Source organism: Staurois parvus, unplaced genomic scaffold, assembly GCF_062004578.1.
Source record: "Staurois parvus isolate SC_StPar_1 unplaced genomic scaffold, SC_StPar_1.0 ptg002317l, whole genome shotgun sequence".
Classification (NCBI taxonomy): Eukaryota; Metazoa; Chordata; class Amphibia; order Anura; family Ranidae; genus Staurois; species Staurois parvus.
The window spans coordinates 77,575-136,707 of NW_028320113.1; the positions used below are offsets into that span (position 1 = coordinate 77,575).

The window sequence follows — 59,133 nt, forward strand, 5'->3', positions numbered from 1 at the left end:
ACTTAGACGCTGATCCCTGTGGATTAGGAAGAAGATTACGCGATGGAGTCTGTCAGTATTTTACTGATATGATATGTGATAAACCAAACTCCACTTGTATGGCTGCCATTAGGAGGGTAATAAGGGTTACGGGGCTGATAACGGCTCACTATGACACTTAATCAGTAACTACCTTTTATAAAGCAATAAATCCAGAGTGCAGAAAACAGTGCAGCACATTACAGTGCAGAGCGATGAGAAGACAAACTCCAACTGCCGACACTCACCTGGACTGCCGACCCCATTAAGGTAATTCTTCGCGGTGGAAAGTAGAAGCTTTTAGGTCCCAGCACCGAGGATTTGCCGCCATACTTGTGGATGTGTCATAGACCAGCAATTTGAGAACTCTAATCACTGAGTAAAGTGTGGAGGCCTTAGCAAACAAGAAAAAAAAAGCAATGAATGCAATTCTTAAGGGCCGCCTCCAACCACAAGGTTTAGAGAGAGTGAAGAAGGATTGGGGATTCTTTGTGTTCCCATAGAGCGGGGTCTAAGCAAAGGGCCAGTTTACTGTCCTTCAGGCTTTAGGAGGGCTTGGCTGGGGACAGTGGGAGTACAAAATGCCCTGGCATCAGTGCCCCATGATTGGTTTTATTTGGAAGAATAGTGCCCCATTGTTGGCTGGCATCAATTGGAAGAATAGTGTCCCATTGCTGGCTGGCATCAATTGGATGAATAATGGCCCATTGTTGGCTGGCATCAATTGGAAGAATAGTGCCCCATTGCTGGATGGCATCAATTGGAAGAATACTGCCCCATTGCTGGCTGGAATCAATTGGAAGAATAGTGCCCCATTGTTGGCTGGCATCAATTGGAAGAATAGTGCCCCATTGCTGGATGGCATCAATTGGAAGAATAATGCCCCATTGTTGGCTGGCATCAATTGGAAGAATAGTGCCCCATTGTTGGCTGGAATCAATTGGAAGAATAGTGCCCCATTGCTGGCTGGTATCAATTGGAAGAATAGTGCCCCATTGCTGGCTGGAATCAATTGGAAGAATAGTGCCCCATTGTTGGCTGGAATCAATTGGAAGAATAGTGCCCCATTGTTGGCTGGAATCAATTGGAAGAATAGGGCCCCATTGCTGGCTGGCATCAATTGGAAGAATAGGGCCCCATCGTTGGCTGGAATCAATTGGAAGAATAGTGCCCCATTGTTGGCTGGAATCAATTGGAAGTATAGTGCCCCATTGCTGGCTGGAATCAATTGGAAGAATAGGGCCCCATTGTTGGCTGGAATCAATTGGAAGAATAGTGCCCCATTGTTGGCTGGAATCAATTGGAAGATTAGTACCCCATTGTTGGCTGGCATCAATTGGAAGAATAGTGCCCCATTGCTGGATGGAATCAATTGGAAGAATAGGGCCCCATTGTTGGCTGGAATCAATTGTAAGAATAGTGCCCCATTGTTGGCTGGAATCAATTGGAAGAATAGTGCCCCATTGTTGGCTGGAATCAATTGGAAGATTAGTGCCCCATTGTTGGCTGGAATCAATTGGAAGAATAGGGCCCCATTGTTGGCTGGAATCAATTGGAAGAATAGTGCCCCATTGCTGGATGGAATCAATTGGAAGAATAGGGCCCCATTGTTGGCTGGAATCAATTGGAAGTATAGTGCCCCATTGCTGGCTGGAATCAATTGGAAGAATAGGGCCCCATTGCTGGCTGGAATCAATTGGAAGAATAGGGCCCCATTGTTGGCTGGCATCAATTGGAAGAATAGTGCCCCATTGCTGGCTGGAATCAATTGGAAGAATAGTGCCCATTGTTGGCTGGCATCAATTGGAAGAATAGTGCCCATTGTTGGCTGGAATCAATTGGAAGAATAGGGCCCCATTGTTGGCTGGCATCAATTGGAAGAATAGTGCCCATTGTTGGCTGGAATCAATTGGAAGAATAGTGCCCCATTGTTGGCTGGCATCAATTGGAAGAATAGGGCCCCATTGTTGGATGGCATCAATTGGAAGAATACTGCCTCGTTGTTGGCTGGAATCAATTGGAAGAATAGTGCCCCATTGTTGGCTGGAATCAATTGGAAGAATAGTGCCCCATTGTTGGCTGGAATCAGTTGGAAGAATAGTGCCCATTTTTGGCTGGAATCAGTTGGAAGAATAGTGCCCCATTGATGGTGTGTACCGGGGGAATGGTGCCCCATCATTGGAGTCGGCTGGTGGAATGGTGCCCCAAGGGCCAGATAAAGGCAAACAAAGAGCCACATCCGGGCCCCCTGGCTGCAGTTTGGAGATTACTGTCATAGAGGAAATGTTTCTACCCTTCCTGTTCTGCCTGACACTCATCACCTGGACAAGAAGTATGGAGTAATCCCCCCCAAAGGGACGATAGAATGATGACATAGATCTGAAATCTTTTTCATTTTATTAGAAACTGTGTTTTTTTTTTTGCCATCGGTTGTTCCCTTTTAGGGGATTTCACGAGAGCAGTGAAATCCCAAAAGAGGCTCCTCCCCTCTTTTGCTCTATCCAAAAATTCTGGCTGAAGTTGGGCTTTAATTTTAGCTAAATGCTTAATCATTCATCCAGCTGGTTTCAGTGTGTTCCCAATTATGTGGAATGAGCAGTCCTTTCACAGTGCCCAAAGATCGACACCCCCCCCCCCCAGTCTGGACATAACATGCATTTGGCAGAGCAGTAATGCGCAAGTATGCATCTTGGGAGCTACGTATAAGTGGCAGGTGGGAAGGGGGAGGCGGTGCTAGACTGTACTAAGCACAGCCAGAGGCAAGAGGTAAAGGCACAGTAAAGCTTACAAACTGGAGTACTCTTACCTAATTCTAGCTTGAACCCTAATCTCACCCAGCAGCCCCAATCCCAACAATTTGAACTTCATCCTAACCCCTAAACAAAAAACAATGCCGAACTCTCAACATAACCTCTAACCATCACCTAACCCAAACCCATAACTCTGACCCTCAACATAACCTCTAACCATCACCTAACCCAAACCCAAAATTCTGACTCTCAACATAACCTCTAACCATCATCTAACCCAAACCCAAAACTCTGACCCTCAACATAACCTCTAATCATCACCTAACCCAAACCCAAAACTCTGACCCTCAACATAACCTCTAACCATCAGCCAACACCTAACCCAAAACTCTGACCCTCAACATAACCTCTAACCATCACCTAACCCAAACCCAAAACTCTGACCCTCAACATAACCTCTAACCATCACCTAATCCAAACCCAAAACTCTGACCCTCAACATAACCTCTAACCATCACCTAACCCAAACCCAAAACTCTGACGCTCAACATAACCTCTAACCATCACCTAATCCAAACCCAAAACTCTGACCCTCAACATAACCTCTAATCATCACCTAACCCAAACCCAACACTCTGACCCTCGACATAACCTCTAACCATCACCTAACCCAAACCCAAAACTCTGACCCTCAACTTAACCTCTAACCATCACCTAACCCAAACCCAAAACTCTGACCCTAAACATAACCTCTAACCATCACCTAATCCAAACCCAAAACTCTGACCCTCAACATAACCTCTAATCATCACCTAACCCAAACCCAACACTCTGACCCTCAACATAACCTCTAACCATCATCTAACCCAAACCCAAAACTCTGACCCTCAACATAACCTCTAATCATCACCTAACCCAAACCCAAAACTCTGACCCTCAACATAACCTCTAACCATCAGCCAACACCTAACCCAAAACTCTGACCCTCAACATAACCTCTAACCATCACCTAACCCAAACCCAAAACTCTGACCCTCAACATAACCTCTAACCATCACCTAACCCAAACCCAAACCCAAAACTCTGACCCTCAACATAACCTCTAACCATCACCTAATCCAAACCCAAAACTCTGACCCTCAACATAACCTCTAACGATCACCTAACCCAAACCCAACACTCTGACCCTCAACATAACCTCTAACCATCACCTAACCCAAACCCAAAACTCTGACCCTCAACTTAACCTCTAACCATCACCTAACCCAAACCCAAAACTCTGACCCTCAACATAACCTCTAATCATCACCTAACCCAAACCCAAAATTCTGACCCTCAACATAACCTCTAATCATCACCTAACCCAAACCCAAAATTCTGACCCTCAACATAACCTCTAAACATCACCTAACCTAAACCCAAAACTCTGACCCTCAACATAACCTCTAACCATCACCTAATCAAAACTCTGACCCTCAACATAACCTCTAATCATCACCTAACCCAAACCCAAAACTCTGACCCTCAACATAACCTCTAACCATCACCTAACCCAAACCCAAAACTCTGACCCTAAACATTTTTATTATTATTATTATTATACAGTATTTATAAAGCGCCAATAGTTCGCTCAGCGCTGTACATTACAGAGGGGGACAGAACATGTGACAGAACAATACCAATACAATGTGATACATGAGGGGATCGAGGGCCCTGCTCTTTCGAGCTTACAATCTAGGAGGGAGGGGACGGTGGCACAGGAGGAGACAGCTGTGGGGGATGGAGTGGTAGGAAGAGTGGAGGAGGTCGGCAAGTTAGCAGGGGGTGGGGTAGGCTTCCCTGAAGAGATGGGTTTTCAGGGTGCTCCTAAAGGAGAGGAGAGTAGGTGATAATCTGATGGGTTGGGGCAGGGAGTTCCAGAGGATGGGTGACACCCTGGAGAAGTCCTGGAGGCGGTCATGGGAGGAGGAGACCAGGGAACTAGAGAGAAGGAGGTCTTGTGAGGAGCGGAGTGTGCGTGTTGGGTGGTACTTGGATATTAGGTCGGTGATGTAGTTCGGGGCAGTATGGTGGACGGCTTTGTACGTCAGTGTTAGGATTTTGAATTTGATCCGTTGCGCAATCGGAAGCCAGTGGAGGGATTGGCAGAGGGGGGTGGAGGACACTGAGTGGAGGCCAGTGGAGGGATTGGCAGAGGGGGGGTGGCGGAGACAGAGCGGTTGGAAAGGTGAATGAGTCTGGCAGCCGTATTCAGGATGGACTGAAGCGGGGATAGCCAGCGGCGAGGCAGGCCAGTGAGGAGGGAGTTGCAGTAGTCGAGTCGTGATATGATGAGGGAGTGGATGAGCTGTTTAGTGGTTTCTGGGGTTAGGAACGTGCGGATTTTGGCGATGTTGCAGAGGCGGAGTCTGCATGTTGTGGAGGCGGAGTCTGCATGTTGCGGAGGTGGAGTCTGCATGTTGCGGAGGTGGAGTCTGCACAAGTTTGTTAAGTGATTGGACTTGGGGCTGGAAGGATAGGTTGGAGTCCAGAATGACACCCAGTACTCTGGCCTGCAGGGCGGGTTTGATGGTAGCGTTGTTGGATGTGACGGAGAAGTCAATGGGGGGTGGTGTCCGGGCTGGGGGGAAGACTAGGAGCTCGGTTTTGGAGAGGTTCAATTTAAGGAAGTGGAGCGACATCCAGTCTGATATGTCGCTCAGTAGGTGTGTGATTCGGGCGGAGACCGAGGGGGTGAGGTGGGGGGTGGAGACCGAGGGGGTGAGGTGGGGGGTTGAGAGATAGATTTGTGTGTCGTCGGCATAGAGGTGGTAGTTGAAGCCGTGAGAGTGTATGAGTTGGCCAAGGGAGGAGGTGTAGATGGAGAAGAGAAGGGGCCCAAGGACAGAGCCTTGAGGGACCCCAACAGAGAGGGGGAGTGAGGGGGAGGTGGTAGCATTATAGGTAACGCTGAAGGAGCGTTGTGACAGGTAGGATGAGAGCCAGGAGAGAGCAGAATCTCTGAGGCCGAGGGAGTGTAATTTTTTGAGGAGGAGGGGGTGGTGGACTGTGTCGAAGGCCGCAGAGAGGTCAAGGAGTAGGAGCACTGAGTAGTGGCCATTAGCTTTGGAGGTTAGCAGGTCGTTGGAGAGTTTGAGTAAGGCGGTTTCGGTGGAGTGTAGGGGACGGAAGCCGGACTGTAGGGGATCGAGGAGGTTGTTGTCGTTGAGGTGAGAGCATAGGTGGGCGTAGACTAGGCGCTCGAGGAGTTTAGATGTAAATGGGAGCAGGGAGATGGGTCTGAGGTTGTTCGGGTCATTGGGGTCCAGGGAGGGCTTTTTAAGTATGGGGGTGATGTGTGCATGTTTCAGAGGGGAGGGGAAAGTGCCTGAGGAGAGGGAGAGATTGAAAATGTGGGTGAGGGAGCGTAGGGTGGAGGAGGAGGAAGGTCGTAGGAGTTGTGAGGGGATAGGGTCGAGGGGGCAGGTGGTGAGGTGGGCATCAGAGAGGATCTTGGAGACTTCCTCGATGGTAGTAAGGTCAAAGGTGCGGAGTGTTGGGGGAGCTTCAGTATGAGGAATGTAGGGTGGGGTGGAAGAGGAGGTCAGAGCAGTGGTGGGGCTGTGAGAGAGGGGTGATGAGGGGGTAGCTGAGTGAGGGTGAAGGGGGTTGGAGAGAGTTTGAGCAGCGACGAAGTCCCTGCGGGTTATGTCGAGGGGGAGGGGGGATAAGGGGGTAGCTGTGTGAGAGGGGACGGGTTGAGAGGGTGTGTGAGTTGCGGCAATGTCCTTGCGAATTGTGTCAATCTTGTTTTTGAAGTGATTGGCAATCTCAAGGGCAGTGAGTGAGGTGCTGGGTGGAGGTGGGGGTGGAGAGAGTAGAGAGTTGAAGGCAGAGAAGAGTCGACGAGGATTGGAGGAGAGGGCCTTGATGAGGGTCAAGAAGTAGGCCTGTTTGGCAGCATGGAGGGAGGAGGTGTAGCTGTGGAAGGCAGATTTGTAGCGGGTGAAGGCTTGTTGGGATTTGGTTTTGTGCCATAGTCGCTCCAGGGCACGACTGTGTCGTTTGAGGGTTTTGGTGTGATCAGTCTGCCTGGACTGGAGCGGTCGGGGTCTGATGTTGCGTGTGGTTAAAAGCGCTAGTGAGTCAAGGGCTGTTGAGAGCGCATTGTTGTAGGCGGTCAAAGCCAAGTCGGGGCAGGACAGGGGGAGGATGCGGTCGTGGAGTTGATCAGCTGCAGAGTGGAGGGAGGCAGGGTTAAGGTTGCGGAGGTTACGGCTGGTAGTAGTGTGACATTTGGAGGGGTAGGCGTTGGAGGACGAGGAGATAGAGAAGGTGATCAGGTTGTGGTCAGAGAGAGGGAACATAACCTCTAACCATCACCTAACCCAAACCCAAAATTCTGACCCTCAACATAACCTCTAACCATCGCCTAACCCAAACCCAAAATTCTGACCCTCAACATAACCTCTAACCATCACCTAATCCAAACCCAAACCCAAAACTCTGACCCTCAACATAACCTCTAACCATCACCTAATCCAAACCCAAACCCAAAACTCTGACGGTCAACATAACCTCTAACCATTACCTAATCCAAACCCAAACCCAAAACTCTGACCCTCAACATAACCTCTAACCATCACCTAACCCAAACCCAAAACTCTGACCCTCAACATAACCTCTAACCATCACCTAATCCAAACCCAAACCCATAACTCTGACCCTCAACATAACCTCTAATCATCACCTAACCCAAACCCAACACTCTGACCCTCAACATAACCTGTAACCATCACCTAACCCAAACCCAAAACTCTGACCCTCAACATAACCTCTAACCATCACCTAACCCAAACCCAAAACTCTGACCCTCAACATAACCTGTAACCATCATCGCCTAAAAGTGAGCAGAGTAGGCGATAGTCTGATATATTGGGGTAGAGAGCTCCAGAGGATGGGGGAAGCTCTGGAGAAGTCCTGGAGATGAGCATGGGAGGAGGAGACAAGGGAACTAGAGAGCAGGAGGTTGTGGGAGGAGCGGAGAGGACGGTTTGGATTAGACAATATTGGTGATATAATTTGGGGCAGAGTTATAAATGGTTTTATATGTTATTTATAATGTTTTGAATTTTATTTGTTGGGCAATGGGAAGCCAGTGGAGGGATTGGCAGAGAGGGGTGGAGGACACTGAATGGAGGCCAGAGGAGGGATTGGCAGAGAGGGGTGGAGGACACTGAATGGAGGCCAGAGGAGGGATTGGCAGAGAGGGGTGGAGGACACTGAGTGGAGGCCAGTGGAGGGATTGGCAGAGAGGGATGGAGGACACTGAGTGGGGGCCAGTGGAGGGATTGGCAGAGAGGGGTGGAGGACACTGAGTGGAGCCTAGTGGAGGGATTGGCAGAGAGGGGTGGCAGATATGGAATGGTAAGTAAATAAGGTGAATGAGTGTGGCAGCAGCTTTCATGATAGACTGAAGAGGGGATAGCCTGCGATGAGGTCGGCCAATGAGGAGGGAGTTACAATAGTCAAGGTGAGATGTAACAAGGGAGTGAATAAGTTGCTTAGTGGTTTCCGAGGTTAGGAATGGGCGTGTCTTGGAGATGTTGCAGAGATGAAGAGGGATTGATGGCTGTAGTATTGATCTTGATGGAGAAGTCAGGGGAGGGGGCACGGGCTGGAGGGAATAGTATGAGCTCCGTTTTGGAAAGATTGAGTTTGAGGAAGTGGAGTGACATCCATGCTGATATGTCGCTTAGTAGGTTAGTAATGTGAGAGGAGACTGAAGGGGTGAGGTGAGGAGGAGACTGAAAAGGTGAGGTGAGGAGACTGAAGGGGTGAGGTGAGGAGGAGACTGAAAAGGTGAGGAATAGAAAGAAAGATTTGTGTGTCATCAGCATAGAGATGGTACTTTATCAAGTGACCAAGGGAGGAGGTGTAGATGGAGAAGAGAAGGGGTCCAAGGACAAAACCTTGAGGGACCCCTACAGAGAGAGGGAGTGAAGGGGAGGTGGCAGCTTTATAGGTAACACTGAATGAGTGCTGTGATAGGTAGGAGGAGAACCAGGAGAGAGCAGAGTCTCGGAGGCCAAGAGAGTGGAGTTTTTTGAGGAGGAGGGGATGGTCAACAGTATCAAAAGCCGCAGAGAGTTCAAGTAGTAAGAGTATGGAGTAGTGGCCATTGGTTGGGATGAGTACGGAGTAGTGGCCATTGGTTGGGATGAGTACGGAGTAGTGGCCATTGGTTGGGATGAGTACGGAGTAGTGACCATTGGTTGGGATGAGTACGTAGTAGTGACCATTGGTTTGGGATGAGTATGGAGTAGTGGCCATTGGTTGGGATGAGTACAGAGTAGTGGCCATTGCTTGAGATGAGTACGGAGTAGTGGCCATTGGTTTGGGATGAGTATGGAGTAGTGGCCATTGGTTGGGATGAGTACAGAGTAGTGGCCATTGGTTGGGGTGAGTACGGAGTAGTGGCCATTGGTTTGGGATGAGTATGGAGTAGTGGCCATTGGTTGGGATGAGTACGGAGTAGTGGCCATTGGTTGGGGTGAGTACGGAGTAGTGGCCATTGGTTGGGATGAGTACAGAGTAGTGGCCATTGGTTGGGATGAGTACGGAGTAGTGGCCATTGGCTGGGATTAGTATGGAGTAGTGACCATTGGTTGGGATGAGTACGGAGTAGTGGCCTTTGGTTGGGATGAGTACGGAGTAGTGGCCATTGGTTGGGATGAGTACGGAGTAGTGGCCATTGGTTGGGATGAGTACGGAGTAGTGGCTATTGGTTGGGATGAGTACGGAGTAGTGGCCATTGGTTGGGGTGAGTACGGAGTAGTGGCTATTGGTTGGGATGAGTACAGAGTAGTGACCATTGGTTGGGATGAGTACGGAGTAGTGGCCATTGGTTGGGATGATTACGGAGTAGTGGCCATTGGTTGGGGTGAGTACAGAGTAGTGACCATTGGTTGGGGTGAGTATGGAGTAGTGGACACTGGTTGGGATGAGTACGGAGTAATGACCATCGGTTGGGGTGAGTACGGAGTAGTGACCATTGGATGGGGTGGGTACGGAGTAGTGACCATTGGTTGGGATGAGTACGGAGTAGTGACCATTGGTTGGGATGAGTACGGAGTAGTGGCCATTGGTTTGGGATGAATATGGAGTAGTGGCCATTGGTTGGGATGAGTACAGAGTAGTGGCCATTGGTTGGGATGAGTACGGAGTAGTGACCATTGGATGGGGTGAGTATGGAGTAGTGGCCATTGGTTGGGAGGAGTACAGAGTAGTGGCCATTGGTTGGGATGAGTACGGAGTAGTGGCCATTGGATGGGGTGAGTATGGAGTAGTGGCCATTGGTTGGGATGAGTACAGAGTAGTGGCCATTGGTTGGGATGAGTACGGAGTAGTGGCCATTGGTTGGGATGAGTACGGAGTAGTGACCATCGGTTGGGGTGAGTACAGAGTAGTGACCATTGGATGGGGTGGGTACAGAGTAGTGGCCATTGGTTGGGATGAGTACGGAGAGTAGTAGCCATTGGTTGGGATGATTACGGAGTAGTGGCCATTGGTTGGGATGAGTACGGAGTAGTGGCCATTGGTTGGGATGAGTACGTAGTAGTGGTCATTGGTTGGGATGAGTACGGAGTAGTGGCCATTGTTTGGGAGGAGTACGGAGTAGTGGCCATTGGTTGGGAGGAGTACGGAGTAGTGGCCATTGGTTGGGATGAGTATGGAGTAGTGGCCATTGGTTTTAGCAGTTAGTAGATCATTAATGAGGTTTAGTAGGGCGGTGTCAGTGGAGTGTAGTGAGTGAAAGCCAGACTGTGAAGGGTGAAGAAGGTTGTTGTCGGTGAGGGAGGAGCTCAGACGATTGTAGACTAAGCGGTCTAGGAGTTTAGAGGTGAATGGGAGCAGGGAGATGGGTCTTATGTTGTTCAGGTTGGTGGGGTCCAGGGAGGGCTGTTAAGTATAGGAGTGGGGAAGGCACCGTTAGAGAGGGAGAGATTGAAGATGTGAGTGAGAGAGCGTAGAACAGAAGAGGGAGACCGTAGTAGTTGTGAGGGGACAGGATCCAGGGGGCAGGTGGTGAGACGGGCTTCTGAGAAAACCTTAGTGACCTCTTCAGTAGTAGAAGGTCAGAAGAGGAAAGTGTTGAGGGAGGTTTAGTATAAGGTATGCTAAGTGGGATGGATGTCTGTGCAGTGGAGATGTCCCTACGAATTGCATCAATCTTGTTTTTCAAATGATTTGCAATCTCGTAAGCAGTGAGTGAGGTGCTGGGTGTGGGTGGAGGTGAGTGAGGTGCTGGGTGTGGGTGGAGGTGAGTGAGGTGCTGGGTGGAGGTGGAGAAAGTAGAGAGTGAGAAGTAGAGACGAGGAGGACTGGATGACAAGCTATTGATGAGAGTGACAAAGTAGGCTTGTCTGGCAGCATGGAGGGAGGAATTGTATGTTAAGAAAGCAGATAGCTCTGACCCTCAACATAACATCTCCCCAGGGTCGGACTGACCATTTGGAAACTCGGGCACTGCCCGAGGGCCCGGGGTCAGTAGGGGGCCCCATGAGATGCCCCTGGTACCTTTTTCATAGGATTTTTTGAGTTTTGGCAAGGACACAGGGGCCCCATGATCCCCTATTGCCCGGGGGACCCATGAGTTGTCAGTCCGTCCCTGCATCTCCCCATCACCCAACACCTAACCCAAAACCACAACTCTGACCCTCAACATGACCTCTCCCCATCACCCAGCAGCACCAATCCCATAACTCATTCTAAACCCATCACCCTGGCACCTAATAATTCTAATCTCATCCTAACCCCTAAACAAAAAACAATACCTAACCCTCAACATGAACTCTCCCCATCACCCAACACCTAACCCAACCCACAGCGCTGACTTCAACTGAACGCCTAACCAATACCCAACACCTAACCCAACCCACAACGCTGACTTCAACTGAACGCCTAACCAATACCCAACACCTAACCCAACCCACAGCGCTGACTTCAACTGAACGCCTAACCAATACCCAACACCTAACCCAACCCACAACGCTGACTTCAACCGAACGCCTAACCAATACCCAACACCTAACCCAACCCACAACGCTGACTTCAACTGAACGCCTAACCAATACCCAACACCTAACACAACCCACAGCGCTGACTTCAACTGAATGCTTAACCAATACCCAACACCTAACACAACCCACAGCGCTGACTTCAACTGAACGCCTAACCAATACCCAACACCTAACCCAACCCACAACGCTGACTTCAACCGAACGCCTAACCAATACCCAACACCTAACCCAACCCACAACGCTGACTTCAACTGAACGCCTAACCAATACCCAACACCTAACACAACCCACAACGCTGACTTCAACTGAACGCCTAACCAATACCCAACACCTAACCCAACCCACAACGCTGACTTCAACTGAACGCCTAACCAATACCCAACACCTAACCCAACCCACAGCGCTGACTTCAACTGAATGCTTAACCAATACCCAACACCTAACCCAACCCACAACGCTGACTTCAACTGAACGCCTAACCAATACCCAACGCCTAACCCAACCCACAACGCTGACTTCAACTGAACGCCTAACCAATACCCAACACCTAACCCAACCCACAACGCTGACTTCAACTGAACGCCTAACCAATACCCAACACCTAACACAACCCACAACGCTGACTTCAACTGAAGGCTTAACCAATACCCAACACCTAACCCAACCCACAACGCTGACTTCAACTGAACGCCTAACCAATACCCAACACCTAACCCAACCCACAACGCTGACTTCAACTGAAGGCTTAACCAATACCCAACGCCTAACCCAACCCACAACGCTGACTTCAACTGAACGCTTAACCAATACCCAACACCTAACCCAACCCACAACGCTGACTTCAACTGAACGCCTAACCAATACCCAACACCTAACCCAACCCACAGCGCTGACTTCAACTGAACGCCTAACCAATACCCAACACCTAACCCAACCCACAACGCTGACTTCAACTGAACGCCTAACCAATACCCAACACCTAACCCAACCCACAACGCTGACTTCAACTGAAGAGTCGCGGTTTAGACTTAGGTGCTAGTTGAGGGTTAAGTTGTGGGCCCCGTTCACCGCCAAGTCTGATGTGTGCTGCAGACTTTCTCCGTGTATTATCAATTAGGATGGAGGATGGGAAGTTGTCACACCAATCGAACTGTCTGGATGTGAGCCCAGAATGAAGGTGCGATGTGTGTCCTCTGCCCTCCTGACACCCTCCAGCCTGACACCATCCCCCTCCCTCCTCTTCATAAAAAGTTAGCACTGCAATGCTGATAAGAGACACAACGGAGACGGATCTGCAGAAAGGTGAACCATCCTCCGCTCTGTACTGCTGCCCCTACCCTCCATACCCCCTCACCTGTCCTTCTACCCCACTCCCCCCCACCTGTCAATCCACCCCACTCGCCCTCACCTGTCCATCCACCCCACCCCCCTCACCTGTCCATCCACCCCACTCCCCCTCACCTGTCAATCCACCCCACTCCCCCTCACCTGTCCATCCACCCCACTCCCCCTCACCTGTCCATCCACCCCACTCCCTCTCACCTGTCCATCCACCCCACTCCCTCTCACCTGTCCTTCTACCCCACTCCCCCCCACCTGTCAATCCACCCCACTCGCCCTCACCTGTCCATCCACCCCACCCCCCTCACCTGTCCATCCACCCCACTCCCCCTCACCTGTCCATCCACCCCACTCCCCCTCACCTGTCCATCCACCCCACTCCCCCTCACCTGTCCATCCACCCCCTCACCTGACCATCCACCCCACTCCCCCTCACCTGTCCATCCACCCCACTCTCCCTCACCTGTCCATCCACCCCACCCCCCTCACCTGACCATCCACCCCACTCCCCCTCACCTGTCCATCTACCCCCTCACCTGACCATCCACCCCACTCCCCCTCACCTGTCCATCCACCCCCTCACATGACAATCCACCCCACTCCCCCTTACCTGTCCATCCACCCCACCCCCCTCACCTGACCATCCACCGCACTCCCCCTCACCTGTCCATCCACCCCACCCCCCTCACCTGACCATCCACCCCACTCCCTCTCACCTGTCCGTCTACCCCACTCCCCCTCACCTGTCCATCCACCCCACCCCCCTCACCTGACCATCCACCCCACTCCCTCTCACCTGTCCATCTACCCCACTCCCCCTCAGCTGTCCATCTACTTTACTCACCCTCACCTGTCAATTTACCTCATTCTCCCTAACCTGGCTCTCCCCCCTCATTAACTTCTCACCTCATCTGACCTCTTCCCTATCCATCTGCCTCATTTCCCCTTACCTGTCCTTTTCCCCCACCTCCCCTCACCTGTCCATCTACCCCACTCCATCTCACCTGTCCATCTACCCCACTCCTTCTATCCTGTCCATCTACCCCACTCCCCCAAACCTGTCCATCTACCCCACTCCTCCTCATCTGTCCATCTCCCCCACTCCCCTCATCTGTCCATCTACTTCACTCCCTCTCGCCTATCCATCTCCCCCACCCCCCCTCATCTGTCTATCTCCTCCATTCTTCCTCACCTGTCCATCTACTCCACTCCCCCTCACCTGTCCATCTACTCCACTCCCCCTCACCTGTCCATCTGCCCCATTCCCCCTCACCTGTCTATCCACCCCATTCCCCTTCACCTGTCCACCTCCCCCACTCCCCCTCACCTGTCCATCTACCCCACTCCCCCTAACCTGTCTCTCTACCCCACTCCCTCTCACCTGTCCATCTGCCCCACTCCCCCTCACCTGTCCATCTCCCCCATTCTTCCTCACCTGTCCATCTGCCTCACTCCCCCTCACCTGTTCATCTACTCCACTCCCCCTCACCTGTCCATCTGCCCCATTCCCTCTCACATGTCCATCTACCCCACTCCCCCTCACCCGTCCATCTCCCCCACTCCCCCTCACCTGTCTATCTCCCGCACTCCCCCTTATCTGTCCATCTGCCCCACTCCCCCTAACCTGTCCGTCTGCCTCACTCACCTGTCCTTCTACCCCACTCCCCCTCACCTGTCCGTGTGCCCCACTCACCTGTCTGTCTACCCCCCTCCCCTAACCTTTCTCTCTACCTCACTCCCTCTCACCTGCCCATCTACCTCACTCCCCCCAACTTGTCCATCAACCCCACTGTCCCTCACCTGCCCATCTGTCCCACTCCCCCTAACCTGTCCATCCACCACATTCCCCCTCACCTGCCCGTCTACCCCAGACTCCCTCACCTGTCTGTCTACCCCACTCCCTCTCACCTGTCCATCTACCCCACTCCCCCTAACCTGTCCATCTACACTACTCCCCCTCACCTGCCTATCTGCCCCACTCCCCTCACAGGCCCATCTACCCCACTCCCCCTCACCTGCCCATCTGCCCCACTCCCCTCACAGGCCCATCTACCCCACTCCCCCTCACCTGTCCATCTACCCCACTCCCCCTCACCTGTCCATCTTCCCCACTCCCTCTCACCTGTCCATCTACCCCACTCCCCCTAACCTGTCCATCCACCCCACCCCCCTCACCTGCCCATCTGCCCCACTCCCCCTAACCTGTCCATCTACCCTACTCCCCCTAACCTGTCCATCTACCCCACTCCCCCTAACCTGTCCAATCACCCCACTCCCCTCACAGGCCCATCTACCTCACTCCCCCTCACCTGTCCATCTACCCCACTCCCTCTCACCTGTCCATCTACCCCACTCCCCCTAACCTGTCCATCTACCCCACTCCCCCTAACCTGTCCATCGACACCACTCCCCCTCACCTGCCCATCTGCCCCACTCCCCCTCACCTGCCCATCTACCCCACTTTCCTTCACCTGTCCATCTACCCCTAGTCTCTGTTGAAAGCCCTTGTGACAGGGTGACAACACAGGAGAACAATGGGGAGCCAAGGACAGAGTGTTGTCACACTATAACAGGAAGTGATAAAACAAGGACTGTCACCATAGGGATCCCCAGGGGTTATTTTAATGATCCTGCAGATTTATAATGACATGACATGAACGTGACAACAATTATATGAGATATTAGTAATTGGGGTGTCAGTCTATATTTCTGGGGGTCATTCAGGGTCGCTTCTGAGTTGTGTTGGCAATCATTGCGTCTAGAGAATATCCAACCTCCTTCTCTCTTGTGGGACATTGGCCTCCAGGATTTGTTGAGATCTCGTAGAATCGATTCTTCCCTCTGCCTGTCCCACACAAGTCGATTAGATGCACCTCCGTCCCAACATCACGCATGGTGTCCTGTGTTCATTCCTCTTCCCTCTCTCTAAGTGTGCCTTTGTTGATTGGTCTCAGCATTATATTCCTCCATCAGACTTTGGCCTCCTGTCCAGGATGTCCATGGCTTGTCCATTTGTAGTGTTCCATACCTCAGAGCTTGACCCTTGGACAAGGGCGCCAACTCGCTCTGACCTCTTTTGCTGCTGAAGGAGGTTGGTCACGTGCAGTGTAGGGATACAGGAGGTTGGTCATGTGCAGTGTATGGATACAGGAGGTCGGTCAGGTGCAGTGTATGGATACAGGAGGTCGGTCAGGTGCAGTGTATGGATACAGGAGGTCGGTCAGGTGCAGTGTATGGATACAGGAGGTTGGTCGTGTGCAGTGTAGGGATACAGGAGGTTGGTCATGTGCAGTGTAGGGATACAGGAGGTCGGTCGTGTGCAGTGTAGGGATACAGGAGGTTGGTCGTGTGCAGTGTAGGGATACAGGAGGTCGGTCGTGTGCAGTGTAGGGATACAGGAGGTCGGTCGTGTGCAGTGTAGGGATACAGGAGGTTGGTCGTGTGCAGTGTAGGGATACAGGAGGTCGGTCGTGTGCAGTGTAGGGATACAGGAGGTTGGTCGTGTGCAGTGTAGGGATACAGTGGGTCGGTCGTGTGCAGTGTAGGGATACAGGAGGTTGGTCACGTGCAGTGTTGGGATACAGGAGGTCGGTCGTGTGCAGTGTAGGGATACAGTGGGTCGGTCGTGTGCAGTGTATGGATACAGGAGGTTGGTCACGTGCAGTGTTGGGATACAGGAGGTCGGTCGTGTGCAGTGTAGGGATACAGGAGGTTGGTCACGTGCAGTGTAGGGATACAGTGGGTCGGTCGTGTGCAGTGTATGGATACAGGAGGTTGGTCACGTGCAGTGTTGGGATACAGGAGGTTGGTCAGGTGCAGTGTAGGGATACAGGAGGTCGGTCGTGTGCAGTGTAGGGATACAGGAGGTCGGTCGTGTGCAGTGTATGGATACAGGAGGTTGGTCACGTGCAGTGTTGGGATACAGGAGGTTGGTCAGGTGCAGTGTAGGGATACAGGAGGTCGGTCGTGTGCAGTGTAGGGATACAGGAGGTTGGTCAGGTGCAGTGTAGGGATACAGGAGGTTGGTCAGGTGCAGTGTAGGGATACAGGAGGTCGGTCACTCAGAAGGGATATTATCATTTACATACAGGTGTACTTAGGGTAAAAGAAACAATGTTTCCTCTTAGTTTGTTTCCAGAGTTAAAAGAAACAATGTTTCCTTTAGCTCCGGGGAAAGTGACAGCTAATTCTGGGAGCGATAGTGAAGAAAAATAAAAAAAGCCGGCAACTGCATTTAAAAATCGGCACTGAAAAAAATTCATAAAAAATCAATAAACCGAGTTCTGCCTATATATATATGTATTTATTGGAATATATTGAATACGGCCAAAGATGTGCTGCTTCAAATATATCTCAATAAATATAGATTATTAATATACAGGATTTATATGGTGCCGACAGTTTGCTCAGCGCTGTACAATATACATATATATACTGCGTGTTGAAATGCAATTTTATTACAAAATATCTGGAAAAATATATTTATAAAAAAGTATATATTTTTAAAGATATGCCGTTGGAAAATATATTTTAATTTACATTTTTGGAATACGTGTTAAAAAATATTTTAAAAATACATTCTTAATATATCCTTCCCAAATATGTTCAAAAATATCTGGAAAATATATTTTAAAAATACATTCTTAATATATCCTTCCCAAATATGTTCAAAAATATCTGGAAAATAGATTTTAAAAATACATTCTTAATATATCCTTTCAAAATATGTTCAAAAATATCTAGAAAATAGATTTTAAAAAATATATTTTTAAAGATATGCCTTTGGAAAATATATTTTAATTTACATTTTTGCAATATGTGTTAAAATACATTTTAAAAATACATTCTTAATATATCCTTCCCAAATATGTTAAAAAATAACTGGAAAATATATTTTAAAAATACATTCTTAATATATCCTTCCCAAATATGTTCAAAAATAACTGGAAAATATATTTTAAAAATACATTCTTAATATATCCTTCCCAAATATGTTCAAAAATATCTGGAAAATTAATTAAAAAAAAATATTTTTAAAGATATGCCTTTGGAAAATATATTTTAATTTACATTTTTGGAATAGATGTTAAAATATATTTTAAAAATACATTCTTAATATATCCTTCCCAAATATATTGACATATATTTAAAATACTACAATTTTGGCCGTATTCAATACATTTCAATATATTTGTGAATACATTATTAAAAATATATTCAGAACACACCCCGAAATATATTTCAAAGTGTAATTTGAATGCATTTACAAGTATATTTAAAAATCTATGTTTAAATTTATTTTTTTTAGATATTCAAAAATATCTGGAAAATAGATTTAAAAAAATATTTTTTTAAAGATATGCCTTTGGAAAATATATTTTAATTTACATTTTTGCAATATGTGTTAAAATACATTTTAAAAATACATTCTTAATATATCCTTCCCAAATATGTTCAAAAATATCTTGAAAATATATTTTAAAAATACATTCTTAATATATCCTTCCCAAAAATGTTCAAAAATATCTGGAAAATTAATTTTAAAAAATATATTTTTAAAGATATGCCTTTGGAAAATATATTTTAAAAAAACATTCTTATTATATCCTTCCCAAATATGTTCAAAAATAACTGGAAAATATATTTTAAAAATACATTCTTAATATATCCTTCTCAAGTATGTTCAAAAATATCTGGAAAATAGATTTAAAAAATATTTTTAAAGATATGCCTTTGGAAAATTTATTTTAATTTACATTTTTGCAATATGTGTTAAAATACATTTTAAAAATACATTCTTAATATATTCTTCCCAAATATGTTAAAAAATATCTGGAAAATATATTTTAAAAATACATTCTTAATATATCCTTCCCAAATATGTTCAAAAATATCTGGAAAATAGATTTTAAAAATACATTCTTAATATATCCTTTCAAAATATGTTCAAAAATATCTAGAAAATAGATTTTAAAAAATATATTTTTAAAGATATGCCTTTGGAAAATATATTTTAATTTACATTTTTGCAATATGTGTTAAAATACATTTTAAAAATACATTCTTAATATATCCTTCCCAAATATGTTAAAAAATAACTGGAAAATATATTTTAAAAATACATTCTTAATATATCCTTCCCAAATATGTTCAAAAATAACTGGAAAATATATTTTAAAAATACATTCTTAATATATCCTTCCCAAATATGTTCAAAAATATCTGGAAAATTAATAAAAAAAAAATATTTTTAAAGATATGCCTTTGGAAAATATATTTTAATTTACATTTTTGGAATAGATGTTAAAATATATTTTAAAAATACATTCTTAATATATCCTTCCCAAATAATTGACATATATTTAAAATACTACAATTTTGGCCGTATTCAATACATTTCAATATATTTGTGAATACATTATTAAAAATATATTCAGAACACACCCCGAAATATATTTCAAAGTGTAATTTGAATGCATTTACAAGTATATTTAAAAATCTATGTTTAAATTTATTTTTTTTAGATATTCAAAAATATCTGGAAAATAGATTTAAAAAAATATTTTTTTAAAGATATGCCTTTGGAAAATATATTTTAATTTACATTTTTGCAATATGTGTTAAAATATATTTTAAAAAAACATTCTTATTATATCCTTCCCAAATATGTTCAAAAATAACTGGAAAATATATTTTAAAAATACATTCTTAATATACCCTTCCCAAATATGTTCAAAAATACCTGGAAAATAGATTTTAAAAATACATTCTTAATATATCCTTCCCAAATATGTTAAAAAATAACTGGAAAATAGATTTTAAAAATACATTCTTAATATATCCTTCCCAAATATGTTCAAAAATAACTGGAAAATAGATTTTAAAAATACATTCTTAATATATCTTAAAAAAATATATTTTGAAAGATATGCCTTTGGAAAATATATTTTAATTTACATTTTTGGAATACGTGTTAAAATATATTCGTGTAGGCCAATATATTGTAAATTACTTTCCTAATATATCCTTCCCAAATATGTTCAAAAATATCTGGAAAATAGATTTAAAAAATATTTTTAAAGATATGCGTTTGGAAAATATATTTTAATTTACATTATTGCAATATGTGTTAAAATACATTTTAAAAATACATTCTTAATATATCCTTCCCAAAAATGTTCAAAAATATCTGGAAAATTAATTTTAAAAAATATATTTTTAAAGATATGCCTTTGGAAAATATATTTTAATTTACATTTTTGCAATATGTGTTAAAATATATTTTAAAAAAACATTCTTATTATATCCTTCCCAAATATGTTCAAAAATAACTGGAAAATATATTTTAAAAATACATTCTTAATATATCCTTCTCAAATATGTTCAAAAATATCTGGAAAATAGATTTTAAAAAATATATTTTTAAAGATATGCCTTTGGAAAATTTATTTTAATTTACATTTTTGCAATATGTGTTAAAATACATTTTAAAAATACATTCTTAATATATTCTTCCCAAATATGTTAAAAAATATCTGGAAAATATATTTTAAAAATACATTCTTAATATATCCTTCCCAAATATATTGACATATATTTAAAATACTACAATTTTGGCCGTATTCAATACATTTCAATATATTTGTGAATACATTATTAAAAATATATTCAGAACACACCCCGAAATATATTTCAAAGTGTAATTTGAATGCATTTACAAGTATATTTAAAAATCTATGTTTAAATTTATTTTTTTTAGATATTCAAAAATATCTGGAAAATAGATTTAAAAAAATATTTTTTTAAAGATATGCCTTTGGAAAATATATTTTAATTTACATTTTTGCAATATGTGTTAAAATACATTTTAAAAATACATTCTTAATATATCCTTCCCAAATATGTTCAAAAATATCTTGAAAATATATTTTAAAAATACATTCTTAATATATCCTTCCCAAAAATGTTCAAAAATATCTGGAAAATTAATTTTAAAAAATATATTTTTAAAGATATGCCTTTGGAAAATATATTTTAAAAAAACATTCTTATTATATCCTTCCCAAATATGTTCAAAAATAACTGGAAAATATATTTTAAAAATACATTCTTAATATATCCTTCTCAAGTATGTTCAAAAATATCTGGAAAATAGATTTAAAAAATATTTTTAAAGATATGCCTTTGGAAAATTTATTTTAATTTACATTTTTGCAATATGTGTTAAAATACATTTTAAAAATACATTCTTAATATATTCTTCCCAAATATGTTAAAAAATATCTGGAAAATATATTTTAAAAATACATTCTTAATATATCCTTCCCAAATATGTTCAAAAATATCTGGAAAATAGATTTTAAAAATACATTCTTAATATATCCTTTCAAAATATGTTCAAAAATATCTAGAAAATAGATTTTAAAAAATATATTTTTAAAGATATGCCTTTGGAAAATATATTTTAATTTACATTTTTGCAATATGTGTTAAAATACATTTTAAAAATACATTCTTAATATATCCTTCCCAAATATGTTAAAAAATAACTGGAAAATATATTTTAAAAATACATTCTTAATATATCCTTCCCAAATATGTTCAAAAATAACTGGAAAATATATTTTAAAAATACATTCTTAATATATCCTTCCCAAATATGTTCAAAAATATCTGGAAAATTAATAAAAAAAAAATATTTTTAAAGATATGCCTTTGGAAAATATATTTTAATTTACATTTTTGGAATAGATGTTAAAATATATTTTAAAAATACATTCTTAATATATCCTTCCCAAATAATTGACATATATTTAAAATACTACAATTTTGGCCGTATTCAATACATTTCAATATATTTGTGAATACATTATTAAAAATATATTCAGAACACACCCCGAAATATATTTCAAAGTGTAATTTGAATGCATTTACAAGTATATTTAAAAATCTATGTTTAAATTTATTTTTTTTAGATATTCAAAAATATCTGGAAAATAGATTTAAAAAAATATTTTTTTAAAGATATGCCTTTGGAAAATATATTTTAATTTACATTTTTGCAATATGTGTTAAAATATATTTTAAAAAAACATTCTTATTATATCCTTCCCAAATATGTTCAAAAATAACTGGAAAATATATTTTAAAAATACATTCTTAATATACCCTTCCCAAATATGTTCAAAAATACCTGGAAAATAGATTTTAAAAATACATTCTTAATATATCCTTCCCAAATATGTTAAAAAATAACTGGAAAATAGATTTTAAAAATACATTCTTAATATATCCTTCCCAAATATGTTCAAAAATAACTGGAAAATAGATTTTAAAAATACATTCTTAATATATCTTAAAAAAATATATTTTGAAAGATATGCCTTTGGAAAATATATTTTAATTTACATTTTTGGAATACGTGTTAAAATATATTCGTGTAGGCCAATATATTGTAAATTACTTTCCTAATATATCCTTCCCAAATATGTTCAAAAATATCTGGAAAATAGATTTAAAAAATATTTTTAAAGATATGCGTTTGGAAAATATATTTTAATTTACATTATTGCAATATGTGTTAAAATACATTTTAAAAATACATTCTTAATATATCCTTCCCAAAAATGTTCAAAAATATCTGGAAAATTAATTTTAAAAAATATATTTTTAAAGATATGCCTTTGGAAAATATATTTTAATTTACATTTTTGCAATATGTGTTAAAATATATTTAAAAAAAACATTCTTATTATATCCTTCCCAAATATGTTCAAAAATAACTGGAAAATATATTTTAAAAATACATTCTTAATATATCCTTCTCAAATATGTTCAAAAATATCTGGAAAATAGATTTTAAAAAATATATTTTTAAAGATATGCCTTTGGAAAATTTATTTTAATTTACATTTTTGCAATATGTGTTAAAATACATTTTAAAAATACATTCTTAATATATTCTTCCCAAATATGTTAAAAAATATCTGGAAAATATATTTTAAAAATACATTCTTAATATATCCTTCCCAAATATGTTCAAAAATATCTGGAAAATATATTTAAAAAAATATATTTTGAAAGATATGCCTTTGGAAAATATATTTTAATTTACATTTTTGGAATACGTGTTAAAATATATTCGTGTAGGCCAATATATTGTAAATTATAGGTCGCATGTATAATTTTTTTTTGGAAATATATTTCTCTTCCGTATGGGAGCCCTCTCAGATAATATTGTTCTTCATTGTAGGAGCTCCAGAACAGACATCATGAGGTGCACCTACCTTCTCCAGATGGTGGCCGTGGTTTGTATGACAGCAGCCAGCTCCCACGGAAGGTCGTCATCCAAGGGTCAGTACTTGGCCTCCGTATTCTCCGACTTGACCCGCGAGGAGATGAAATCCGTAAAAAGCTTTCTGATGGATCAACAACTCAATCTGGTGTCCAGCCAGAAAACGTACGGCAAAAACACCATCTTCATGATGGAGCTGAACTTGCCGAAGAAGAGTAAAGTCCTGAAATTCCTGGACAACGATGGACACAAACCCCAACGAGAGGCCAAAGTGGTCATCTTCTTTGGTGACCAGCCCAACGCCAACATCACGGAATTCGTGGTGGGCCCGCTTCCTCACCCGTACTATTGCCGGCGGGTCATTCCCAGAGGGAAGAAGCTGATCCATTTCGAGTCGCGGCCTGTGACCAATGTGGAATATGAGAAGATCCAGAAGAAGCTGGTGGAGGTCACCAAGGACTTCAACCATGTATTGGTGGAAATTTCCGGATTTTCCTTCTATAACTGCTCGAAGCGTTGCCTGACGTTCACCGACATTGCTCCCCGTGGCTTGAGGTCTGGAGAGCGCAGGTCCTGGATCATCCTGCAGAGGTTTGTGGACGGCTTCTTCCTCCACCCTATTGGCTTTGAGATCCTCCTGAACCACCGTTCCCTCAACCCTGAGGAGTGGACGGTGGAGAAGATCTGGTACAATGGACAATACTTTGACAGCGTCAAGGAACTTCTTCAGACATACGAAAGGAAGGAGCTGAAGGTGATGCCCCTTACGGACTTCACCGAGCAGGATCCGTACTCAACTTTCATGCCACGTGAGCATTTCAAGACCAACACCGACATCCATGGCACCAAAATCTGTGAGCCTCAGGGCAAGCGGTACAAGGTGTTGGGTAACTACGTGGAATATACGGGATGGAGCTTTGCGTTCCGTGTGCGTCCGTCTGCTGGCCTACAGATCTTCGACATCCGGTACAACGACGAACGCGTAGCGTATGAGGTGAGCGTTCAGGAGGCCATCGCGTTCTACAGCGGGGTCACCCCGGCAGGCATGCAGACCAAATACATCGACTCCGGGTGGGCAATGGGAACGGTGCACTACGAGTTGGCCAAAGGCATCGACTGCCCCGAAGTGGCCACTTACCTGGACCTCTACAACTATTACGACGCAGACGAGCCCGTGCGTTACAAGAACGCTTTGTGCATCTTCGAGCTGCCCACGGGGATCCCGCTACGCCGTCACTTTGACAGCACCCACGACGGCGGCTACAACTTCTATGCCGGGGTGGAGAACCACGTGCTGGTGGTGAGGACAACATCCACCGTCTACAACTACGACTACATCTGGGACTTCCTCTTCTACCAGAACGGGGTGGTGGAGGCCAAAGTCAGCGCCACGGGCTACATCCATGCCACGTTCTTCACACCGGATGGCCTCCACTACGGAAGTAAGGTCTACAGCCACGTCCTGGGGAACATCCACACCCACCTGGTGAACTACAAGGTGGACCTGGACATTGCAGGTAAGATGCTACTCAGCAGGCTCCATTTACCAGGCTCCATTCACTAGACTCCATTCCTCAGGCTCCATTCACCAGACTCCATTCACCAGCTCCATTCCTCAGACTCCATTTAGCAGGCTCCATTCACCAGGTTCCATTCACCAGACTCCATTCACCAGGCTCCATTCACCAGGCTCCATTCCTCAGGCTCCATTCACCAGGCTCCATTCACCAGACTCCATTCCTCAGGCTCCATTCAGCAGGCTCCATTCACCAGTTCCATTCCTCAGGCTCCATTTACCAGGCTCCATTCACCAGGCTCCATTCACCAGGCTCCATTCCTTAGGCTACATTTACCAGGCTCCATTCCTCAGGCTCCATTCACCAGGCTCCATTCCTTAGGCTACATTTACCAGGCTCCATTCCTCAGGCTCCATTCAGCAGGCTCCATTCCTCAGGCTCCATTCCTCAGGCTCCATTCACAAGGCTCCATTCCTCAGGCCCCATTCCTCAGGCTCCATTCACCAGGCTCCATTCACCAGGCTCCATTCCTCAGGCACCATTCACCAGGCACCATTCACCAGGCTCCATTCACCAGGCTCCATTCCTCAGGCTCCATTCACCAGGCTCCATTCCTCAGGCTCCATTCTTCAGGCTCCATTCACCAGGCTCCATTCCTCAGGCTCCATTCAGCAGGCTCCATTCACCAGTTCCATTCCTCAGGCTCCATTCAGCAGGCTCCATTCACCAGGCTCCATTCCTTAGGCTACATTTACCAGGCTCCATTCCTCAGGCCCCATTCCTCAGGCTCCATTCACCAGGCTCCATTCACCAGGCTCCATTCCTCAGGCACCATTCACCAGGCACCATTCACCAGGCACCATTCACCAGGCTCCATTCACCAGGCTCCATTCCTCAGGCTCCATTCACCAGGCTCCATTCACCAGGCACCATTCACCAGGCTCCATTCCTCAGGCTCCATTCACCAGGCTCCATTCCTCAGGCTCCATTCCTCAGGCTCAGTTCACGCTCATCATGTGACTTGCAATGTCTGTAGTCACATGACGTGTCCATGGCTCCAGTTCTGATCCAAGTGACTGAAGTCGCAGCGTCTCTACAGGAGGTTCCGGCAGACACGGACAGAAGGAAAAAATCGTTACATTTCGGGTCGATCCGTCAAGTTAATAATATGCGTTTCATGGCGTTCTATTCATTTTTTTAGTTTCGGTGATTTGTTTTTGACCAAATTCACATTTCTTCCAGCGGATTCAAAGATATCAAATCGATCCGAATTCTTTGAGAAGAATATCCGGTTCTGTTCTATTCAAAAGACAGCTGTATTCATCCTATTCTATTCCTTTCTTCTCTGTTCTATTGTATTCTATTCGAATTTCAGATATTTTTTATATACTATTCTTTTCAAAATTTGAATTTTGGAAGACCGCTATATTCTGTTTCATTCTGTTCTATTTTTTTCTATTCTATTTTATTCTATTCTGTTCTATTCGCATTTCAAAAAATGGCTATATTGTTTGTATTTTATTCTATTCTTTTATATACTATTCTATTCTGTTTTATTCTATTCTTTTTGAAATTCAAATTTTGGAAGACTGCTATATTATTTCTATTATTTTATTCTATTCTATTTTTTTCTTCTATTCTCTTGTATTCTCTATTTTTCTTTCCAATTATTTTCTATTTTTCTTTGTTCTGTGCCTTTATTTTATTTTCTATTCTATTCCTTTATGTTCTGCTTTATTCTATTCTATTTTATTCTGTGTTAGTCTACTCTTTTCTATTCTATTCTTTTCAAAATTTGAATTTTGAAAGACCGCTATATTCTATTTCTGTTTTATTCTATTCTATTTTTTATTCTATTCGAGTCGATTCTATTTTTCTTATTTTCTATCCTATTATTTTCTATTTTTCTATTTTCTGTTCATTTATTTTCTATTCTATTCTATTTTATTCTAGTCTATTCTTTTTGGAAATTAAAATTTCAGAAAACTGCTATATTCTTTCTATTTTATTCTATTCTATTGAAAATTACATTTTGAAAATTCGAATTTTGGAAGACGGCTGTATAATTTCTATTTTATTTTATTCTAACCCCAAATCTCTCTCTTCTCCCCTCCACCTCTCTTCCACTGTCCTCCCCCCTCCATCTGGGTTCTGTTCTGCAGATGGAATTAGGGGGTTCACCCCCCAAATCTCTCTCCTCCCCTCCACCTCTCTTCCACTGTCCTCCCCCCTCCATCTGGGTTCTGTTCTGCAGATGGAATTAGGGGGTTCACACCACCGCCCCCCCAAATCTCTCTCTCCTCCCCTCCACCTCTCTTCCATTGTCCTCACCCCTCCATCTGGGTTCTGTTCTGCAGATGGAATTAGGGGGTTCACACCACCGCCCCCCCAAATCTCTCTCTCCTCCCCTCCACCTCTCTTCCACTGTCCTGCCCCCTCCATCTGGGTTCTGTTCTGCAGATGGCATTAGGGGGTTCACCCCCCAAATCTCTCTCCTCCCCTCCACCTCTCTTCCATTGTCCTCACCCCTCCATCTGGGTTCTGTTCTGCAGATGGAACTAGGGGGTTCACACCACCGCCCCCCCAAATCTCTCTCTTCTCCCCTCCACCTCTCTTCCATTGTCCTCACCCCTCCATCTGGGTTCTCTTCTGCAGATGGAATTAGGGGGTTCACACCACCGCCCCTCCAAATCTCTCTCTCCTCCCCTCCACCTCTCTTCCATTGTCCTCACCCCTCCATCTGGGTTCTCTTCTGCAGATGGAATTAGGGGGTTCACACCACCGCCCCCCCCAAATCTCTCTCTCCTCCCCTCCACCTCTCTTCCACTGTCCTCACCCCTCCATCCTTCTTTCAGGAGCTGAAAACAGTTTTGAGACGACGGATCTGAAGTACGAGAACATTTCCAACCCCTGGAGCCCCGGTGACTTCATTGTCCAATCCCGGTTGGACAGACGCCTGAGGACCAGTGAGAAGGCAGCCGCCTTCAGATTCGGGGAGTCATTGCCTCGGTACCTGATGTTCATGAACCCCAACAAGAAGAACAAGTGGGACCATTACAGGAGCTACCGGATCCAGTACAATTCCCACGCCCACAGCGTGCTGCCACGGAAGTGGGACGCAGAGAGAGGAATCGCCTGGTCCAGGTAATCTTTGTAGGGGGAGGTCAGTCCATGGACGGAGCGGGGGGTTGTGAGGGTTCTCCAAAGGAAAGGTGCGCCATTTCCGCCATCTCATCATGGCGGCTCAGTTGGGAGTCTCTGCTTTCATTGCCTCGTGTGATTGGCAGGTACAGCCTGGCGGTGACGCGGCACAAGGACTGGGAGCTGGCCAGTAACAGTATGTACATCCAGAACGACCCCTGGGATCCCGTCACCTACTTTGAGAATTTCATCCGCAACAACGAGGACATTGTCAACAAGGTGAGTGCTCCGACCACCTTACATGTCCTTTTTTTGGTAGAACTTCACATTGGAATGTAGAGTATGTTGGTTCCGGTCAGCTAGAGCAAGAGGGGACACTGGAACTGTAAGGGTTACGGAGCCAGTACACTCAAAAAGGTGTTTGATTTGTAGGTGGAGGCCATGGTAGATCATGGTAGGCCATGGTAGGCCATGGTAGGCCATGGTAGGCCTTGGTAGGTCATGGTAGGCCTTGGTAGGTCATGGTAGGCCATTGTAGGTCATGGTAGGTCATGGTAGGCCATGGTAGGCCATAGTAGGTCATGGTAGGCCATGGTAGGTCATGGTAGGCATTGGTAGGTCATTGTAGGCCTTGCTAGGTCATGGTAGGCCTTGGTAGGTCATGGTAGGCCATGGTAGGCCTTGGTAGGTCATTGTAGGCCTTGCTAGGTCATGGTAGGCCTTGGTAGGTCATGGTAGGTCATGGTAGGCCATGGTGGGCCATGGTAGGCCTTGGCAGGTGATGGTAGGCCATGGCAGGCCATGGTAGGTCATGGTAGGCCATGGTAGGCCTTGGTAGGCCATGGTAGGCCTTGGTAGGTCATGGTAGGCCATGTTAGGTCATGGTAGGCCTTGCTAGGTCATGGTAGGCTTTGCTAGGTCATGGTAGGTCATGGTAGGCCATGGTAGACCATGGTAGGCCATGGCTTCTCATGTCTCATGAGGTCTTCAGTGGTGAGATCTCCACACTATCATTCCAGAATTTGTTCCTGCACCCCTCGACTTATTACCAACAACCTTCACGTGTTCCAGCTTCTCCTGATACACTCTCCATAATATCCTAACCAATTACAATCCGGCACAGGGATGGTGGGAACCTCTCATATTGGGCACAATATGTGTTTAGACCTGAGGACTCATAGAAGGGATGGTGGGAACTCCTCATAATGGGCACAGCAGGTGTACAGATCCCAGAACCCAACACAGGGATGGTGGGAACCCCTCATATTGGGCACAGCGGGTGTACAGACAAAGGAACTCAGCACATGGATGGTGGGAACCTCTCATAATGGGCACAGCGGGTGTACAGACCAGGGAACTTGGCAAAGGGATGGGGAGAACCCCTCATAATGGGCACAGCAAGTATGAAGACCTGGGAACTCAGTGCAGGGATGGTGGGAACCCCTCATAATGGGCACAGTGGGTGTACAGACCCGGGAACTCAGCACAGGATGGTGGGAACCCCACATAATGGGCATGGGGGGGTACAGACTCGGGACTTCCTCACATGGAAGAGCGATCCTGTGTTACCTGCCACATGGAAGAACGCTGTGCTGATAGGAGGGGAAGCACTGCGCCACTACAGCCTCTCTCCTCTATGCCACGCCTCCTTTTTGGGCTTTCCCTCCCCTTGTAGGTTTGTACTGGTGCTGAGTGTGGGACTAGAGGGAAGTAGCTGGGCAAAACATCCATCGGGTGGCTGGCCTGGGGGGCACAATGGAAATCTGGGGGGGTGTAGCCCACCCCAGCATCCCCTAGATCCGGCCTCTTATTTTGTGCTGCTCTCTAGTTGCCTCATGACTTATTTTCTCACCAGAACCTCAGGAACCACATAGAGTCTGAAGGTCCATAGAGAACTCTGAGAGGTCCAGCTCACATTTTCGGTTGAAGTTTTGTCCTTGCGTTGGCACACAATGATGTCTTTTCTAACCCTACTTCATCTTTCCCATTCAGGACCTGGTGGCCTGGGTGACCGTTGGATTCCTCCACATCCCCCACTCTGAGGACATCCCCAACACTTCCACCCCAGGGAACTCAGTGGGATTCTTCCTCCGACCCTTCAACTTCTTCGATGAAGATCCATCGGTGGCCTCCAGGTCCACAGTCATCGCGAGACCAACAGACAAGACCTTCAGTAAAGTGACCATCAAACGCTGGACTCCGGACGTTGTTGGTCAATGTGTGTCTGACAAACCCTTCCGTTACAATGGCACCTACTTCTCCGACTGAGAGGTCACCTCGGATGTCTACGGGGCTGGAGAATGGTTTGTTGGTTGGACACCGAGAATAAGTTGCCTTGTCTTTACGACATGCCGAGTAACCTATAGCCAGCAGAAGGTCTCCCAGTTGTCTCGTTTAGGTCTTTCTATGGAGCCCCAAAAGCACAAAGTTGCAACCAAGACTTTTTTATCTCTTCTTTTTATGGAATTGTAAAAAACTAAGGGCAGAGTCACCTGTGTGCAATAAATGGCGTGTGTGCTGGACCCAACGTGTAGCTGGTTTGTGATCCAACCCTTGACGCTGGTGGGGTCAGACGATAGAAGGACCACATTCGCAGGATGACAGCAACTCCTCTCAGATATGAACTCACACTTTTCAACATTCCTCCTTACATTTTCCACATTCGTCCCGTAGACGGGGCGCCATCTTGTATATTAGAGTGCAGTAAGCATCAATGCTAAACAAACATGGCAGAACATGCAGAACAAGATGGATGGTGCATTGGGTTCCAGGCCATGTGCTGGGCTGTAGTCACCATGGTGGGCTGGCACCCTGGGTAACGAGGGCAAGAAGGGGCTCCAAACCTTAAACTGTTTCTAATATTGTTTTCCCTTCTGGTCGCCTTCGGCCATTTACAGCTAAATCCACTGTAAGGGGAGGGGGTTAGGATCATGGCGAGAGGAGTCAGAAGACTCTTTATAGTTCAGTAGACATGACACAATCTCTTCTATCTCTTGATCCATGGTCTATACAGCTATACGGCATATAAATCATTCCACATTCCTCCTCTAAAATTAGTTTTGACTAACGTGGTCACATGACACAAGGGCGGAGCTTGTATAAAAAGGTGTCACCTAGGTACGGCCCGCGCTGTGCGTGTCCTAAACTGAGGAGCTCCACCTAGTGACACTCCTATAGCTTTTTATGGATATAAACTTTGGGCTGTCCAAAGACCTCATCGGAGATCACCATCATAGGAGGGGAGCACAGAAAGCATGTAGACCAAGGAGGATGGCTGCCACCAACAACACCTCCTCACCCTCTAGAGGTGTAAATGTCCACCAGTGGTCTAGTGGGCTGACACTTCACATCAGGGTTGGATTCTGGACCTTTAGTGGGGTGGAAGAAGTTGGACACTGGTCACTTTATGGAGTTTTATGGAGTTTATTAAAACCAATCATTGGGAAGCTGAAAAATGATTCCTTGCAGGGTCGATCTGTTCAGCAGCACAGACAGTGCAGTGCAACCATCTACAGAGCCTGACTGCATGCCACACCAGTGTAACCACATACCAATCTATCACAGTGTCCCTGGTGCACCATCAACATCTGTCACAATGTCCCCGGTGCACCATCAACATCTGTCACAGTGTCCCCGGTGCACCATCAACATCTGCAACAATGTCCCCAGTGGATCATCAACATCTGTCACAGTGTCCCCAGTGGATCATCAACATCTGTCACAGTGTCCCCAGTGCACCATTATTTGTCAAGGTGTCCCTGGTGCAGCATCTAAATGTCACAATGTCCCTGGTGCACCATCCTATGTCACAGTATCCCCAGTGGACTATCAACATCTGTCACGGTGTCCCCAGTGCAGCATCTACCTAAATGTCACAGTGTCCCCAGTATAGCGTCATCGTCTGTCATATTGTCCCCAGTGCAGCAGCTTCTATTGCAGTGCCCAAGTGCACCATGAACATCTGTCACAATGTCCATAGTGGATCATCAACATCTGTCACGGTGTCCCCAGTGCACCATCAACATCTGTCACGGTGTCCCCGGTGCACCATCAACATCTGTCACGGTGTCCCCGGTGCACCATCAACATCTGTCACGGTGTCCCCGGTGCACCATCAACATCTGTCACGGTGTCCCCGGTGCACCATCAACATCTGTCACGTTGTCCCCGGTGCACCATCAACATCTGTCACGGTGTCCCCGGTGCACCATCAACATCTGTCACGTTGTCCCCGGTGCATCATCAACATAGGGGGGGGGGCAATGTCAGGGATCCCGACCACTCGGAGGTGCATGCATGCGCAGATTGCCGACACGCACTAGCCGGCGAGCACTGAGACTTAGGCGATCGCGGCGGTAGCAGCACACTCACAATCGCGGACGCATGCCTGTCACCAATGAGAGCACAGGGCGCACTATTTAAACCAGCCCTGTGCATCTCCAAATCGCCTTATGTTCTTGTTCCTGATTGTCCTGTACTTCTGACTGCCTTGTTGCCGACCCAGCCTGATCCTGATACTGCTGTCCTCTCCTGCTCTGACCCTTGGCTCGTCCTGACTATTCTCTGCCTGATCCTGAATGCCTGATCTTCTGTTGCTGAACCCGGCTTGTGACCTGATTATTCTTGCCTGCCGTTCTGTACTGTCTGCTCCGCTGTTACCAACCTGGCCTGTCTGACCACAATATACCTCTTCACATCTGGCTCTTACCTGCTATACGCCATTGGCGGCTGCCTTTACCACAGCTGGTGTTACTCGGGGGTCGCGACCTAGTCTCAGGGTGCTTCAAGTCCATCCCCACCATCAGGGGCTCTGGTGAACCAGCAGACTGAGGCTTAGACTCCGCGCCCTGAGGGACTCCGGCCTGTGGGCCACTAGAGGTTACCGTCAGTCGGCTCCTGACAGGTGCACTGCCGCGCACCTAGCGTGGGCTCCGTATGTACACTTAGATCTTGGGCTTCTGTGCCTCTGTACAGAATGGGGACCTCTGCTGTGCCAATCCGCTCCCATTGCCATGGGAAACAGTCCAATGGTGGAAGGAATGCCAACAACATCTCACTAGCTAGAGGCTGTCCCACCTGCGACAGGTACATGCCAACGACAGGCTGCTTTAATGCTAGCTTCCGTTACCCTTGGTAACCAATTGCTGTACTGACCAAGACCCTGACTTCATACCCCAACGTGCCTAGTGACCCAAAGCAGTGAAATAAGTGTAACGTGTGCTGGTTCCTTGCATTGCACACCCTTAAGAACTTTAGACCAGGCAGAAAGCAAAGCTTCAACGTCTTTACTAAGTGCCAGAATCATTACAACACACGAAAACAGTCCTTTCCCCTACGCCTCTAAACTCTAACTCAGGCCTGTGTGCTGCCCCAGCATACCTGCAAAAAAGGTAGTCCATTGGTGGTAAGTCAATTGGTATCAGCAGAGTCCAGCAGCTGGTGTCTTCAGGGTGAAACCCAAGGCTTCGATGGCTTCCTACAACAGGTTCCAAGATGCCACAAATATGGTTTTTATATGCCGATGTAGCCTACAGAGTGCCCAAACAGAAGGGAGTATTTTCATCTCTCTGTAACTAATATTTTAGCTTTTATGAGGAATGAAACATACTTCTTTGATCTATGTATATCCCTTTTAGAGCTTCCAATGTCAGGTAGACAACCTGTCCGCAGTCATTTCCTCCAAACCGGTTTTCCCAGAAAGTGACAAAACCTTATTAGCACAAAGGTGTCACATCCAGGAAGCCGGGCTTTTCAGGTGCTAATTGATGAGCTCCTGTCTGAATACCTATGACTGAATATTTGACTGAATACATCTTTAATAACATGCAACTACGTTTACAATTACATATTGCTACTGATCACATCTTATCTACTCAAATCTGTACATTTATGTCACATGTACGTTACATCCCTACGTCTCTAAACCCTAACTCAGGCTTGTGTGCTGCCCCAGCATACCTGCAAAAATGGTAGAGTACATTGGTGGTAAGTCAATTGGTATCAGCAGATTCCAGCAGCTGGTGTCTTCAGTGTGAAACCCCAGGCTTCGATGGCTTCCTACAACAGGTTCCAAGATGACATCCTTCTCTTTCAGGCCAGGGATTCATGGTAAGAGCCTCGGCCCCAGCCCACTGTGCCTCTTATAACCTCACGATATGTGGGTCAGACCCATAAAGCCCACCTAAAGCAGAAAACGCAGGAACACAGGTTAACCCTAACCCTCCCATCTGGGGCAGCACCTAGCTAGCTAGATTGCAACAAGTAATATAATAAGGTCTTATTTTAACGTAGGAGAGGTGGGGAGATGAGAAGTTGTCAAGTTGGAGGTCTTTGGGTAAGGGTCTTACTCTTCGGTGACCACCCTAGACCAGTCTATCAAAGGCAGGCTTCATCCACCTACCAGCATTTTGCCAAGTCACCTCAGAAGAACTCAGAAGGCATCCGGGTTGAAAAAGGCTGCCCAAGAACAGAAGACCCTCAACCCCCAGGCTGGAGATCACTGCCAGTCCGTGACCTGTAGGAGCCTGGGTCATGCGGGGGGGTGGGGGCTTTTGCCAGCACAGCCTACACTGCCACCACCAGAGGGTGCCCGCTCCCCTTCTCCCAGCACCACTACTCCTTTCCCTCTGTGGTCACATCACTCAGCCAATAAACTACAGAGAGGAAGGGGGAGGGAGGAGAGCTTGGTTTGGGGACAGGATCGTCATACTTATAGAGCGGGCTCAGCAGAGAGTGGGAGACAACACCATGTCCTGGGGACCTTCATACTGAGCCGACTTCAGGTGACAGGCCGCATCCACCCACCCCCAGTCCGTGGAGGAGTTGTCTTCTACAAGGACAGTCCTTGGTGCCGGCGGAGAATGGGGACCACTGTCCTAGAGTACAAAGCTAGAGGGTACAAGGTGGTCCAGTACGGTTCAGCTGGAGGGGCTGGGACATAGAACTAGACATGTCTTCACACAAAAACTTTATTTTCGTTTCCAATGATTGTTCTTGAACGTTTGGGAAGGTAGAACCTGGGAGATGCAAGGCTGTGGTCCCCCACCATCAAAAGGCACTTGCAATAACAAATAGTTCCATAGTTAGTCTGGCTGAAAAAAGACAAAAGTCCATCCAGTTCAACCATAGAAATAAGGAGTCACTCATGTTACTTCTTTTTTTTTTAAAGATATGTAACTGTTAACACATGACAATAGTACTGCTATGATATGAGGAGGAGTTCTCCAAACTGTGGCCCTTTGCTTGTATCCGGCTCTTGGGGCGATATTCCATCCACTGACACTAAGAACGGGGCACAACTCTTGCCAATGACACCAAAAATTGGACATTGTTTACTCCCACTGACGCTGGGACTTTCCAGCCCCCCCTAACCTCTGAAAGTCAATAAATTGTCCCTTTGTTTGGAGACCCCTGATATAAGTCAACTGGATTAATCAGAGAGCCACAACGGCTCCTGAGTGGAAGTGGGAGATGTGACAGGAGTCACTTTGGTTGGGGGGCCCATGGAACACAACTTACTTTGGAGAGGTGGGGAGACCCCTGTCTCAGCTCCCCATATCCCTCTTATGTGTAAGTCACCCTGTACCTGTTAGGGGTACAGGGTGAAATGTCCTGATTGGGGTGGGGGGTTGTGGATTGTTTAATGCCATGTGGTTACATCCCATTGTTCTATTGTGTGTCTTGCTTGGGAGCAAACTATTATGGGATGTATATGTTTGTGTATTGGCTTGGTGGGGGTGTTTCCAGCAGCCCTTCCCCCTGATGGGACTGTCTTCTGATGTGTCTCTTGTTACTAGGTGTGTATTGCCCCACGCTGTGTATATATCTTGTATCTGTGTTAAAATAAAGTAGTCTATTTCCTGATTTATTTCAAGACTGGTCTCGTCTAGTCTCGTATGGTCAGCGGTGGTGTCTGTGGTTGGTGTTCGGACGGGGAAGTGGGAGTCTAACGGAAATACCCCAAGTGCAGTCGGGGTTCGGTTCCGTTACACTCTCGTACTGCTGACTCCTTTCCTCTGCCATGTGAATGGATGACCTCTGTACACTGCCTCACGTACTGCTGACCCCTTTCCTCTGCCCTGTGAATGGATGACCTCTGTACGCTGCCTCACGTACTGCTGACCCCTTTCCTCCGCCCTGAGAATGGATGACCTCTGTACGCTGCCTCGCGTACTGCTGACCCCTTTCCTCCGCCCTGAGAATGGATGACCTCTGTACGCTGCCTCGCGTACTGCTGACCCCTTTCCTCCGCCCTGAGAATGGATGACCTCTGTACGCTGCCTCGCGTACTGCTGACCCCTTTCCTCCGTTCTGAGAATGGATGACCTCTGTACGCTGCCTCGCGTACTGCTGACCCCTTTCCTCCGTTCTGAGAATGGATGACCTCTGTACGCTGCCTCGCGTACTGCTGACCCCTTTCCTCCGCCCTGAGAATGGATGACCTCTGTACGCTGCCTCGCGTACTGCTGACCCCTTTCCTCCGTTCTGAGAATGGATGACCTCTGTACGCTGCCTCGCGTACTGCTGACCCCTTTCCTCCACCCTGCGAATGGATGACCTCTGTACGCTGCCTCGCGTACTGCTGACCCCTTTCCTCCACCCTGCGAATGGATGACCTCTGTACGCTGCCTCGCGTACTGCTGACCCCTTTCCTCCTCCCTGAGAATGGATGACCTCTGTACGCTGCCTCGCGTACTGCTGACCCCTTTCCTCCGCCCTGAGAATGGATGACCTCTGTACGCTGCCTCGCGTACTGCTGACCCCTTTCCTCTGTTCTGAGAATGGATGACCTCTGTACGCTGCCTCGCGTACTGCTCACCCCTTTCCTCCGTTCTGAGAATGGATGACCTCTGTACGCTGCCTCGTGTACTGCTGACCCCTTTCCTCCGCCCTGAGAATGAATGACCTCTGTACGCTGCCTCGCGTACTGCTGACCCCTTTCCTCTGTTCTGAGAATGGATGACCTCTGTACGCTGCCTCGCGTACTGCTGACCCCTTTCCTCTGTTCTGAGAATGGATGACCTCTGTACGCTGCCTCGCGTACTGCTGACCCCTTTCCTCCGTTCTGAGAATGGATGACCTCTGTACGCTGCCTCGCGTACTGCTGACCCCTTTCCTCCGTTCTGAGAATGGATGACCTCTGTACGCTGCCTCGCGTACTGCTGACCCCTTTCCTCCGTTCTGAGAATGGATGACCTCTGTACGCTGCCTCGCGTACTGCTGACCCCTTTCCTCCGTTCTGAGAATGGATGACCTCTGTACGCTGCCTCGCGTACTGCTGACCCCTTTCCTCCACCCTGCGAATGGATGACCTCTGTACGCTGCCTCGCGTACTGCTGACCCCTTTCCTCCGCCCTGAGAATGGATGACCTCTGTACGCTGCCTCGCGTACTGCTGACCCCTTTCCTCCGCCCTGAGAATGGATGACCTCTGTACGCTGCCTCGCGTACTGCTGACCCCTTTCCTCTGTTCTGAGAATGGATGACCTCTGTACGCTGCCTCGCGTACTGCTCACCCCTTTCCTCCGTTCTGAGAATGGATGACCTCTGTACGCTGCCTCGTGTACTGCTGACCCCTTTCCTCCGCCCTGAGAATGGATGACCTCTGTATGCTGCCTCGCGTACTGCTGACCCCTTTCCTCTGTTCTGAGAATGGATGACCTCTGTACGCTGCCTCGCGTACTGCTGACCCCTTTCCTCCGTTCTGAGAATGGATGACCTCTGTACGCTGCCTCGCGTACTGCTGACCCCTTTCCTCCGCCCTGAGAATGGATGACCTCTGTACACTGCCTCGCGTACTGCTGACCCCTTTCCTCTGTTCTGAGAATGGATGACCTCTGTACACTGCCTCATGTACTGCTGACCCCTTTCCTCCGCCCTGCGAATGGATGACCTCTGTATGCTGCCTCGTGTACTGCTGACCCCTTTCCTCCGCCCTGAGAATGGATGACCTCTGTACGCTGCCTCGCGTACTGCTGACCCCTTTCCTCCGCCCTGAGAATGAATGACCTCTGTACACTGCCTCATGTACTGCTGACCCCTTTCCTCCGTTCTGAGAATGGATGACCTCTGTACGCTGCCTCGCGTACTGCTGACCCCTTTCCTCCGCCCTGAGAATGGATGACCTCTGTACACTGCCTCATGTACTGCTGACCCCTTTCCTCCGCCCTGAGAATGGATGACCTATGTACGCTGCCTCGCGTACTGCTGACCCCTTTCCTCCGCCCTGCGAATGGATGCCCTCTGTACGCTGCCTCGCGTACTGCTGACCCCTTTCCTCCGCCCTGCGAATGGATGACCTCTGTACGCTGCCTCACGTACTGCTGACCCCTTTCCTCCGCCCTGCGAATGGATGACCTATGTACGCTGCCTCGCGTACTGCTGACCCCTTTCCTCCGCCCTGAGAATGGATGACCTATGTACGCTGCCTCGCGTACTGCTGACCCCTTTCCTCCACCCTGAGAATGGATGACCTCTGTACGCTGCCTCGCGTACTGCTGACCCCTTTCCTCCGCCCTGCGAATGGATGACCTCTGTACGCTGCCTCACGTACTGCTGACCCCTTTCCTCCGCCCTGCGAATGGATGACCTCTGTACGCTGCCTCATGTACTGCTGACCCCTTTCCTCTGCCCTGTGAATGGATGACCTCTGTACACTGCCTCATGTACTGCTGACCCCTTTCCTCCGCCCTGAGAATGGATGACCTCTGTACACTGCCTCATGTACTGCTCACCCCTTTCCTCCGCCCTGAGAATGGATGACCTCTGTACGCTGCCTCATGTACTGCTCACCCCTTTCCTCCGCCCTGCTGACCTCCCATCCTCTGCCCCTCCCTGAAATGTTTTACTGCACCCCCACATCAGACAGGCTAGATTCGGCTCTGACACGGACCCTGGTTGATGGACATAGCACCGGATAGGTATGTGTTGAAGCTCCTCCCCCGAACAGGCAGTCTGTCTCATCTTTGGCTGATTTCAGATAGGAGCTGGGACAGCACAACACTTGGCCTCCCATTGGAAGTCAAGGAGCCGAGGACTTCCCAGAAGATCCCCAATGTGAGGATGTATTTGTGGGCGTCTGACCTGCACAGTTGAGGTGTCCACCCGTCACACTCGAATTTATTAATGAGCAAGCTCCAGCAAGGCCCACGACGTGCCATAACTCTGGAATCCAATGACCAAAGACGTCCTACTAAGACCTGTCCTGTGATTGGCTACGACGGGTTAAGGCCCATCACCGCTCTTTGTGCTCGGTCCCTCACCACGGCACGCTGACAGATGACGCAACCAGAGTCTGATATCCTAATATTTGGTTTATTATAATTTTCATTCATTTAAATAAGGTATTTTATTATTTTTTTTACATAATATTCCTAGAAAACCTCTACATTCTGCATTCAGACACATGCCGAGGAAAAACTGTGCATAGTATTGAATGTCGTACGCCCCAAAACACCGAATAAAAGACCCCTCCAACCCCGGACCGGGCGGCAGGCAGAAAGGGACGGCGCTATTTACATGTCCGACCTCCTCGGTTAGACCCAGGGGAGCAGTACAAAGGGGGTAACACAGGGGGGAGCTGTGGGTAACGATGGCTTATATAACAGACCCGGGAGAGGCTTCTATAGGAGGAAAGACGTTTTCTTTGGACTGTGAACTAATCAGAAGGCATCTTACAGTGTTACTAGAAGTCTCGGAGTTCCTGGGATGGTACAATGCCATTGGCGGGTCGCTTCGTTATCTATGGCTTGTCCTACAACGACCGGCGAGTCTGTAGGGCCGGCAAAGGCGGCAGATAGCTTCAAAAGCCAAACCAATATTCGTGAGGATGGCACCTGCGAAATGGCCAGAAACAAAATGGCGGCGCCGAAGCCTTGCACATCCGCTGCTACTGTCCTACAACGACCAGCGAGCCTGTAGGGCCGGCAATGGCGGCAGATAGTTTCAAAAGCCAAACCAATATTCGTGAGGATGGCGCCTGCAAATGGCCAGAAACAAATGACGGCGCCGAAGCATTGCACCCCCTCTGCTGTTGTCCTACACAAAGTGTGTCCTTCACCTGTAGGGTACGAGGTTGCCCCACTCACCTCCAACTGGTTCTCTCCAACTAGCTGCCCCTTACAAAAGGTGTAAGTGGTCCATTTCCATGGTACAGTTGAGGGAATTTCCATATCACTGTTTGATTCAATTCTCATCTCCAACCCTCGTCATAAAACCAATCTGGTCTTCCTAAAAAGCAGAGTGGCTTCCTGCTAGGGCAGATGAAGATCATAAAACAGCCTTCAAAGGCCTGCAGAGCAGTGGCCATGATTGATCTTAGCATGAATGAGAGTTGAGGGTCACACACTGGCCGGCAGTACTGGGAACAGTTTGTCTAGTGCCCAGGGCAAGGGTGCGGAACTGTGCCCCCCGCCCCCACTGTTAATGCATGCCATAGAAAGGGTTCACTGTCCTGTGTCCTTCTCTATCCCATTGCTCCACTGTGCCCGGGGCACCTGCCCCTCCTGCCAACTTTTTCCCGGCCCTGTTGGCAAGTTTGATTCCCTTGGGGGGTCTTTAGTGTCTACACCCGTTCAGTACTGCAACTCAGAGTCTGGGAAGAAGGACAATAATGAGCTCTTGGAAGACCTGTTGGACAAGTCTTCTTTATTCCTGCAAGCATGAATGCAATTTGTTGGGACCCACCTGACCCAAGGGTAGATGGAGGCCTTGTGTGTAAGTGTCGTAGTAGGCATGAGTATGCTAGCCTACAAAGTAGACCCCTCTCCTATCCTCTTCAGTACCTATCTTCTCCCTCGCAATTGGTTTTTATGTATATCCCTAACCCTTTCCTTGAAGATCCAGTTTTCCTTCGTTAAAATCACGGCGCCCCAAGCAGAGCACGTCGGCTAAGCTAACAGGTGACAAAACGATATGGAGCAAAGTTCCCCCAGCTGGACCATGGGTATAGATAGCGAGAGTCAACTTTTTTGGGAGTAGACCTATCAGAAAGCCAGATCCTTTGGAGGCTAAGTGGAGAAACCGTGAAGGAGCTTTTATCGACATCGGTTCTAGCAACGCAAAGTAAAATCTCCCCAAAATGCTACAAACGATCCCTAAAAATTAGGAAAGAAATGACTGAGCAAGTTCTCTATCCATCAGTATGATACAGACATTTCGCGAAGGCCTCACGAGAGTAAGTGTTGTGCAATCACCTTGAGAAGAACAGTTATCGTCTACAAAAAACAGATAGAAAGTGGAGAGGACGCCTTTGGTGGCCATTCGGAAGAACGAGAATAGAGGAGGAGGAGGAGAAGACCTACACAATGGATGAGTTATCAGCAGTATGCACATTCAAGAGTGTGTTTCAGGCACAATTACCTCCAAGTCTTCTTGGTATGAGTCGTTTCCAAAAGAGCAGCCTCGGTTTATGTACAGTAACAAATAAATAATCAATAATATATTTTCTAAGTGAGTTCCACAATTCTATCAGCAGAAATGACCCCAAACTGAGGTCACTGAAGATCAGAAGAAGCAGTTGAATGTTGTACCGTGAAAGCCATCAATGAAACCAGGAAAATGGAGATGAAGTGACCTCAGCTTCACCAATGGATGGAAGTCTTCGGTTTTAAAATGAGGAAAAAAATTTGAGAGCCATTGATGGCTTGCTTTTAAAGGCTTTTAACAATGAAAACCAGCGCAAACCCACATGATCAATTACATTACTCAGTGTAAAAAAACATTAATGTGCTAATAAAATTATATATAATAAATTATATATAAATTATGTTGATACAAAAATATATCTATAAAATTATGAGTCCAGTGAAAAAACAAAGTGACAAAAAATCAGAAAAATCCCAGAAAGTATATATATATAAATAATTAAAGTCCCGTGACAAAATTAATCAAATTAATTTATAATATATTTTCCATATGATTCTTCCGTGTTACGGATCCCTTCACCATCCACCAGTGCAGAAATCAACATTAACCGCACTCACCAGATAATGGTGAGTCACACGCCTTTCAGGATTGTTAAGGGCTCCTGGACCCCCTTTACTTTCTCTGAGACCTCCAAGTGCTGTTTCCTCTCATGTCTAGGTACCTCTTCTGCTTACTCCTCTCACCGAATCCCCCAAAGGAAAATCAGGAAGAAGAAAAGACCATAGCGTGATACCGCAGTAACTTCTCCTCAAATTAATCTCTCCAGACCACTCACATTCTTTTGCGGGATATAGCCCGCTTTTTATTCAAAACAACAGCGATTCTCTTCAAAATTGATCCACTTTTCATGTACACCGATTATATAAGGATTATATAAGGACCCCACAATTTAGTGTGCAGCAGGATGGCAGACCTCAGCTACAGACTCTTCTCCTTAGACTAAGATGGCCCCTTGGAACGCACCGCTCGGCGTGCGCTCCACTCACCGGAAATGACGTCAGACGACGGACCAGGCAACCGGAAGTGCGTCAACGCGTTTCGCCCCACCCACAGGGCGTTATCAAGACGCTCATTACCACTTCCTAGCCGCTTATAAAGCTTTGGGAGATCCCTCCCACTAATTCCTCTGGCACAAAAACCTGGATACAAGCATATCAATCACCACCATCCATCTGCACACCCATGTGGGATCCCTGTACATCGGAGGCCATTTCAAAAAATACATTACTTAAAAAATACATTGCTTCAAAAACATACTTTACTTAGAAAATATTCTTTAATATAAAAATAAATATAAAAATAAAAATAAAAATAAATAAAAATGAAAATAAAAATAAAAATAAAATAAAAATAAAAATAAAAATAAAAAATAAAAATAATAAATAAATAAATAAATAAATCAATAAATAAATAAAATAAAATAAAAAATATATAAAATAAAATAAAATAAAAATAAAAATAAAAATAAAATTAAAAATAAAAATAAAAATAAAAATAAAAATAAAATAAAAATAAAATTAAAAATAAAATAAAAATAAAAATAAAATAAAATAAGAAAAGAATAAAAATAAAAATAAAAATAAAAATAATTAAATTTAATCATGAACACGCACTACGGACATATAACTGAATATTACCAATTCGACAAGAAACAATTTATATCAATATCTGCATTCAACCCATTAGGATGCAATGTACCCATTTGGTAAATCCACTTCGTTTCATTTTGGGACACATTTATTACCATATTGCCTCCCCTCCATGGGACTTCTACTCTATCTATCCCACAAAATTTCAACGATGCCGGATCTCTATTATGATATCTTCTAAAATGGTATGATAAACTATGATGTTTGAACCCCTTCTTTATGTTCCTAATGTGTTCTCCCAATCTGGTGGCAAGTTTCCTAGTTGTTCTCCCTATATACTGGAGCTTGCAAGGGCACTCCAGCAAATAGGTCACATGCGTACTATCACATGATATGAATTTATTGATCTTATGGGATCCTCCATTATAACAGGATTGAAAAACCTTTATTTGCTTCTTTTTATCCCCTTTCAGGGTTCTACAAACCAAACACCTCCCACATTTGAAAAAACCAACCCTATCCAAGAAGGTAACCAATTTTTTAGGTACATCTGGAACATTTTTAACAAGTCTAGACCTTAAAGTAGTTGGTTTTTTATATATAAACAAGGGCTTACTAGGTAACACTTTCTCAAGCGTTTCATCCCTCATCAAAATAGGCCAATATTTTTTGATTATGTTTTCAACTAATTTGTAATGCTTAGAATATCCTGTGATAAAAGCCACATCCCCCAACTTGTTTTTACTTGTTTTTTTCTTAAGAAGTTCATCTCTACTAATCTTATTAACCTGTTCTAATGACATAGCCAAATTTTCTTCTCTATATCCTTTCTCCCTAAACTTTTGCAATAACACTTCAGCCTGTTCCAAAAAAACACCTTCATCATCACAATTACGTTTGATCCTAATAAGCTGACTCTTAGGAATGGATTTTAGCCAATTTTCATGGTGACAACTAAAACTTGGGATATATCCATTCCTGTCTACTTGCTTGAAATATGTCTTGGTGTAAAACCTGTCATCTTTCTTGTAAATTGTCAGATCCAAAAAATCAACTGCCACCTCACTAATATTTTTAGTAAATGATATGTTATAAGAATTAATCCCCATTTTTTGGATAAACTCCTCCAGTGTCTCTCTTGTACCTCTCCAGATTATAAAGATGTCATCGATAAATCTTCTATACACCAGCAACTCTGTGGTTTGTTTCTTAAAAATAGCTTCACTTTCCCACCTACTCATGAATAAGTTAGCCACCGATGGTGCATACTTGGCCCCCATGGCCACGCCTCTTGCCTGCCTATAATATTTCCCAGAGTACCAAAAGTAATTATGTGACATAGCTAAATTTAGACTATTAAGTAAAAATTCAGTTTGTTGTGGTTTTAAACCTGCCTTAGCCTCCAAGGCCCATCTAACAGATCCTAATGCATCCGTATGCCTTATGTTAGTGTACAGGGAATTGACATCCACACTCGCCATCACACATTTCCCCTCTTCCCTAATTCCCTTAATCAGATTAATCAAATCTCCACTATCCCTCAGGTACGCTGGAAACACTGGAACTAGAGGCTGTAGAAATTTATCCACATATTCACCCAATCTACAAAACAATGAATCTACCCCACTCACAATGGGTCTCCCAGGGGGTTTTTTAAGATCTTTGTGAATTTTTGGTAACTGGTAGATCACAGGTGTTATTGGAGCAGAGGGTACCAGATATTTAGTCTCTTTTTTGTTAAGTATACCTTTTCTACCCCCTTCTTTGACATGTTTTACTAACAAACTCTTATATTTATTGATAGGGTTACCCCTTAACAACTCATATGTTTCAACATCATCTACCAATCTACTTAGTTCTGTATAATAATCCACCTTATTTAGTACTACCAGGCCACCACCCTTGTCGGTTGGCCTTATAACAATATTTTTATTTTCCTCCAGCCTTTTTATACCAATATCTAAATCTTGTTTCTTCCTCATAAAGGGAATGGCTAAATCCTCCAGATCATGTTCCACCATTTTTTTAAACGTTTCTACACAACAGTTGTTGGAAATTTTCGGTTTATATATAAAAAACCAACTACTTTAAGGTCTAGACTTGTTAAAAATGTTCCAGATGTACCTAAAAAATTGGTTACCTTCTTGGATAGGGTTGGTTTTTTCAAATGTGGGAGGTGTTTGGTTTGTAGAACCCTGAAAGGGGATAAAAAGAAGCAAATAAAGGTTTTTCAATCCTGTTATAATGGAGGATCCCATAAGATCAATAAATTCATATCATGTGATAGTACGCATGTGACCTATTTGCTGGAGTGCCCTTGCAAGCTCCAGTATATAGGGAGAACAACTAGGAAACTTGCCACCAGATTGGGAGAACACATTAGGAACATAAAGAAGGGGTTCAAACATCATAGTTTATCATACCATTTTAGAAGATATCATAATAGAGATCCGGCATCGTTGAAATTTTGTGGGATAGATAGAGTAGAAGTCCCATGGAGGGGAGGCAATATGGTAATAAATGTGTCCCAAAATGAAACGAAGTGGATTTACCAAATGGGTACATTGCATCCTAATGGGTTGAATGCAGATATTGATATAAATTGTTTCTTGTCGAATTGGTAATATTCAGTTATATGTCCGTAGTGCGTGTTCATGATTAAATTTAATTATTTTTATTTTTATTTTTATTTTTATTCTTTTCTTATTTTATTTTATTTTTATTTTTATTTTATTTTTAATTTTATTTTTATTTTATTTTTATTTTTAATTTTATTTTTATTTTTATTTTATTTTATTTTATATATTTTTTATTTTATTTTATTTATTTATTGATTTATTTATTTATTTATTTATTATTTTTATTTTTTATTTTTATTTTTATTTTTATTTTATTTTTATTTTTATTTTCATTTTTATTTATTTTTATTTTTATATTTATTTTTATATTAAAGAATATTTTCTAAGTAAAGTATGTTTTTGAAGCAATGTATTTTTTAAGTAATGTATTTTTTGAAATGGCCTCCGATGTACAGGGATCCCACATGGGTGTGCAGATGGATGGTGGTGATTGATATGCTTGTATCCAGGTTTTTGTGCCAGAGGAATTAGTGGGAGGGATCTCCCAAAGCTTTATAAGCGGCTAGGAAGTGGTAATGAGCGTCTTGATAACGCCCTGTGGGTGGGGCGAAACGCGTTGACGCACTTCCGGTTGCCTGGTCCGTCGTCTGACGTCATTTCCGGTGAGTGGAGCGCACGCCGAGCGGTGCGTTCCAAGGGGCCATCTTAGTCTAAGGAGAAGAGTCTGTAGCTGAGGTCTGCCATCCTGCTGCACACTAAATTGTGGGGTCCTTATATAATCCTTATATAATCGGTGTACATGAAAAGTGGATCAATTTTGAAGAGAATCGCTGTTGTTTTGAATAAAAAGCGGGCTATATCCCGCAAAAGAATGTGAGTGGTCTGGAGAGATTAATTTGAGGAGAAGTTACTGCGGTATCACGCTATGGTCTTTTCTTCTTCCTGATTTTCCTTTGGGGGATTCGGTGAGAGGAGTAAGCAGAAGAGGTACCTAGACATGAGAGGAAACAGCACTTGGAGGTCTCAGAGAAAGTAAAGGGGGTCCAGGAGCCCTTAACAATCCTGAAAGGCGTGTGACTCACCATTATCTGGTGAGTGCGGTTAATGTTGATTTCTGCACTGGTGGATGGTGAAGGGATCCGTAACACGGAAGAATCATATGGAAAATATATTATAAATTAATTTGATTAATTTTGTCACGGGACTTTAATTATTTATATATATATACTTTCTGGGATTTTTCTGATTTTTTGTCACTTTGTTTTTTCACTGGACTCATAATTTTATAGATATATTTTTGTATCAACATAATTTATATATAATTTATTATATATAATTTTATTAGCACATTAATGTTTTTTTACACTGAGTAATGTAATTGATCATGTGGGTTTGCGCTGGTTTTCATTGTTAAAAGTTTTTGGTCTTTTGTACCTGTGCACAGCAGCATCTCACGGGGTTTTATATGGTAAATAGGAAGTCCTGAGCGCTGAGGTTTTGTTTTTTTACATGCTTTTAAAGGCTGACTGAATTTTCAATTTCAAATCAGCAAAATACATTCCAGGGGGATCAAAACTCAAAGTTGTACAGAAGAGCCTGTCCCCTGCCAGAATGATGCAGAGAAGGCCCCTTGTTGAGATAGCAGAGGTCTCTCTTGCAGAGGTCCAACCTGTCCCCTATAGCTGTGCAATCACCGTACTGATCTGGCAGGAGGTGTGCCCTCTGCAGAGGGACCACTGCTTCCACAGAGAGCAAGGGTCCTATCCTGAAGCATGCTGACTTTTCTACTTAGGCCTTGGAAGCTTTCTAAAGAAAAGGGCTTTCCACGCCTGGAAATGGAAAATTCAATGAGGCTGTACGGGTCAGGCTTCTATGTTGTCATCCTCATCCTGGATTCCACAGGATAGGAATATTAACTTTTTTTAGACTCTGCTGGCTACGTCCTTATTCCAGGGCAGTGACGGCCTACACAGTAAAGCCAGGGATTAGGATGATGGCTCAGAAGTCTTTACCTTCACAGAAAAGTCAACAATGGAAGCTTCTCCATTTCTATCCTCATGGGTTCGCTTTAAAACGGTTCACGTTAAACCCAACGGCTCAATCAGTTATGATCACTTTACCTCCACTTGTAACTTGTTTGAATGTATGGTTGGAGCTCAACGTTTCTAAGCTTTGATGGTTATGGTTCCTGACATTACAGCAGACGGTGAGAGCGTTCCAGCACAACGACACAGCACACGGCGGTGGATAAATGTAACGGGGCATCTGCCACGGGATTTAACAGTCTGAGCGCTGAGGGCCCACCTACACATAGGGGTCATCTCCACAAAAACATTGCACAGACTCAGTAGTAGTCAGTAGTATTTTCACACCCAGCAAAAAAAAAACAAAAAACATATAAATCTCACATTCAAGTTTCTCCAAACTGAGCGTAAATGTGTAAAATACATGAAGAACACATTGTGAGGACGGAGGAGCCGAGTTATGGGGTGTATGACATATGGGACACCAGCAGGAACACGCAGCCGAGGACAGATCCTACCGCCGGCCTTCAATCACCACAAATAACATTCAATTTGAATAATCGATTCATTTACAATCCTGATTCAGCAAAAGGGGTTCGTTCTGGTTGTGTGGAAGATGATGTCGGTCTTATGAGTGGTCCATACTTTATGGGGTATATTGAAGATGAGATGGTCGGGTGGTCTTTCTGGAACAGCAATGATAGGAGAAGTGGATATTCTACATTCCTAGATCCATACCCCATGCAGAGGAAACATGGTGGTGAGATTGGGCAGAGGGTGTGAGATTGGGCAGAGGTGGTGAAGATGAGATGGTTGGGTGGTCTTTCTGGAACAGCAATGATAGGAGAAGTGGATATTCTACATTCCTAGAACCATACCTCATGCAGAGGAAATATGGTGGTGAGATTGGGCAGAGGTGGTGAAGATGAGATGGTTGGGTGGTCTTTCTGGAACAGCAATGATAGGAGAAGTGGATATTCTACATTCCTAGAACCATACCTCATGCAGAGGAAATATGGTGGTGAGATTGGGCAGAGGTGGTGAAGATGAGATGGTTGGGTGGTCTTTCTGGAACAGCAATGATAGGAGAAGTGGATATTCTACATTCCTAGAACCATACCTCATGCAGAGGAAATATGGTGGTGAGATTGGGCAGAGGTGGTGAAGATGAGATGGTTGGGTGGTCTTTCTGGAACAGCAATGATAGGAGAAGTGGATATTCTACATTCCTAGAACCATACCTCATGCAGAGGAAATATGGTGGTGAGATTGGGCAGAGGTGGTGAAGATGAGATGGTTGGGTGGTCTTTCTGGAACAGCAATGATAGGAGAAGTGGATATTCTACATTCCTAGATCCATACCCCATGCAGAGGAAATATGGTGGTGAGATTGGGCAGAGGGTGTGAGATTGGGCAGAGGTGGTGAAGATGAGATGGTTGGGTGGTCTTTCTGGAACAGCAATGATAGAAGTGGATATTCTACATTCCTAGATCCATACCCCATGCAGAGGAAATATGGTGGTGAGATTGGGCAGAGGTGGTGAAGATGAGATGGTTGGGTGGTCTTTCTGGAACAGCAATGATAGGAGAAGTGGATATTCTACATTCCTAGAACCATACCTCATGCAGAGGAAATATGGTGGTGAGATTGGGCAGAGGTGGTGAAGATGAGATGGTTGGGTGGTCTTTCTGGAACAGCAATGATAGGAGAAGTGGATATTCTACATTCCTAGATCCATACCCCATGCAGAGTAAATATGGTGGCGAGATTGGGCAGAGGGTCCAACAACAATATGGAGGTCATGTCATCTTTTCACTTTATGTTAAAAACCCTCCGGCTGACCTCAGATGCTCCAGTCCAACCAGAATGGTCCATTTTACCATAACCCCATGAGTGTCAGCATTCTTTTACGCCACCAAAACTTTAATCTTGTTTTCCAAATTATTTTATTGGTAATTATGGTGGACGTGGCAGTCCTTAGTCTGATCTGGTGATTGGCTCTCAGAGGATAGCAGGGGTTCCTCAGAAAGTTATCAGTGTGTCCTCAGTGATATGTACCTGGACAGCCACTCATGTTCAGAGGTCAGGTAGAGCTATAGAACATGCGTGACGCTTTACTAGAGACTTTGTAACAGAACCAAACCGATGGAGAAGATCTGAAGGTCAGTCATGTCCAGACTTTTCCACAACCCAACCCCTACCCTCCCTGCCCCCCAAATGAATTAAAGTGACTGGACAGGTGAAGAGTGCTGAGCTCACCATTAGGACGTCATAGTATGGCTTAGATCATGCCAGATGTATACGTGAACCAAACTGATGGAGAAGATCTGAAGGTCAGTCATGTCCAGACTTTTCCACAACCCAACCCCTACCCTTCCCCCCCCCCAAATAAATTAAAGTGACTGGACAGGTGAAGAGTGCTGAGCTCACCATTAGGACGTCATAGTATGGCTTAGATCATGCCAGATGTATACATGAACCAAACTGATGGAGAAGATCTGAAAGTCAGTCATGTCCAGACTTTTCCACAACCCAACCCCTACCCTTCCCCCCCCCCAAATAAATTAAAGTGACTGGACAGGTGAAGAGTGCTGAGCGCATCATTAGGACGTCATAGTATGGCTTAGATCATGCCAGATGTATATGTGAACCAAACTGATGGACAGGATCTGAAGGTCAGTCATGTCTTAGATCATGCCAGATGTATGCATGAACCAAACTGATGGAGAGGATCTGAAGGTCAGTCATGTCTGGACTTTTCCACAACCGAACCCCTACCCTTCCCCCCCAAATAAATTAAAGTGACTGGGCAGGTGAAGAGTGCTGAGCTCACCATTAGGACGTCATAGTATGGCTTAGATCATGCCAGATGTATACATGAACCAAACTGATGGAGAGGATCTGAAGGTCAGTCATGTCTTAGATCATGCCAGATGTATACATGAACCAAACTGATGGAGAGGATCTGAAGGTCAGTCATGTCTTAGATCATGCCAGATGTATACATGAACCAAACTGATGGAGAGGATCTGAAGGTCAGTCATGTCTTAGATCATGCCAGATGTATACATGAACCAAACTGATGGAGAGGATCTGAAGGTCAGTCATGTCTTAGATCATGCCAGATGTATACATGAACCAAACTGATGGAGAGGATCTGAAGGTCAGTCATGTCTTAGATCATGCCAGATGTATACATGAACCAAACTGATGGAGAGGATCTGAAGGTCAGTCAGGTCCAGACTGTTCCACAACCCTCCAAACAAAAAGACAAGGTGACTGGTAGCTGGGCAGGTGAAAGGGTTGGGCTCCCCATTAGGGCTTCATAGTATGATGTACTCATGAACTAATAAAGTTTGCTACAAGACTTTTAGTCTCAGATTGAGGTAATAACCATCCATGAGCCTACAGCCTTGGAGGGCCCAGCCATTGACCTGATTCTAGAATACCTCCCTCTTCCCCGTCTGTGACAGGAGTACCATCAGTACATGACTGGAAGAGACTTTCACAAAATTTTGGAGTTTTGTATAACATGTTTTGTGTTGTGTTGACTAAGGTGAAGACCTCACCGGGGCCCTGTTTGTAATTGGCCCAGTGCTTCTTAGGGCACCTTCTGATACAAAGTCACCCCTGTCATGAAGGTGATCTGCCACGCCTTGGTGGGCCTATGATGACCAGCTAGATGTCACACAGGAAAGGTGTAGAACCGGTAACAGGATTGTAGAGTAAAATCAAGAAATACAACATGACTTTTGACTTGAGTATAGAGGAATATTGAGCAGATGGTGAACACCATGGTCACCACTCCTTCCAGCATCATCATCCAGATGTTATATAAAACCCATAAATATTACGGAACAATCAGCACCGACTGTTCCATCAATAAGAGATGAGGGGATCAAACCATATACATTCTCTGTACCAATCTGTAAGCAATCTGTGTATTCCAAAATCTTCAAATGTATGCTTCGTGGGAACCAAGTCAAGTCTGCTCTTCCTTGCCAACTCTGTAAAAAGACTTTTCCACAACCCAACCCCTACCCCCCTAAAGGCTGTGCGAGAGAGAAGCACCAAACAGAGTGCAACGAATAATAAATAAAAATGGTAAAATTGCACTGCTGGCCATATCACAAGAAAAAAACCAACAGGTCACGCCAACAATGGATGGAAACACCTCCACTAGTTAGCCAACCAAAGGAGAGATATCACCAAGGACGGAAATGACTAACATGGACACTGCGGGAACCATGGAGCAAGGAACGACAAAAACACCCCACAGACTGTAGAGAAGAGGGGACTGTAGTTGTATCCTGGTTTAATTTCATGGCCATGTTCCTTGATCAGAGTGGAAGAATCCCATCAGATAGGCTAGGGGAGGACTGCTGGCGACACGTTGAGTTGCAGATCAGTCCCAAACACCAAGCTGATCAGGACTTTTCTGTCACTCAACGACAGCCCTGGTTTTGTTTATGTGCCTCATTCACATGCTCTGGTTTCCTGATGTCACGGAGCTCATTTGGCCACCATCACCAGTCCTCCCTAGTCCATTTAAAGGCTTTCATAGTAGCTCACCCTCCATTTTGATGAAAGGGCACAACCCTAAAGCTAAACCAGGATACGACTTTGGTCCCTTCTTCTCTACAGCCTTTGGGTTGCTTTGTAGTTCCTTGCTCCATGGTTCTTGCAGTGTCCACTTCAGAAGTTTCCATCCATGGTGACATCTCTACCTAGAGAGGGAGTTTCCAGTTGGTGTGACCTGGTGTTCCAGTGCTGGAACCATTAGAGTTTAATTGATGTTCCAATGGTGGAACCGTTGGTGTTCCATTTGTGGAACTATTGGTTTTCAATTGGTGTTCCATTTGTGGAACCACTTGTGTTCCAGTACTGGGAACATTGGTGTTCAATTGGTGTTCCAATGATGGAACCGTTGGTGTTCCATTTGTGGAACTTTTGGTTTTTAATTGGTGTTCCACTGGTGGAACCACTGGTGTTCCATTTGTGGAACCACTGGTGTTCCATTTGGGGAACCATTGGTGTTCCAGTGCTGGAACCATTGGTGTTCAATTGGTGTTCCAATGGTGGAACCATTGGTGTTCAATTGGTGTTCCAATGGTGGAACCATTGGTGTTCCATTTGTGGAACCATTGGTGTTCCATTTGTGGAACCATTGGTGTTCCATTTGTGGAACCATTGGTGTTCCAATGGTGGAACCATTGGTGTTCCATTTGTGGAACTATTGGTGTACAATTGGTGTTCCATTTGTGGAACTATTGGTGTACAATTGGTGTTCCATTTGTGGAACTATTGGTGTACAATTGGTGTTCCATTTGTGGAACTATTGGTGTACAATTGGTGTTCCATTTGTGGAACTATTGGTGTACAATTGGTGTTCTATTTGTGGAACCATTGGTGTTCCAGTGCTGGAACCATTAATGTTCCATTTGTGGAACTATTGGTGTTCTATTTGTGGAATCCTTGGTGTTCCAGTGGAAGGATTTTTCCTGGTGACACGTTCTGATCAGGTCACTTCCATTTTTATCAAGTGAATGTCTTTATATCCGAATTTTCCAGTGTGCGGCTTTGTGTTTCGATCCTGGGGACTGGGTTTATGGGTTGGCCAATCATCTATGGGTTGGATAATTCGATATTTGATGAATTTGAAAGGCCTGATGAAGAAGAATGACCTGATCTGCAGAACATTGGGGCCGGATTCCCTCACCTCTTACCCTGCCCTTGTGTATTTGTGGTGATTGGGGCCTAGAGGCTCGGAGAGGAAAACATTAATGATAAGACAGGACAAGAAGCGACAACAAAATGGCGGTGATCAGGATGAAGGCATTGGAAGAGACGTTTGTGGTGACTACATTGGTGATTGAGATATTCCACTCATATATATAGGAAGACAGTTCTCATCCATGAAGACCCCCGTAGGAGGGGGTCATATTCGACATTCCCAGGATGAGGGTGTCGGGTTCATCCAATCCGCTGCGAGGAATAATCAGTATCACAGTACGGTGCGTGCGCTCTTTATCTGGGAATTCTCCTGTAGAGGATACTAAAGGTAAAGTGGCTCCACGTTGGCGGCCTCAGTCATTGGATGATATATGATGTACTCTACCTGATTATCGTCATCGCCTCGCTGTTACATCATGGCAGCCAGAATGTGATAGGAAGAGAAGAAAAGGTCTGCGAGCCAATAGCCGCAGCCCAGGATCATGCATGCCGCATACTGCCTCCCGGGATCGCTCCAGGCGCTGATATCATAGAAATGTTCTTTAATATCGCTCTTCCGCATTTCCTCTCTCCCTCCACGTTGGAGCTTCCGCTCCATGTTATCGTCACCCGCTCCGTCCGCCTACTCCGTGTCGGGTGTCTGTGCTACCGAAGATTTCCTGGCGTGACGTCCAAGGTGCCAGGACCTGGCTTGTGCCCAGAGTCTGCCCCCCGCACTCCCGCCCCTAACTGCCCGGGTCAGATGAGTGTCTCTGAGGGGTCCTCAAGTCCAGAGGGTCCTCCAGGTTCCCGGGAAGAGACAGGCGCCGGGCGCTGGAAGCTCCTTCAATGTTCAGAGTGTGGGGCGCCAGGGGCATTTCACACATTTTGTACTCTACGCCCTCCATGTCCTGGCGTTCATAAACCTGAAAGAGAGAGAGAGAGAGAGTCAGCAAATCCCCCGCAGACACATTACTACCGATCAATACATGTGGACGTGGACTGCAGGAAACAATCGTTAGATGGGGCAACCATCAGAAATGATGGAGCCTCCTATGGCCTCTGTCACCACCCCTATCCTCCTCAAGGAACTCCCTGCTGATCTAGAGGGCAACGTGACTCCCTATATTCCCTGGTGGTCTGGCGGGGCCACGCTCTCTTCACATACTGACCGCGTGCAACAGAGAGCGCCACATCTACGACGTCAGTGCAAGTCTCACACAACAGCACTGATGATGGAGCTCAATGCTGGGGGCGCCACATTCGGGGCACCAGGCTACCTATAATCCACGCTGATGATGGAGCTCAATGCTGGGGGCGCCACATTTGGGGCACCAGGCTACCTATAATCCATGCTGATGATGGAGCTCAATGCTGGGGGCGCCACATTCGGGGCACCAGGCTACCTATAATCCACGCTGATGATGGAGCTCAATGCTGGGGGCGCCACATTTGGGGCACCAGGCTACCTATAATCCATGCTGATGATGGAGCTCAATGCTGGGGACGCCACATTCGGGGCACCAGGCTACCTATAATCCACGTTGGATGGAGCTCAATGCTGGGGACGCCACATTCGGGGCACCAGGCTACCTATAATCCACTTTGATATCCTTGTACACCCCAACCTTCATTCTAACCCAAATCCTACTAACCTTCACCACAACCCTAACCCTTCACCCCAACTCTAATCCAACCCTCCCCCCATAACCTTCACCCCAACTCTAATCCAACCCTCCCCCCATAACCCAAACCCTTCACCCCACTCTAATCCAACCCTCCCCCCATAACCCAAACCCTTCACCCCAACTCTAATCCAACCTTCCCCCCATAACCCAAACCCCAACTCTAATCCAACCCTCCCCCCATAACCCAAACCCCAACTCTAATCCAACCCTCCCCCATAACCTTCACCCCAACTCTAATCCAACCCTCCCCCATAACCTCAACCCCAAATCTAATCCAACCCTCCCCCATAACCCAAACCCTTCACCCCAACTCTAATCCAACCCTCCCCCATAACCTCCACCCCAAATCTAATCCAACCCTCCCCCATAACCCTTCACCCCAACTCTAATCCAACCCTCCCCCATAACCTCAACACCAAATCTAATCCAACCCTCCCCCCATAACCCAAACCCTTCACCCCAACTCTAATCCAACCCTCCCCCATAACCTCCACCCCAACTCTAATCCAACCCTCCCCCATAACCTCCACCCCAAATCTAATCCAACCCTCCCCCATAACCTCCACCCCAAATCTAATCCAACCCTCCCCCATAACCCTTCACCCCAACTCTAATCCAACCCTCCCCCCATAACCCTTCACCCCAACTCTAATCCAACCCTCCCCCATAACCTTCACCCCAACTCTAATCCAACCCTCCCCCATAACCTCAACCCCAAATCTAATCCAACCCTCCCCCATAACCCAAACCCTTCACCCCAACTCTAATCCAACCCTCCCCCATAACCTCCACCCCAACTCTAATCCAACCCTCCCCCATAACCTCCACCCCAAATCTAATCCAACCCTCCCCCATAACCTCCACCCCAAATCTAATCCAACCCTCCCCCATAACCCTTCACCCCAACTCTAATCCAACCCTCCCCCCATAACCCAAATCCTTCACCCCAACACTAATCCAACTGTGACAGAAATATGACGTGAATGTACAGATTTGAGTAGATAAAATGTGACCTGTAGAGAATATGACAATGTAAATTTAGCTCATTCCATGTAATCTGTCACGGATCCCCCGCACGCCCCGCCCACAGCGACTAGCTAACCGAGGCGCACGTGCGGCCGTGACTGGGGGTAAGAGGGAATAAAAGGGACTTAACTTTAAATATATAAAACCGTATATAAGATCAGCCGTGACACACTTCCACAGACCGCACTACCTCTGGCCACCACCGGGGGGAGACTCCACTACAATCCAGCTGGTCGACCACACACTGGCAGATACAAATCTTACATACAATCTGGTGCACTGATTAGAGTTGAGGAGCAGCTTAGTAATTGCACCCTTCTAGAGTCCCTCCAGCTACCTACAGCTAGAACCCCGATGTTATCACCCTTCCACTGTCCACACACCCCCCCCCACACCAGACACACCACAAAAGCCTGCCACCACCCAACAGTTTATCCACAGAACGGTCTCCTGGGACACCCCACACACACAGATCTCGGTCTGGCCAATCTGTTACCTTTTACAATCTGCACGCAATCTGCCCACACACAGAGCAATTGCATACAGATTGGCAATGAGCTGACCGAGCGTTTAAAGGCACTAAAATACAATCCAATCCAATCTCTCCGGAGATATGAGCCCGAGCTTAAATACACAGAAGTCACTAATTAATTTAAGATTTAATTTCCAGAAAGTGGGCGGAGCATAAAATATGTACAAAATATAAAAAGTTACAGAAATACAAAAAATACAAGAAGACACACAAATGACTTCACTATAAAATAAAAGGGAATAAAAGACAGAAGTAAAGCTTCACCCAGATCTATCCTGCGACTGGAGCAAGTCAGAAAAAGTCCGCAATCCGTTAGTCGATTGACCTCCTCCATACGAAATACAATGTCCCAAAGTCCGGGTACTCAATTTATGGTGATATGGACATAGGAGGGACATTAGTCCTCGGCCAATTGACCCTGGGGGGTGTTCCTGCCCACAGGATGTCCTGGGTGCTGACCTGCCCAAGTTCAATCGGACCAAGACCGGCTTGAAACACAAAGTCGGGGATTGGATTTCCGACACCAGCGCATCGGCCCGATCGCGACAGTACCAATCACTGTTCGGCTGTCACCATCCAGCGTCACCTAACCATTTCCTGCATTTTCCCGGCCTTCTACCTAAGTCACAAATATGGTTTGTATATGTTGGTGTGACGCACAGAGCGCCCTAACAGAAGGGAGTATTTTCATCTCTCTGCAACTAATATTTTAGCTTTTATGAGAGATGAAACATTCCCTTTGATGTATGGAGACACTTTTAGCTCCCCAGACAAATCGGAGCCCCCCTGGTGTCATGAAGCCGCAATGTCTGTGTTTCTCTTTTCAGCTTCAGGAGGTGGCCAAGTCTGATTACATATAGGTGACAACATCTTATTAGCACCCAGGTGTCACTTCCAGCCTGAGGAAGCCAGGCTTTTCAGATGCTGATTGGTGACCATCTGTCTGAGTACCTAGGACTGAATAGTTCTTTAATAACAAGGAATGAAGTAGATTTACATTGTCATATTCTCTACAGGTCACATCTGATCTCCTCAAATCTGTACATTCATGTCACATGTATGTCACACCAACCCTCCCCCAAACCTTCCCCCCAACTCTAATACAACCCTCCCCCCATAACCTCCACCCCAACTCTAATACAACCCTCCCCCATAACCCTTCCCCCCAACTCTAATCCAACCCTCCCCCATAACCTTCACCCCAACTCTAATCCAACCCTCCCCCATAACCTTCCCCCCAACTCTAATCCAACCCTCCCCCATAACCCAAACCCTTCCCCCCAACTCTAATCCAACCCTCCCCCCATAACCTTCACCCCAACTCTAATCCAACCCTCCCCCCATAACCTTCACCCCAACTCTAATCCAACCCTCCCCCATAACCCTTTACCCCAACTCTAATCCAACCCTCCCCCCATAACCCAAACCCTTCCCCCCAACTCTAATCCAACCCTCCCCCATAACCTTCACCCCAACTCTAATCCAACCCTCCCCCATAACCCTTCACCCCAACTCTAATCCAACCCTCCCCCATAACCCTTCATCCCAACTCTAATCCAACCCTCCCCCATAACCTTCACCCCAACTCTAATCCAACCCTCCCCCATAACCCTTCACCCCAACTCTAATCCAACCCTCCCCCATAACCCTTCATCCCAACTCTAATCCAACCCTCCCCCATAACCTTCACCCCAACTCTAATCCAACCCTCCCCCATAACCCTTCACCCCAACTCTAATCCAACCCTCCCCCATAACCCTTCATCCCAACTCTAATCCAACCCTCCCCCATAACCTTCACCCCAACTCTAATCCAACCCTCCCCCATAACCTTCACCCCAACTCTAATCCAACCCTCCCCCATAACCTCAACCCATCACCCCAACTCTAATCCAACCCTCCCCCAAAACCTCAACCCATCACCCCAACTCTAATCCAACCCTCCCCCATAACCTCCACCCCAACCCTAATCCAACCCTCCCCCATAACCTCCACCCCAACTCTAATCCAACCCTCCCCCATAACCTTCACCCCAACTCTAATCCAACCTCCCCCCATAACCCTTCACCCCAACTCTAATCCAACCCTCCCCCCATAACCCTTCACCCCAACTCTAATCCAACCCTCCCCCATAACCTTCACCCCAACTCTAATCCAACCCTCCCCCATAACCCTTCACCCCAACTCTAATCCAACCCTCCCCCATAACCCAAACCCCAACTCTAATCCAACCCTCCCCCATAACCTCCACCCCAACTCTAATCCAACCCTCCCCCATAACCTCCACCCCAACTCTAATCCAACCCTCCCCCATAACCTCCACCCCAACTCTAATCCAACCCTCCCCCATAACCTCCACCCCAACTCTAATCCAACCCTCCCCCATAACCTCCACCCCAACTCTAATCCAACCCTCCCCCATAACCTCCACCCCAA

The 59,133-nt window shown here is 45.7% G+C and overlaps 1 protein-coding gene across 2 annotated transcripts; it reads left to right on the plus strand.

Moving 5' to 3' along the window:
- Positions 1-204: 204 nt before the first annotated feature.
- On the plus strand, positions 205-30,645 carry LOC149431260 (diamine oxidase [copper-containing]-like). Of its 2 annotated transcripts, none has more exons than XM_089665743.1 (5): positions 205-288; positions 23,424-24,982; positions 27,838-28,126; positions 28,270-28,402; positions 30,116-30,645. In XM_089665743.1, the coding sequence occupies exons 2-5, from the start codon at positions 23,443-23,445 to the stop codon at positions 30,389-30,391; spliced, it is 2,238 nt and encodes a 745-aa protein (XP_089521869.1). In that variant the 5' UTR covers positions 205-288; positions 23,424-23,442; the 3' UTR covers positions 30,392-30,645. The 2 variants fall into 2 exon arrangements, with proteins under 2 accessions (XP_089521869.1, XP_089521870.1); XM_089665744.1 differs by lacking the exon at positions 205-288 and adding an exon at positions 13,118-13,132.
- Positions 30,646-59,133: the final 28,488 nt, after the last annotated feature.

Coding starts and splice junctions, on each gene's coding strand:
- LOC149431260 (XM_089665743.1), top strand. CDS start 23,443: ATGAGGTGCACCTACCTTCTCCAGATGGTGGCCGTGGTTTGTATGACA. Junction 24,983..27,837: donor GGTGGACCTGGACATTGCAG/GTAAGATGCTAC, acceptor TCCTTCTTTCAG/GAGCTGAAAACAGTTTTGAG. Junction 28,127..28,269: donor AGAGGAATCGCCTGGTCCAG/GTAATCTTTGTA, acceptor TGTGATTGGCAG/GTACAGCCTGGCGGTGACGC.